The sequence below is a fragment of the Lepidochelys olivacea genome (assembly GCF_965140295.1).
Source record: "Lepidochelys olivacea isolate rLepOli2 genome assembly, chromosome: 13".
NCBI lineage: Eukaryota > Metazoa > Chordata > Testudines > Cheloniidae > Lepidochelys > Lepidochelys olivacea.
The window spans coordinates 24,660,200-24,732,288 of record NC_140423.1 but is presented as its reverse complement, the minus strand read 5'-3'; positions in this window follow the sequence as shown (position 1 = coordinate 24,732,288).

Here is a 72,089-nt window from a genome sequence, read left to right as displayed (position 1 = left end):
GTCCTTAGTCTGTCATTAGAACTGGCCAAATTATTTTTTAATTTGCTGGGGAGGTGGCAATGCTAGTGTGGAGAATGGGGGTGTTATGTGTAGTATTTTTTTCATAAGTACCATTTGCCCTTCAAGTTACCTGCATGATATTTTCCTGTCTGAATGCATAGAGTTAAATCAAAGGAGTTGTTAAAGGAAACAATGATACAAGTCCTTGAGGAAACAATAAGGTAGCTGTTTATGGGAGAATACGCCATATCTGGCTCTATCCAAGCTGAGAACAGTTTACCCTTCCCAAGGCTAAGTGCTTATTAGGATCAAAGAAGGATGCCAACCTATTACAGGACCCCAAGACTAGAAAAAAGGTGAGCTAATAGGGGTTGCCCAGGGAGTGTCAGTGAGAGCTGACAAGCATGCATGGAGGGACACAGAGAGAGCATGCTGCAAGCAGGACAGTTTGCTTCTTCCAGCCAGGGACAGGGGTTAGATGGGCTGAGGGGAACTTCCAAATGCTTGCAAGGGAAGAGTAAGGTATAGATAAGGGGAAATGTGTATATTTGTTGTTTTAACCCTTTGCTGTGCATGCTTTGTACCTTTGGGTGAAAGAATAAACGATGCTTGGTGTTGAAGAAGCTGTCATAGGCTCCCAGGGAAAAAAGCTTACAGGTTCCAAACTGAGTTGAGCTCATTGGGTTAAACCAGTTGGGAAATGGGGGAGCTGCAGCCCAGAGGACCAAAATATGAATGGTAGGACCATGTAGTTCCCCAGAATGAGATGCAGGAAGTCAGGCCTATCGCCTAAAGGGTGCACTCAAGAGGGCCTAAGGTGCAGCTCACCGTGTAACTGGGACAACCAACAGAACTTTTTCCACAATGTAGCACAAAAAGCATCTTCTAAAAAATAAAAAAACCAACAGAAATAGAAGATTTTCCCTGTTCATCAGTGTGATGGGGTATATCAACCCCGTACTGGTGAGGCAAGGGTTAAAGACCTGCTCTGGGCCCAAGAAGCCAGGGGCCCCCTAACCCATGCTGGGTATGCTCCCAGTGGATGGAGCATTTAAAATGGAGCAACTCAGCTCAGTCAGGGTTGACTGAGGAGAGCAGTCACATGCAGCAGCAGCCTCCTGTGGAGAAGCCACTGGGACTGGAAACACCTGGGATCAGACCTCTTAGCCAAGTCCCTGGGAACCCTCCAACCACAGAGACTGAGGGTGAAGTCTTGCTTCTGCCAGCGAAAGGGACTCCGGGGAGATGGACCACAGGAGAGCCCAGGAGGGATCTCTAGGCCAGCCTGCAGCAACAATGGGAGGACCAGAACAAGGATAGGATGTGACCCAGGGAGCATGTGTGAGGGCACCAGACTCTCAGCCACAGAAGAGGGTTATTGTTTTAAAGGGTTCTGGGTCGGAACTCAGTGGAGTAGGGTGGTTCCCCTGCCCCACCCTTGTCCCTGAGCTATAGCTGCTAGGCAAGGCAGCCTTGAGCTCTTGCCACTGGGAAATGCTTTCTGAACTGTTGCTGCTAGGCAGGGTGGCCTTGAACTCTCACCATGGGGAGATGCTTCCTGAACTGTTGCCAGTAGGCAAGGTGACCTGGAGATTTCACCAGTGGGTGACACTTCCTTGAACTATAACAACCAGGTGTGATGACTCGAGATTACTACCATTAAGTGGTACTGCCAGCTGTGGGCAGGCCACCACACACATGCACACTCCTGACACCTGGACTAAAAGAAATGACAGAAGAAAACATCTTTGAAAACTAGTTGAAGTTCGCATTCATAAATTATGTAAGCCTATAGTCAGAAGCTTCAGCGTGGAAGGAGTTCTCTGCTCCCTTTGTTGGTGGAAAGGGAAAAGAATGGCTATAGAAAGCTTCATTTACATATGTTACATACCCACAATTCCACTGGTTCTCCTTCTTCTATATGGAGTCAGCTCTTTGAGTCTTTCTTCTCCATTCCAGTCTGTCTTGAAGCAGTTCCTCCGAAACTCTGAGTTAATCAAATCCTTTTATATAACATCCATCCAATTAGTTTTGGGTCTTCCAACCCTTCTCTTACCCTCCACTTGTAAATTGAACATCCTGTTTTCTGTATATTCTTCCAATATTCTTTTCACGTGCCCAAACCATCTCAGCCTGATTCCCTTAGCTTTTCTATAATTGGTACCACCTTCACACTTCCCCAATTTGTTAGTTCCAAACATGATTCATCCGTGTAACTCCAAGCATTCATCTTAACATTTTAATTTCCCCTGTATTCAAGATCTGCTCCTACCTCTATCAGTACCCAGTATTCAGAACCATACAAAAGTGGAAACCTAATTACTGTCTTGTAGATCTTACTGTTCGATTTGATAGGCATTCTCCTATTGCAGATCACTCTGCTCACTTCTCTCCATTTAGTGCATGCCTTTCCTGTTCTGCTTATATATTCATCGCAGAGTTCTCTGTTATCCTATACTATCAAACCTAAGAACTTGAACTTCTGTACCTTTTGGTAGCGGCTGGCCCCCCCAGAAGTCCTCCTGCAAGGTATCATCAAATCTACAGACCATATATTTCTGCTGATTTTCATGCCATTTCTTTCAAGTACACACCTCCATCTCTCTAAGACTATGTCTACACTACAGACCTTACGGCAGCACAGCTGTACCGCTGCAGTTACACCGCTGTAAGGTCTCCCGTGTAGCCGTTCTATGCCAACAGGAGAGAGCTCTCCCATCGGCATAATTAAACCTCTTGCAATGAGCGGCAGTAGCTATGTCAGTGGGAGTGCTGTCCACACCAGCACATATGTCAGTGAAACTTATGTCGGTTAGGAGGTGTTTTTTTCACACCCCTGACCAACAGAAATTTTACTGACAAAAGTGCTAGTGTAGACATAGCCTAAATCTTATTCCACATCCTCTTTGCTTCTCCCCACCCTCTGTGAGCACTACATCATCTGCGAAAAGTATGCACTAGGGTGCCACTCTCTGGATATTTTCTGTAAGTGCATTTAGGAACAATGTGAACACAAAGGGCTTTAGTGCCAAGCCTTGATATACTCCAACTCTTACGAGAAACTGTTCAGTTTTTCTACATGGCCTTCCAACTGTGGTAACAGCACCCTTGAATATGTCCAGGATGAGTCTGATATAGTCTTAACATATCTGTTTCATTCTCATACACCACCAGATGACTTCTCTTGGAATGTGTTCATTAGCCTTCTCAAGATCAATGAATACTATGTACAAGATTTTCCTCTTTTTTCTGTATTTTTCCACAAGCAGTTTTAATGCAAAGATAGCATCCATTGTTGACTTGCCTGGCATGAATCCAGACTGATTGTCACTGACCTTTACTTCTCTTTGTAATCTCTTATCAATAACTTTCTCCCAAATCTTCATTGTGTGGCTCATGAGTTTAATTCCATGGTAGTTACCACAGTCTTATCACAGCCTTTTCTCTTAAATATTGGTATGAATATGGTCTTTCTCCAAGCATCAGGCATCTTCAGTCCTCACAATGCAATTAAACAGTTGTGTCAATATTCACACCTACTTGCCTCGGGCACTTCCATATTTCCGCTGGTATGCCATTGAGGCCAAGAGCTTTCTTACTTTTCATGTCATTCAGGGATTCTGCAACTGCTTCTTCTAGGACTGGTGCCACCAGACCTTGGTTTGGTTTTATCAAATGGAATAGTTCTCTTGGATTCTTTTCATTCACAAGCTTTTCAAAGTAATTTCTCCACCATTCCTTAATCTGGTTCTCATGGATTAATATATTTCCACTTTCATCTGTAATGACTGGTATCTCACCAATGTCTTTAATATTCTTATTGCAGGTCTTTGCCAGTCTATGTATTTTTTTCTCACCCTCCTTTGTTTGAAGATGAGCATATAAGCCTTCCTTGGCTTTAACCTTAGCAGCTGCTATCTCTTTCACTATCATTTTGGCTTTTTTATACTCCTGAAAATCCTGCTCTTGGTGTGTCACTTGCCAAAGTTTAAAACCCATTTTCTTTTCTTCATGGCCTCTCTTTCTCATTCCGCCACCAGATCTCATTGGAGAAAGGCTCTCACTTTTGTTTCACCAAGCAGGCTCTTTGCACATTCTTGAATGTTGCTTACAATGTACTTCCATCATCGATTCATATTTTCTATTCACCTTTCTAAAGAGATCTTCTCCAACACTTTTTTGTTTCAAACTCTTTGCTAAGTTTAAGCTTCCACTACTTGGTTTTCTGTACTGCTTCAGGCTGTTTTTTCTGATATGTATCCATAGTCAAGAACTAGCATTCTGTGTTGAGCTACAATGCTTTTCCCTGGGATGATCTTAAAGTTTTTGTTCTTTAGCTCAGCTTGGTTTATCAGGAAATTATCTATGCCCTGATACTACCACTCTTATAAGTAATCAAAATGTTCTTCCTTTTTAGTGAAAAATGTATTAACGACTACCAAATCATAGATATAGGCATAATATTAGTTTCCCATTCCTTGTTCCTAAGCCCATAACCACAGCTGCTATTGTAAGTTTTTGAAGCATTTACCATCTCTCTCCATGTGATGACTCTTTCTTTCCTTATCACTTTCCATACAACAGGGTCCATTTTCCCAGAAATCCTCTCTCTTTTTTTTTTGTTCATCGCCTCCCACCTATAACATTTAGGAGGCCATTTTAAAGAGCTAGCTTAACCAAAATTATTCTGTCACATATTCTATCCACAACTACTACACATTCCTATATCACTTTGTCTGAAACTGTACCAATTCCATTTCTCTTATTTGACATGCATACTATAGTAGCTTACAGCCTTCCCTAGTATCTCTTGCCTTTGCTCCCTTACATTTGGTCTCTTGAATGCAGGCAATCTGTACTTTTCTTTTCATCAATGTCTGGACCAGCTCTGCAGTTTTTTTCAGTTAAGGTCCCTATATTCCAAGATACCAATCTTATTTTCTGGACTTTGACAGCATCCATCCAGAATGATGCAGTTAGCACTCAGACAAGGGTGCTACGCTTCACTTCCAGGAAATGCCCTGGTCATGTAGGGCATATAAAGGACAATTCCCTGGATTCCTTAGGCTAAGTTTTATGGTCGGCTCACAGCCTGATGCCAATTCTCCTAATTTTTCAGCCAGGACTGGCTACAGCATAGGTACAGTTTCATCAGTTACACTTGGGAATCAGCCTATCTGTACCAGATTTAGACTTTGATAGGGAGTGAGCTCTGAGAGAGAGACAGAAGGGGAAAAGGCTGTCTCAGTGTAGTGAGAAGCTCATCTCCAAGTAGCAGGCACTCTGCCTCAGGGTCCTACATGCTCTTGGCTTCCCCCTATTGAGAACACCCCTATTGAGGCCTCCTCAGCGGAGAGAAAGCAGAGCACACTGCTTGCTGGGAGATGGTGCAGAGAGGACTCCTCACCAGAGGCCAGTGGGCAGGAGCAGAGCTGAGACTGCTTCAGTCAGGTTCCCCAGTACTCAGATGATCTGAATCACCAAAGATGGGTCACCTCAAGGTGGGACTGAGCAAGTGGCTTTAACAGGGTCAGAGCCAGATCTGCAGAGAACATCACCCTTAAATCCCCCGACTACTATTCACTGGTCCAAACCACGAGTAGGGTTTGTGATGGGTTGATGTGGTGAGGAAACTTTTGCTTGTTGGTGTCCAGAGGCTGTCTAGAGGGGAGGGAGTTGAATGAGCTGCTGCAGATATACTGGGTGCTTTAATCCTTATTGGAATGTTTTATGATTGCTGAGTTTTTCCAGATTTTATATTCCCATTTCCCCCAACTAAGATCCCCACCCTTTTTTCTAATGTAGACTCGGAGGCCTTGTGAGGGGGAAGGCGTTCTGCCTGCTAAGGACCACTGGAGGAGGGTTTTATTCTAGATGGAAGCTCATGCAAGTTTTGTTATCCTTCAAAAGGAATTCTAGACATATTGAAGCCAGCTCTAATTACCGCCATGAACCATCTAGCAGAAGAGTTACATGCATATAGCACCCACCCAAAGTATGCTAGGTGCTCTATAGTCAACAAGGAGACAAGGTTACTGCCTTGGAACATTTACCATCTAAATAGACAGTGAGCAGATGGGAGATAGCACGTAACAAAAGCAGGTAACTGAATGATGCATCTTGTTAATTACACATTTCTTCTGAGCTCAAGGTTGGGAATTGGGTTCACGGGCCTCCTAGAAGGGGAATGTTTCAGAAGGGACTTGAAGGAGGAGACAATAGAGGCAGTGAACTGGAGCAGGTGTGATGATATGGTTACTTGCAGTATATGATCCTGTTACTAAACATATCTGTGTGTGGAACAGAGTTCCAAGGAGGGTGTGTTCCATGTTTAAATGAGAGACAAAGCTGGAACTCAAGTTGTGTTGAAGCCTCTTTGTCCATAGACTGTAGTTGCTTCTTTAATAGATGCCTCCTTTATAAAGAAAGATTGTTATTCCATTTATTATGATACCAGATCCAGAAGGCCTGATGGAGCAGGTTGCAGGAGTAAGAATGGAAGAAGGACATGGTGGGTGGCTAATTAGCTGGCACATTTTTGGCATGAGGACTGGGCAAAGGTTAGGAGCACAAGAAAGAGATAACAGCAGGAAAGTAGGCAGAAGCTAAATAGTGCAGATATCCTTGAAGTCAAGGGCAAGGAGCTCAAATATGATGTGGAAGGAAAATTAATGGATTGGAAGAAACCTGTCTGCTCTTTCTGGTATTCACTGGCAATGCAAAAATTCATCTCCAGGGTCTAGCTGACCCCTGTACTGTTCCATCGGATCTAAAGCTATCACCTCTGGGCAGCCCAGGTCTTCCAGAAGTATTACTGATTTCAGAATGGGACTGACACAGGGAAAATATGGCATCCTCGGCAGGAAACCCAGTGCCCATCTGGCCAGTAGTTCTTTGAACATGCTCCTTAACCCTTCTCGTGTTTTTATGTTCCCCAACCGCTTTCACTAGCCAAAAGTGCTACACTGTAAAGTGTAGTGCTTGTCTCCTGCCTCATTGTATGTTTCACTGATGGCACTCATGACAAGAGTGATGCCTGCAGAATGGGATTTGTGAGATTCTGCAGTGTTAAGGGGACTTGGATGGAACTTCTTTCAGTATCTATAAAATGAAGCTCCTTATCTGGCCACAGGATTTGTCCGAGAGTGACACAAGGCTCTTCCTTCCCCAAGTGGTTGTTCAGGCTTAAGGCCCTGAGAAAAATCATTGATTTTTTTTTTTTTTTAAAAAGGTCACAGCGGCATCCTGGATAGATGCTCAAATTTCACTGGATATGCACAGAGGCTAAGTCCTCTTTCCTTCCCCAACTGATGTGATTTTTCCAACAGCAAGGAGGCAGAAGCAGGCATCCCTACTTCTGCTTCCCTGCTGAGGTGGTGGCTATATGTGGGTGGTTAGTAGGCCAATCCCATCCCGGAAGGGGGGCGGGGATGTGGCGGGCCAGTCCTGTCCTAGGGAGTGAGAGAGGGGGTAGTGTCTCACCACATGGTGCCAGCCAGGCACACCCAGCCTGGCCCTGGGCAAGGATCAGGGCCCAGGTTGCTGAGTGTTCAGCTCTGGCCCAGGCAACCACTGCTGCTTCCTGTCTGGCCAGCGGAAAGAGGGGGGCAGTGCTGACAATGCATTGATTAGGAGCCCCAGACTGGCCCCTTCCAGTTGCCCCTGGCAGGCCTGGGGAGACACCACAGGAGCTGAGACTGGGATCCATTCCCCAATGTAGCCAGCATCACCACAGCTTGGAACATGAGCAGGAGTGCGAGGGGGTCCTGCCCCTGCTGGGGGAATTGGGGGGTGACAGGGCCCTGCCTCCATGAGTGGCTTGGGATGGGGGATGGATCCTGGTCTCAGCCCCTCTCCAGCTAGTGCTGCAGTGTCTCCCCCCATGTTTCCTGGCAGCCACTGTAAAGCAGGCTGGGACTCCTCATTACCATGTTGTCAGCATTGTCCCCCTCTCCAAGCTGGCTGGACAAGAAGCTGCAGCAGTGGTCTGGGTCAGAACTGAGCATGGAGTGAGCTGGACCCTGATCCCTGCCCTGGACTGGGTAGGGTTAGACAACTGGCACCATGTAGTGAGACACTGTCCCCACCTCTTTCCGGCCACCCCTGTCCCTCCCACTCCCAGGATAGGACTGGCCTGCTGTCTCCTTCCTCCCTTCTGGAATGGGACTGACCTCCTAACCCCTCACAAGCAGTTGCCACCTCAGCCTGGAGTTGGATGTGGGGAGGTCTGCTTCTGCCTTTTTACTTCTGGAGAAATCATGATTTTGGGCTAATTTCATGATTTCTATGCAGTCTGTGAAATCATAATTTACACCAGGCCTTAATCATGCAGCCTGTGCAGTGCTGTTGGCACTGGGAGTGAAAAATCAAGTCCAGAAATTGTGCTTTCTTAAGCTATGTCTACACTACCGCGGTAAGTCGACCTACGCTACGCAACTCCAGCTATGTGAATAATGTAGCTGGAGTAGACGCACCTAAGTCGAGTTACCGTGGCGGGGTCGATGGAAGATTTTCTTACCTTACCTTACTCTTCTCGTCAGGGGTAGAGTCCAGGGGTCGACTGGAGAGCGATCAGCAGTCAATTTGGCAGGTCTTTACTAGACCTGCTAAATCGACGGCCGGTGGCTCGATCTCAGAGCGTTGATCCCTGCCGTAGTGTAGACCTGCCCCCAAAAGGGGCTGAATTTGAGAATGCTCACTGGTAGCAGAAGCAAACATTGTTAAAATACAATAGTCATTGGTGGAGATGGCGCGATAGTCAAGCATCATGTTCAAATGATCCACGCACCGTTTAAGTGTGGGATTCCATTCCTCTAGGGTCAGCACAATCTTTCATTCTTCAGTGTGAAGAGCTGACCTAAAGAGCTACATAAAAGAAACCATCGGCTGTGCCCACGCTCAGAAGTTTTAGTTGGCCTACAAAACCCAGAATCAATGCTGTATATTCCTGAGCACCATCTACTGGCACCATGTCTATTAATGAACTAGTATTTACATATGTACAGACATCTGTTCTCTAGGGCCCTCTTGGGGCATTCTGAAGATTGACTGAACTTCGTTTGGTATGTAAGCCTTTCAGATAAAGCATTTAGAGACCAAGGGCTAGGTCCTTAGCCCTTTGTAAGTTCTGCTTGCACTGCTGCAGCAGTGAAAAAATGGGATTTACAGCAGAGTCAAGGCAGAACCTGAGGACTAGGGAAAAGTAACTAGCTGTTACTTTGCCAATATTACTTCGTAGTGTTTGTGTGGCAACCATATGGGTGCTGAGTTGCAGCCCATCCTACTACTCCTGGGAGATGTGGATTTAAATTCCACCCTCATTCCCAGTGTTTTTTTTCCCAAATACTTTTATCTCTGCTTTCCTTCCCCTGTTCCTAAGTGCCAGGGAAGTTATGGTAGACACCTGTTGTCTAAATCCAATGCACTGAGCCCTTAATTGGCATTGGAAATAAATAGACTAGGATGAGGTCTGTCTGGGGCTTTTCTCTTGTTTTTGCTAGCTGTCATGATGAGGCCCCCATGTAATGCATTTTAATGAATCAGCACCTCGCAGATGTGAAATAAATTAGTCTTGTGAAAGAACTTCGTCATAGAAGCAGCATAAACCTTGCTATATTACTCTAAGGTTTCTGATAATTGCTGTTGATTGTGTGTGTGTGTGTGGGGGGGGGGAGTGGAAGCCATCCAGAGGAGAAATGCAATTTGTTGCTGTGGCCACTAGCTCCCAGATTTATTATCTCTGTGCTTTCACCCTGGGTGTTGTAAAACACCCTGCAAATTCAGCAGCTTCAATGGATTCTTTTTATTTTATGGCATTTTTTTTCAGAGTACATTCTCTCTGCAAGTTTACAAGGGCTAGTGTCTGCATCTTTGTGATCTTAGAGGATACCAGCTGAATGCAGCCCCCTCTCAACCCTAATCCTGAGGCTGCCATTTACAATGCCTTTGCCCCTGAGGAATCCCAGAGTGATTTACAAACCGGAGAACACCAGCCATCAATGAAAGGCAGTCATCTACAGGATAGAACCAAGCAGTTCTTCAGCTGGGCACCGCAATGCTACACAGTGCTTTAAGACAGGAAAGGAAAGAGTGTTGATCAACTGTAACTCAATGCGGTTAAATCTGCAGGGGTAAAATATAATGACCCAAACTAAAATTTAGCCTGGACCTGGGACTTAACACATCCTGCCCTTCCCCTAAAAAAATGTCATGGGAGATTCTAAGGGCTGTTAGTGATAAGGGGCCCTTGGTTTTATGACTCATCTTAAAGATAACAGGGCACCCCTTAACATCACGCCTAAGTATTGGCTCAGTCCTGATTTATCTGAAGGTGTATTATTGTAACAGGGTGACCATTCCCTTAAGGATAGTAAGGACTAGTGGTCAGTCAATAGCTCTTCCATGGTGTGCCCCTTCGCTTTTGTCAGTGGATGAAGATGTAGGGATGGCAAAGATAGGTGTTGGAAGAGAAGATGGTTCCAGGGGAATAGTTAAGGCTTTGGGAAACCTAGGATACTCTCTTTTTAAAGGGCTTGTGACTAGGAGTCTTTTCGTGTGGGCGGGTCAGGGTTCCTACCTCTCCTAGCCAATTGGGACAAACTCTGGGAAGAAAATTGCATGCATTCTGCCTTTTTCCCTCAGAACAAGAGAGAATCAACAAAGTGTTATGAGAGACTTCAGACTGGGTAAATTCATGGGATTTCAAGTTCTCTATTGCTAAAATCGAAGGACTGATCTTTACAAAAAGGAAAGCTACAAAGGAATGTAAATTGTATCAACATGGAGAACAAATACATATAGTTTAAAGATTTAAATTCCTAGGGATACTATTTGATACTAAATTACTCTGGAAAGATCATATAGGCTATATTAAAGAAAGGAAGGGAAAGGAAGGATCAATCTGTTTAAAAGTATTGCTGGTATTAATTGGGGAGCAGATATGAAAACACTGCCAATGGTATACAGAGCCTTAATCAGACCAGTTCTCAACTATGGCTGCTTAGCTTTTAGGTCAGCATGAAACTCAGTACTTAAAAATTAGATTTAATACAAAAACAGATACTTTGAGTTTTATGTGGAGCATTTTTTACAACACCCATATGCACACTACAGATAGCTGCTAGTGAAATGCTAGTTACACTACAAATGAAACTACTGCACCTAACGTTCTGGGCGCAAATTAATGGGAATCACATTGATGAAAATTCCAAACAAATATACGAGAATTGTTGGGAATTCTCTAGGCAACCTATAGCACATAATGTTAGAACTCCACATGCCCTTTGAGTTAAAATGTGGATGCAGCAGTTGAAAGACAAGGAAAAGCTAAACTAAGTAAAAACTTTCAGTCCTGGGAACATTAGTAATGGATGGAAAGCCACATGTCCAGATGTAGATTTAGATTTATTGTATAAACTTAAGGGTAAAAAGGAGACAACAGGTATAAAAAATGAAGTGGACCAGTCTACAGATGAAAAGTGGAGTTGTTTTTGTCAAATGTATGCAGAGGGGTCCAAACAAGAAAAAACAATACCAAACCAGGAAGAGCAGCGACAGCGTATTGTACACCCAAATTAGAAATTAGTCCATCTAAAACAGTGGTTCCCAAACTTCTTCCGCTGCTTGTGCAGGGAAAGCCCCTGGTGGGCTGGGCCGGTTTGTTTATCTGCTGTGTCCGCAGATTTGGCCGATCGCAGCTCCCAGTGGCTGCGGTTCGCTGCTCCAGGCCAATGGGAGCTGCTAGAAGTGGTGGCCAATACATCCCTCGGCCCGTGTTACTTCCAGCAGCTACCATTTGCCTGGAGCAGCGAACCGCGGCCACTGGGAGCCGCGAAAGTGACGCGGGCCGTGGGATGTACTGGCTGCCACTTCTAGCAGCTCTCAGTGGCCTGGAGCAGCGAACCGTGGCCACTGGGAGCCGCGATCGGCCGAACCTGCGGACACAGCAGGTAAACAAACCGGCCTGTCCTACCAAGGGCTTTCCTTACACAAGCGGCAGAACAAGTTTGGGAACCACTGATTTAAAAGAATGTCCAATTCTGTAGCTCTCATCACAGCTGAACTAGTGGCAAGAACATGAGTGTGAAACTGGATCTGGGATGTATAACCAGCGATGGCAGTCATTGGTTTGAACTCAATATCAGCCCTTATAGCAATCAAAAAGGATGTCTCCATACACAGAAGTGATATAACCAATGAAATTATCTTTCTAATAACACAGTGAGCACAGATGGGAATACATGTCGCATTAGCCTGGATCCCAGTGTGTATCGGGATAACAGAATGAAATGGCAGACAAAGCAGCTAAATGCACTGTAAAAAGTGGAGGGATTGGCACAGAAATTTCCCCTTGAGTAAAAAGGAATTCAAAAGCTGAATACAGAAAAATTTAAAAGAGGAATGGCAAAAAAAAAAAAAAAAAAAATTGGATCAACGAAAAAAGAGGAAGATTTTTTTTGAATTGTGCCCTAGAGTTGAGGATAATGACATACTTCAGGGCTTGGATAGGAAAAATGAAGTGATTTTGTTTAGGGTACTAACTGGCCATTGTGTTTCAAACAAAAATCTTTTTTTAATAAACGAACACAAAGGTGGACTAATAATGTGCTGTAAGATAGAAGAAACAATTGATCACCTTTTATGGGTATGTAAGAGCTTTGATAAGGAAAGGGAAAAGCATTTTGAGGAATTTAAAAGGCTCAAGGTTACAAGTTACATTGTTATTTAGTAAAAGTAGCAGGGAAAGGGGGTAGTATTAGAAAGGTATTGTTACATTACCTGAAAGACACTGGGCAGAACGAGAGAATATAAACAATTAGGAATGTTGGAATTATAGCTGGTGGAGGCTATAAACAATCCAGTCAAGTCTGCTTTCCTCAGTTATAGAATTACATGGACCTTCCCTGGTGCTCTGAGCCCATTCGCTCCCACCTGCCACCTCCCCACAAAGTGGTCCCTTCTCACTAGGGCTTGGCACCTTGCTTCCATATGCATCATTACAAGGGATACCTGTCCTTTACAGACCCAAATTTGTCTCCCCTTTGACAGACCAGGTGCTAGCTCATTTAATGACTTTAAAGTATGTCAAAAACACTGATTCAGCAAGTAGCTCTAGAGCATGTTATCTGGGTTACATAAATGAACCCCACATCACTGCAAGCTTCCCGCAGTGATATTTTACTTTTGTTCTTTGGTCTGTTGTGTCCTGTATTTGGGCTATGGCAGGCAGAATTTCCACCCCTCAGTGCTTCAGCCTCCCTTATTCCCCCACGGTAGAAGCATGATTCCTTTGTAGGTGACCTGAAAGGAAGGGTGACTTCCTTCTACCCTTCAAGGGTCACAGCACTCCTGGGCTTGCCAGATGAGAGCTTAGTTAACCCAGTTTTATTGACTGTCTCCTTGGCTTGTCTTAATCTCTGGGGTTCCTGGTAAACAACAGGAGAGCAAAGGATTTTTGACCCTCTTTGCTAATAGTTATTGGATCATTTTTCTTGCTCTTCTATTTCATTGGAAGCCTGTCCATGGCAAAGCACATGACTTAGGGCTGCAGACTAGCATTGCTTCAAGGATTCCTGCAAACCACATAGTAAATCATCAGCTGTATAAAAACTGCTACTATTTGGTGAAGCTGCAACAAGATCAGCAAGGAACTGGATTAACTTGTCTGAAGGAGTTTGGGTAGAAACAAGCTGCTCTGTAGCAGACATGGCATTATTTTCTAGGTGGCAGTGATGGGTGTGCGTGTGTGTGTGCACGCAAAACCCACACCAGACAGGAAAGTGTTAGAGTTGCTGTGGGATCATCTCTGGAGAGCAAGAAGGTAAGTTTCTCTCCTTGGCTCATTCAGTCCTCTACCTCTTTGCTGATACTGTGAACTAGAGGACAAAGGGTGATGGTGGTTTATGTGATGGGGACACTGTCCCTTGGAAACAAAACTGAGATCACTAGCTTAATTGCATGTGGGGCTAGATTATCATCCAATGTGCATGAAATGGGCAGAGCTCTTTAGAAAATCTGGACCTAATTGAGGAGGTGAGCATTTGGAAATATGGCCCATAGTCTGCTGGACAGCCAACAGATACTTATGACTCTTGGGCATCACTCAGCTCTGTTAGATTCATACTACAATAATAACTTGGAGGAGAATGGTAATGGGGCACAGAGCCTATCACCTGAGCCATGTTACCTGTCTTACCATGGGGTCAGATTTTCAAAACAGCTCATGGGCAGATTTTCAGGTGCTCAGAACCCATTTAGGCACCAAACTAAGGGGCAGATTTTCACAAATGTTCAGCTCCCAGTGTGACTTTTAGGGCCAAGTTTTCAAGAACTCTGCACGCTATGTACACCCAATGTGCTGAGCTCTTTTGAAGATCTGGCCACTTATGGTGGTGCCTAAATGAGAACTGAGCTGTTTCAAAAATCCTGGGCCCAGTTGTGAGTGCTGAGTGCTTCCAAAAATGCTGGCCTTGCTGTTTGTTTCAGCCAAACAGGACATTCTCCAAAGTTCCAGGGAATGGCTCAGTGACCCAAAGCAGACATGGCAAATAAACTAGTGAATCAAACATTCACGAGATCTAGCAAACTGTTTGACACCGCAGTACACTAATTATCCCAATTATCTTGACATTCTCTTGGTCCAGCGCCAGTTTTTTAGCCTGTTCCCTGATCCCTGTTTAATGATGGATCACTCCTGTAGTTAATTTTTATATTTATGAACCTGCCATCATATTCTGTGGGTCTGTTAAATGCTATGTGCTGTAAAATTGTTTATGATTAATGATGATCCTTGTGCTACCTTGACTGCAGCGTATTATTGTAAATCCTGTGTTCAGTCTCCTATAGTTATGCGTTTTTCCATTCCCCTGCAGAGACAGACCACAAACAGTGATTAGAGACAGCTGGTCCCCTATGGCAGGTCATGGACTAACATCAAATGAAACAAGCAGTGCTTGTGAAGCAGAGTGTGGGTATCATAGAATCACAGGGTTGGAAGGGAACTCAGGAGGTCATCTAGTCCAACCCCCTGCTCAAAGCAGGACCAAGCCCCAACTAAATCATCCCATCCAGGGCTTTGTCAAGCCTGACCTTAAAAACTTCAAAGGAAGGAGATTCCACCACCTCCCTAGGTAACGCATTCCAGTGCTTCACCACCCACCTAGTGAAAAAGTTTTTCCTAATATGCAACCTAAACCTCCCCCACTGCAACTTGAGAACATTACTCCTCATTCTGTCATCTGCTACCAGTGAGAACAGTCTAGATCCATCTTCTTTGGAACCCCCTTTCAGGTAGTTGAAAGCAGCTATCAAAACCCCCCTCATTCTTCTCTTCCGCAGACTAAACAATCCCAGTTCCCTCAGCCTCTCCTCATAAGTCATGTGTTCCAGTCCCCTAATCATGTTTCTTGTGTTCTGCTGGACGTTTTCCAATTTTTTCACATCCTTCTTGTAGTGTGGGGCCCCAAACTGGACACAGTACACCAGATGAGGCCTCACCAATGTCGAATAGAGGGGAACGATCATGTCCCTCGATTTGCTGGCAATGCCCCTACTTATACATCCCAAAATGCCATTGGCCTTCTTGACAACATTGGCACACTGTTGACACATATCCAGCTTCTCGTCCACTGTAACCCCTAAGTCCTTTTCTGCAGAACTGCTGCCTAGCCATTCGGTCCCTAGTCTGTAGTGGTGCATGGGATTCTTCCGTCCTAAGTGCAGGACTCTGCACTTGTCCTTGTTGAACCTCATCAGATTTCTTTTGGCCCAATCCTCCAATTTGTCTAGGTCCCTCTGTATCCTAGCCCTACCCTCCAGTGTATCTACCTCTCCTCCCCATTTAGTGTCATCTGCAAACTTGCTGAGGGTGCAATCTACGCCATCCTCCAAATCATTAATGAAGATATTGAACAAAACCGGCCCCAGCACCGACCCTTGGGGCACTCCACTTGATACCGGCTGCCAACTAGACATGGAGCCATTGATCACTACCCGTTGAGCCTGACAATCTAGCCAGCTTTCTATCCACCTTATAGTCCATTCATCCAGCCCATACTTCTTTAACTTGCTGGCAAGAATACTGTGGGAGATCGTGTCAAAAGCTTTGCTAAAGTCAAGGAATAACATGTCCACTGCTTTCTCCTCATCCACAGAGCCAGTTATCTCATCATAGAAGGCAATTAGATTAGTCAGGCATGACTTGCCCATGGGGAATCCATGCTGACTGTTCCTGATCACTTTCCTCTCCTCTAAATGCTTCAGAATTGATTCCTTGAGGACCTGCTCCATGATTTTTCCGGGGACTGAAGTGAGGCTGACTGGTCTGTAGTTCCCCGGATCTTCCTCCTTCCCTTTTTTAAAGATGAGCACTACATTAGCCTTTTTCCAGTCGTCCGGGACCTCCCCCGATCACCATGAGTTTTCAAAGATAATGGCCAATGGCTCTGCAATCACACCCGCCAACTCCTTTAGCACTCTCGGATGCAGCGCATCCAGCCCTATGGACTTGTGCTCGTCCAGCTTTTCTAAATAGTCCCGAACCACTTCTTTCTCCACAGAGGGCTGGTCACCTCCTCCCCATGCTGTGCAGCCCAGTGCAGTAGTCTGGGAGCTGACCTTGTTCGTGAAGACAGAGGCAAAAAAAGTATTGAGTACATTAGCTTTTTCCACTTCCTCTGTCACTAGATTGCTTTCCTCATTCAGTAAGGGGCCCACGCTTTCCTTGACTTTCTTCTTGTTGCTAACATACCTGAAGAAACCCTTCTTGTTACTCTTAACATCTCTTGCTAGCTGCAACTCCAGGTGTGATTTGGCCTTCCTGATTTCACTCCTGCATCTCCGAACAATTTTTTTATACTCTTCCCTGGTCATTTGTCCAATCTTCCACTTCTTGTAAGCCTCTTTTTTGTGTTTAAGATCAGCAAGGATTTCACTGTTAAGCCAAGCTGGTCGCCTGCCATATTTACTATTCTTTCTACACATCAGGATGGTTTGTCCCTGTAACCTCAATAAGGATTCTTTAAAATACAGCCAGCTCTCTTGGACTCCTTTCCCCCTCATGTTATTCTCCCAGGGGATCCTGTCCATCAGTTCCCTGAGGGAGTCAAAGTCTGCTTTTCTGAAGTCCAGGGTCTGTATTCTGCTGCTCTCCTTTTTTCCCTGTGTCAGGATCCTGAACTCGACCATCTCATGGTCACTGCCTCCCAGTTCCCATCCACTTTTGCTTCCCCTACTAATTCTTCCTGGTTTGTGAGCAGCAGGTCAAGAAGAGCTCTACCACTAGTTGGTTCCTCCAGCACTTGCACCAGGAAATTGTCCCCTACACTTGCCAAAACCTTCCTGGATTGTCTAAGCACCGCTGTATTGCTCTCCCAGCAGATATCAGGGTGATTGAAGTCTCCCATGAGAACCAGGGCCTGCGATCTAGTAACTTCCGTTAGTTGCCAGAAGAAAGAAGTCACCTCATCCCCCTGGTCCGGTGGTCTATAGCAGGGGTAGTGAAGGAGGTGAAGGAGAGAGTGCTGTGCTTGAGAGGTAGGATGAGAACTACATTAGAAATACTGACAGGTTTCAGAGTAACAGCCGTGTTAGTCTGTATTCGCAAAAAGAAAAGGAGGACTTGTGGCACCTTAGAGACTAACCAATTTATTAGAGCATAAGCTTTCGTGAGCTACAGCTCACTTCCTCAGATGCATATCGTGGAAACTGCAGCAGGCTTTATATATACACAGAGAATATGAAACAATACCTACTCCCACCCCACTGTCCTGCTGGTAATAGCTTATCTAAAGTGATCATCAGGTGGGCCATTTCCAGCACAAATCCAGGTTTTCTCACCCTCCACCCCCCCACACAAATTCACTCTCCTGCTGGTGATAGCCCATCCAAAGTGACAACTCTTTACACAATGTGCATGACAATCAAGTTGGGCTATTTCCTGCACAAATCCAGGTTTTCTCACATCCCCCCCACCTCACCCCCATACACACACAAACTCACTCTCCTGCTGGTAATAGCTCATCCAAACTGACCACTCTTCAAGTTTAAATCCAAGTTAAACCAGAACATCTGGGGGGGGGGGTAGGAAAAAACAAGAGGAAACAGGCTACCTTGCATAATGACTTAGCCACTCCCAGTCTCTATTTAAGCCTAAATTAATAGTATCCAATTTGCAAATGAATTCCAATTCAGCAGTTTCTCGCTGGAGTCTGGATTTGAAGTTTTTTTGTTTTAAGATAGCGACCTTCATGTCTGTGATTGCGTGACCAGAGAGATTGAAGTGTTCTCCGACTAGTTTATGAATGTTATAATTCTTGACATCTGATTTGTGTCCATTTATTCTTTTACGTAGAGACTGTCCAGTTTGACCAATGTATATGGCAGAGGGGCATTGCTGGCACATGATGGCATATATCACGTTGGTGGATGTGCAGGTGAACGAGCCTCTGATAGTGTGGCTGATGTTATTAGGCCCTGTGATGGTGTCCCCTGAATAGATATGTGGGCACAATTGGCAATGGGCTTTGTTGCAAGGATAAGTTCCTGGGTTAGTGGTTCTGTTGTGTGGTATGTGGTTGTTGGTGAGTATTTGCTTCAGGTTGCGGGGCTGTCTGTAGGCAAGGACTGGCCTGTCTCCCAAGATTTGTGAGAGTGTTGGGTCATCCTTTAGGATAGGTTGTAGATCCTTAATAATGCGTTGGAGGGGTTTTAGTTGGGGGCTGAAGGTGACGGCTAGCGGCGTTCTGCTATTTTCTTTGTTAGGCCTGTCCTGTAGTAGGTAACTTCTGGGAACTCTTCTGGCTCTATCAATCTGTTTCTTTACTTCTGCAGGTGGGTACTGTAGTTGTAAGAAAGCTTGACAGAGATCTTGTAGGTGTTTGTCTCTGTCTGAGGGGTTGGAGCAAATGCGGTTGAATCGCAGAGCTTGGCTGTAGACGATGGATCGTGTGGTGTGGTCAGGGTGAAAGCTGGAGGCATGCAGGTAGGAATAGCGGTCAGTAGGTTTCCGGTATAGGGTGGTGTTTATGTGACCATTGTTTATTAGCACTGTAGTGTCCAGGAAGTGGATCTCTTGTGTGGACTGGACCAGGCTGAGGTTGGTGGTGGGATGGAAATTGTTGAAATCATAGTGGAATTCCTCAAGGGCTTCTTTTCCATGGGTCCAGATATTGTTAACCTATCCAACTATACTCTCAGCCCAGCAGAAGCAGCTGTTCTATCTCGGGGCCTCTCCTTCTGCCCCTCCACCCCCACGAACATGATACAGTTCTGTGGTGACCTAGAATCCTATTTTCAACGTCTCCGACTCAAGGAATATTTCCAAAATACCTCTGAACAGCATACTAATCCACAGAGTTCTCCCTACCAACACTACAGAAAGAGGGATTCTAGGTGGACTTCTCCTGAAGGTCGAAACAGCAGACTGGACTTCTACATAGAGTGCTTCCGCCGACATGCATGGGCTGAAATTGTGGAAAAGCAGCATCACTTGCCGCATAACCTCAGCCATGCGGAACGCAATGCCATCCACAGCCTCAGAAACAACTCTGACATCATAATCAAAAAGGCTGATAAAGGAGGTGCTGTTGTCATCATGAATAGGTCGGAATATGAACAAGAGGCTGCTCGGCAGCTGTCCAACACGAGTTTCTACAAGCCATTACCCTCTGATCCCACTGAGAGTTACCAAAAGCAACTACAGCATTTGCTCAAGAAACTTCCTGAAAAAGCACAAGATCAAATCCGCACAGACACACCCCTGGAACCCCGACCTGGGATATTCTATCTGCTACCCAAGATCCATAAACCTGGAAATCCTGGGCTCCCCATCATCTCAGGCATTGGCACCCTGACAGCAGGATTGTCTGGCTATGTAGACTCCCTCCTCAGGCCCTACGCTACCAGCACTCCCAGCTACCTTCGAGACACCACTGACTTCCTGAGGAAACTTCAATCCATCGGTGATCTTCCTGATAACACCATCCTGGCCACTATGGATGTAGAAGCCCTCTACACCAACATTCCACACAAAGATGGACTACAAGCCGTCAAGAACACTATCCCCGATACTGTCACGGCTAACCTGGTAGCTGAACTTTGTGACTTTGTCCTTACCCATAACTACTTCACATTTGGGGACAATGTATACCTTCAGATCAGCGGCACTGCTATGGGTACCCGCATGGCCCCACAGTATGCCAACATTTTTATGGCTGATTTAGAACAACGCTTCCTCAGCTCTCGTCCCCTAAAGCCCCTACTCTACTTGCGCTATATTGATGACATCTTCATCATCTGGACCCATGGAAAAGAAGCCCTTGAGGAATTCCACCATGATTTCAACAATTTCCATCCCACCACCAACCTCAGCCTGGTCCAGTCCACACAAGAGATCCACTTCCTGGACACTACAGTGCTAATAAACAATGGTCACATAAACACCACCCTATACCGGAAACCTACTGACCGCTATTCCTACCTGCATGCCTCCAGCTTTCACCCTGACCACACCACACGATCCATCGTCTACAGCCAAGCTCTGCGATACAACCGCATTTGCTCCAACCCCTCAGACAGAGACAAACACCTACAAGATCTCTGTCAAGCTTTCTTACAACTACAGTACCCACCTGCAGAAGTAAAGAAACAGATTGATAGAGCCAGAAGAGTTCCCAGAAGTTACCTACTACAGGACAGGCCTAACAAAGAAAATAACAGAACGCCACTAGCCGTCACCTTCAGCCCCCAACTAAAACCCCTCCAACGCATTATTAAGGATCTACAACCTATCCTAAAGGATGACCCAACACTCTCACAAATCTTGGGAGACAGGCCAGTCCTTGCCTACAGACAGCCCCGCAACCTGAAGCAAATACTCACCAACAACCACATACCACACAACAGAACCACTAACCCAGGAACTTATCCTTGCAACAAAGCCCGTTGCCAATTGTGCCCACATATCTATTCAGGGGACACCATCACAGGGCCTAATAACATCAGCCACACTATCAGAGGCTCGTTCACCTGCACATCCACCAACGTGATATATGCCATCATGTGCCAGCAATGCCCCTCTGCCATATACATTGGTCAAACTGGACAGTCTCTACGTAAAAGAATAAATGGACACAAATCAGATGTCAAGAATTATAACATTCATAAACTAGTCGGAGAACACTTCAATCTCTCTGGTCACGCAATCACAGACATGAAGGTCGCTATCTTAAAACAAAAAAACTTCAAATCCAGACTCCAGCGAGAAACTGCTGAATTGGAATTCATTTGCAAATTGGATACTATTAATTTAGGCTTAAATAGAGACTGGGAGTGGCTAAGTCATTATGCAAGGTAGCCTGTTTCCTCTTGTTTTTTCCTACCCCCCCCCCCCCAGATGTTCTGGTTTAACTTGGATTTAAACTTGAAGAGTGGTCAGTTTGGATGAGCTATTACCAGCAGGAGAGTGAGTTTGTGTGTGTATGGGGGTGAGGTGGGGGGGATGTGAGAAAACCTGGATTTGTGCAGGAAATAGCCCAACTTGATTGTCATGCACATTGTGTAAAGAGTTGTCACTTTGGATGGGCTATCACCAGCAGGAGAGTGAATTTGTGTGGGGGGGTGGAGGGTGAGAAAACCTGGATTTGTGCTGGAAATGGCCCACCTGATGATCACTTTAGATAAGCTATTACCAGCAGGACAGTGGGGTGGGAGTAGGTATTGTTTCATATTCTCTGTGTATATATAAAGCCTGCTGCAGTTTCCACGATATGCATCTGAGGAAGTGAGCTGTAGCTCACGAAAGCTTATGCTCTAATAAATTGGTTAGTCTCTAAGGTGCCACAAGTACTCCTTTTCTTATTAGAAATACTAAGACTTTCAAACATGACCTGTACTTCTGGGGCGGGTGTCAATATCTGGGACCTAACTTTAAAGGGGCCTGACTTTCAGAAACTCACCTTCTGAAAATCAGGGCTCTTTAAGGTGTCTCAAATTGGGCACCCCAAAACTGAGCCATCCAAAATCACTAGGAACTTTTGAAAAATCTCAAGCCTATATTCCAAGGTTTCTTTTCATTTAGTTTTTATTTAACACTCAACATAGCTGGTAGCTGTTCTTCCTTTATGTAGAACAGCTACTAGCTATGTTGGGTGAACTTTAAAATCTTTGCTAGTTTAGATTAGCATCCAAAAGTTCAGGTTAGGGAAGGCAAATCCTGGCAATGATTTGGAATTTGTGAAAACTCTAGAACTTGTCTTAAGTTTTAGATTACAAAATTTTTTTTCAAATTTAGCAAAACAGTGCGTGTGTTTGTTGTTGTTTTTTCTTTATTTCCCTCCCAATAAAAGGCATTGTTTTTCAAAGGAAATGTAATTTTAAAACCTGTGTATTTCTGTAGAAACTTGTGCTTAGCAAACCCTATAGAGTCTTGTTTGGAATTCATTCCTAAATCTTACCGTGTGTTAACCAAGCAAATATATATATTAAAGATGCAGCATCTCACAATTTACACAGGTCCAGAGGCAAACCTCAGTGGTTGTAAATTTTGTTTTAAATATAGAAGCCATGAGTTTTGAATAGGTTCTAAATAGATTAACAGGCTGAACTCCTAGCTCTTTAGAATTCAAGGGAAGTTTTGCCACTACTGTTAATAGGGTCATAATTTCCCTCACGGATTTTAAGATCACTAGAATTTCACCCATAGATGTATCTACGACAATAACACATATTTTCTAGAAAGAAATCCAACCTTTAAAGACTTGAAGTGATGGAGAATCCATCACATCCCTTGGTGATCCAATGGTTAATTATCTATTTGGCAAAATGGTTCTGGTTATGTCTACGCTATTGGGTTAAGTTGATCTAAATTACGCTACTCCAGCTATGTGAATAACGTAGGTGGAGTCAACATACCTTACTGCAGTGTCTACACCATGCTGGGTCGATGGGAGACACTATCCTGTTGACTTACCTTACTCCTCTCGTTCCCAGCGGAGTACCGGAGTCGACCAGAGAGTGCTCTGCCATCGATTTAGCGGGTCTTCACAGGAATGTCCCAAGAGTGGTTTCCTGGTCAGAAGACAAGTGACTGGGCTAGATGGACCATTGGTCTGACCCAGTATGGCTGTTCATATGAGGTCTTCATTTGCTATCCAGGTGATTCTTATACATATTTTTGGGAGTTTGTTGGGATGTTCCTGTGATGGGGTGTACCAACCCTGCACTGGGCCAGTGGGGCAGGACCAATCACTGTGGGCCCAGGAGGCCATGCCCCCTCACCTCTGATGTGCATACTCCAGGTGGAAGGGACAGATAAAAGGAGGTGGCCCAGCTCAGTCTGGGCTGGCTGAGGAGGAGGAAGGACGTGTTCTGCAGTCTTCTGCAGAGGTGCCTGTGACTCTCCAAGCAGTGGGAACTGTGGTCCCGGACTACAGTGTGGATGATCTGCCAACCATGGAGACTGACTGGGACGCCGAGCCGCTGCAGCCAGGAAGGTGCCCGAGATGCACCTTGTGGTAGGAAGTGACTGAGGGAATGTAGTAGAAGCTAATGCTTAAATCCTTAATGGGGAATTTCCCGGCTTCATAGGGCCCTGGTTCAGAACCCGTTGGAGTAGATGGGTCCAGGTTCTCCTACCTCCCACTTGCCACTAAGTCTGGTCACTGTTTGTTTGCCTGCCCCACAGGTGCTATTGCCTGCCCCAGCTAGGAGGTTTAGGGGCCATAACCTGTTTGTTTGCTCTGCTCCACCTGTGGGCTGTGGAAAAATTGTTTGCTCTACCCTGCCAGGGGTCCAGAGCCTTCCTTGTTGCAATTACCAGATCCTACAGGGAGTCCCAGTGACAGTGTGATGGGGTATATCAGTACTGGGCCAACGGGGCAGCCCCACTCAACATGCAGGGCCCCCCATGACAGTTCCATTTTCACACTTCCTCTAAGGCTTGGTTACATTTGAAAAATACCAAAGCCATCATTTGGACTCCTTTACAGAATGGTTAGCTTATTACATACAAGAAGAAAAATGAGATCTAAATGGCAGCCTTAACATAGAAATCAACACTAAACTCCCTAGCTTTGTTTCCAGATATATTGGTCAAGCAAAATGAGGTCTAACACTCATCTCAATGGCATTGCTCTGTCTGTAATGTAATGACATTTGAAGACTGTGTCCCATCACTTCCAAAATGTTAGGGAATGTTCTACTATTGACTGCAGTGACAATTGGAAAACCAAAACACTGAAAAAGCCTGACTACCAACCAGTGCCCATTTAGTGCTTACAGGCATAGTATTGTGACATCAGAGGTAACTCAGCTAGTCATCACTCACTCCCTCTAGTTCATTTATATACTTCAGTCCCATTGGTTGAAGTATCAATAGTCTCCATGAGAGCCTAATCTCATGAGATTACCACTGCTGGTTGGCAGACTCAAGAGATTTGTGTAGTCTGGATGAATTTCAGCAAAGCATCCAAACTTTGGGGTGACTAGTCTCTGAACTGTTTGCTGTTCATCATTACTTGACAGTTTTCCTCACTTCTGCACCCTTTAGATGACACTCTTGGGGCTAAATCCCACAATTCTTAGCCAAATAATACTTTGTATTGCTTTAAATGGGTGTTCTGCATGAATGACTAAAGATCTGGCGCTTATTTTGAACTGTACATATCAGCCCTGAGTCTAAGCTCACTTATATCAGTTTTTACACTTGGCAACTTCAATACAGCTTCTCCTGATTTACACTGCTGTAAATAAGAAACAGAATCAGACCATATCACTCTTAATTGTATACACTGAACACTTCATTTTGCTCATTTCACTTTGCTCTGATTCTTTCCACTTCAGTAGTTTGGGTTGCCTTGGATTTCTCTCCCTGAAGTGTCTGTGCTGTAGTTCTGCCTGGTCTTTTGCTCACGTTAGCTGTCCTTTGGATTATTTTCTCACAATTCAGTGTGTTTCCTTGTCACTCCACATCAGTTAGTCTTTATCTGCCTTATAGCTCCAGGCACTTCTGCCACTGCAGTTTGTGTAAATTTTGCTAGTACTTCTGCCTAGTTAACTAGGTCACTTTGGGGCTCAAGCCCGAATTGACACACTTCCTCTGTCTTTTGTATGCTCGCCTCATCTCATCTTGTCTAAGCAATAAGATAAAAGAATTTACCCTGTGCAGTACATAGGCCAACCTGTGTCAGACAATCCTCTCACCCGACATTGCCAGATTCCATCTTGGATGCTGCCCATAGTACCAAAAACTACCAGGTACCAAACAGGGCATATTGTCTCTGAGGAAGACATTGGAACCTGGGCCTCTAGCTAACAACTAGATTCAAATGGCTTAGTTCTTTATTACTCCAAAGCAAAGCCCTTTTCGTATGATCTGGACAGCATCTTCAAAACAGCAGCAATTCCATGCAAACCATAAACTAACCATTCTAATATAGATTTCTGATGCCAGGGTGACTTAAAGTATTTTTTTGTACTTGTGTAGCTTTTCAGTAAAATACACTGTGGCTCCTATAGACTGCCTTTGCAATCCCAGCCTGTGGATATATGGACCTGATTTTGCTCTCGCTCATTCTGATGGAAGTCAGAACAAAGCCTGAGGTGAGCTCAGTGGAGTTATAACTGGTGGAAGAGGAGAATCAGGCCCGTACATCTTCATTTATTTATTTTTAAAGTGGTCTGTGATCCTCTGGTTAAAACTGAGCCACCACCTTTGTTTTGTTTCAAGGAGAAAGGAAGTTGAAGTCTTCCCAACTGGAATTTATTAGAGTAATGAAGGCTGGTCATCTTTCTAGCTCTGCTGAGATCAGCTTAATTCCTGTAAGATCCCAGGTTGAGAGAGAGAGATGAAAAACCCCTGGCATGGATGTTCACCAAGGTGAATCCTGGATGATGTTAAGCATCATAAGTCATAACAGTGCAACCTGTTACCTCAGGGAAAGGTTCCTTGTCACAAGTGCTTTTGCTCTGTTTGATTTCAAACACTGTAGACATTTTTTCAGTGTGTGACAGCCAGCTTCATTCTAAAGTAGGGACTTGTAAGCAGTGAAACTCCCAGAGCTGTGCCAATGCTATTGCTGGCCCAGAATTAGCCACCAGCATTTCCGTATATGGGCCTAATTTTCAAACTTGGATGCCCAACTGTAGCATGTGGGATCCACAGTCTAGTACTTAGGTGCTTGAATGCCTATTTTATGTACCTCAGTGCTGATGTGAGACCAGAATGCGGGGTTTGAGTATGCTGGTTAGGTGCTCAAGTTTGAGAATAGGGCCCTGCTAGTTGTCCGATGAAGTGCCCTGTGGCTAGGCAGTAAAAGCCATATCTTTCATAGGCAGGGGCCGGGGATGAACTTTCATAGCTATTTGCTGACAGCAGAGGAAGGTTGAGACTCAGGCTTCCTGAATTGTACTCCAGGTTCTGGGAAGAGCATGCTCTCGTAGTTATAGACTATTCTGTCTCTGACCCCACTCTGTCTGAACATGTCCCCTCCAGCCTGTCCCTATCCCAGCCCTAGCTTCCCCTCCCTGCTTCAGCTTCTCAGTGCCATCCCTGATCTCCCCCCACTCCTTGGTTCCTTAACCCAGTCCCCAATCCTCCTCCAGCTCTCTATTCCAGTCATCTGACTCCTTCATCCAGTCCCCCCTGTGTCCCACCTTGGCTCCTCATCCCAGTCCCCCCATCTCTTCATCCCAGTGTCCCCTTTTCTTACACCCTCATTCCCAGCCTGCTCCTCATCCCCCTTCATTTTAATCAGGCTGATTCCTCCACCTGCTGATGCTCATGCAGCATGGAGAAGAAGGAGAAACACTGAGAGTACAAGAGGGGTGATCTTCCTGCTCTTCCTTCCACTGCCCCGCACCACAGTGGAGCATGCTCAGTGCAGACGGAAGTTCTGGAGAATTTAGCTGCGGAACTCTAACAAGTCTCTACTGAGCATGTGCAAACTGAGATTTTCAGAGAGATATAACTTTGGCTGGATTTTCAAGAGGATGGCACATCCCTGCCAGCAGAATGAGCCCTCTGGCAAATTTAAAAGGCCTGTCATAAAGCATGGGGCTGCTGGTGCTTCTCAACAAAACAGTTGCAAGAATGGTTTTAGACTGGGAATAACAATGTATTGTCTCCTAACCTCATTCTGAGAATCAGCTGAAGTATTTTTGCTGAAAATTCCCCTCCCCAGCCCCAAATATTCAGCCTGTGATAAAACCCTGACATGGTTAAAGTATAATGAAATTATAAGTAACTGAAAACTGGGTCTTATAATGGAAATATCAGGCAACCTTAAGTACAGGCATCCCTACCTGCACTGCCTATAGTACACTGACTTAGTACATGTGATGTCTCTGGTACCAGTATCTCTAAAAAGCTTGCTCCATGCTCAATGGGTGGTTACCCCTTTAGCTTAAGCATTAGCAGCCTGTGCTTTTGGTTCTGAGTTGTTTCCCTGAGGGAAGTCATAGCTGTAGGTGGTCCCAGGTCATTAGATATATCCTTCTGTGGTACTTCTGTAGCCCCAGTTACTGTAGTATTTGAACACCTCACAATCTTTAGCATATTTTTGTTCCCATTTTATGTATTGGAAACTGAGGCACAACAAGATTAAATGACTTGCCCAAGGACACATAGTGGTAGAACAGGGAGCTGACCCCTGGGTTCCCCACTCCCTGTCTAGCACCCAAACCACTGGGCCATCCTTCCTTTGTACATGTGGCCACACTTAATTAAAGCCACTAGTAGGGTGGAAGCTGGCAGCTGGGCAGACTAGCTGTGCTAATCCCACGACCAGCAGCTCGGTATTGGGGGCGCCTTGTTGTAGCAGGAGTTGGCAGGGATGGAAGGTGCCATTTCTTTGTTTGATATAAAAGCACTGCACAGCTGAGGACCACTGGTGGAGTACCATGGGTACAACTAGTGTTGCTCTGCTGGACACTAAATCTGTCTTGCACCCTGGTGTGGGCATACCCTTTGTGGTGCTTATGGGCTACCGCTAGAGAGGCCCGTCTTTAAACAGGGCTGGGACAAGTGCATTCAGCTTTCATGGGGGAGAAGGTAGTACCATTCTGAACCAGGGCTCAGATGTTTTGATACAGGAGTGAAAAACAACAACCTGAGACTGAGCATAGAAAAGAAACATAAATGGGAGGAGATCCCCGCATGTCAGAGCAGGTGTCTATTAGTGAGTGAGGCCAAGTTTTCTTTTATCCATCCCTGAGAAATAGAGGGGTTGGCAGGGAGTGGAGGGGGCCGAAGGGCCATCTAAAACAACCCAAACATGCATAATCAGTGATACAAAAGCAAATCAGCAGCCCCTACCTGCCAGCCCTTTACCTTTTCTGCTTGTAGCCTCCAGCTCCGTCAATTATTTCCTATACAGACCGTGTCAGTATCAACCTGAGTTTAAAAAAATAAAGAGAGAGAGAGAGAGAGAGAGAAACAAAACAAACTTTAAAAAATCCCCTTGGACATATGAATTATTGATGCTCTTTCACTGCTTATCTCTTTGGCAGCTGTTGTTTTGGTTTCCTGTTTCACAAATATGGGATAAAAAGAAATGTGCCGAGCTAGGACTCCCTGAAGAAGCGTGCTTTTCCCATTTGCCCCCCAGCACATTCATGTTCCGTCTCTCCGTTTCTTTATTTATGACAGAGGACTCGTTTGCTCTTTGGTTTTGCACTAATCCTCTCCCTTAACTGAGGGGAACGTCACCTGGATGGTGACTCCCCTCCTCCCCATGCCTGAAAAAGCACTTCTGACCCCTTGCTGCCAGCGCCAATAAGCTGTGATCTGCATGACTGAAACATATCCTGGGAACGCTGTGATGTGCTGGGTATGTCTAAATCTGATGGTGCTCAGTGAACACGTCTGAACTTATTATCTGTGGGTGGCCAAGCAGAGGCTCTCTGTGGGCTGGGAATGAAGACTGCTGATGGCATACCTCGTGGGACCCCAGGTTTGTATACACACATTGGAATAACACCCTACCCCCACTGATCCCAGTCCTGAGAGGGGTGTGAGTAACAGTCATGATACAACGTGCTCTTGTGAGCAATTCAAAAGAGTTAAGGTGTCTTGGAAAAACAAAAGCAATGCAAAACACCTCCTAGGGTTTTTTTTTTTTTAAATAAAAAGAACTCCCAATACTTTTATTCAGCTGACTAAAGAGCTCATGTTAACATTCCCCATTTAAAATACAGCATAAGCCTGCTTGTAAAATGAGCTTTGAAGTGCTGAGCTGACAAACCCCAGGGGAAAGTGTGGCTTTTATTAACAACTGCTGGTGCACTTCAGGAACCTAATTCTAATGTTTAGTGAAAACCTTTTCGGCAAAAGTAAAAGGAATTGTCGGATCGGGAAACCCACTGGACATGGCAGGACAAATTGGTGCTATTTTACTGTCTGTTCCCACACTCTGTTATCTGGTTCCTAACTGGAAAGTTTGATTTAAATATTCTTGGGGTGGGGGGGGAATGACCCATTTGCCACCTTGTCTGATTGCCGTTGTGGCAGGGGCACTGTAAAAATGTTGCAATAGACCAAACTTGCAAATATCGTAGATTAGGTGTAAAATTTTCAAAAGCACTAAAGTGACTTAGTCCCACTGATTTTCCCTGAGACTTAGATTCTTAAGACCTAGATCCTCCAATGTGTGTTTGGTGGCTAAATACCTCTGGGGAGCTGTATCTAAGTCCCTAAATCACTTTTGGAAAGGGGACTTAGGAGCCTAAGTAAGTTAGGCACTTTTGAAAATTTTATACCTAGTCCATTATATTTACCAGTATGATCTACTGCAATGTATTTACAGGTTTCAGAGTAGAAAGCCGTGTTAGTCTGTATTCGCAAAAAGAAAAGGAGTACTAGGGGCACCTTAGAGACTAACCAATTTATTTGAGCATAAGCTTTCGTGAGCTACATCTGATGAAGTGAGCTGTAGCTCATGAAAGCTTATGCTCAAATAAATTGGTTAGTCTCTAAGGTGCCGCTAGTACTCCTTTTCTTTTTAGAGTAATGTATTTACAGTGTCCCTGCAATAATGGCAATCACACAAGGTTCACATTTTACCCTAAGTCAATAGTTAGCTGGATCAAAATTAATGCTGCTCTCAGTTACATCTGTGCAACCCTAATATTCAAGTATAAATGAAGGCAGGATAGAGGCAATTTATTTTAAATATATTTATATAATGTGAAAAGTGGGCCAAAATTCCATCATTGCGTAAAGCTATATGATACTGTATAGAATTTTATTTTAAATTAATGGAGGACTAGAGGACCCTGACTCCAGCCTGCTTTCTGTGTTAGAGACAGGGGTAGATTAAGATGGTGAAATCCTGTCCTCATTGAAGTCAATGGAAAATTCTCATTGGCTTCAGAAGAGTCGGTTGTTCCACTCTGTGTCTCTGTAGCTACAACAGAGGGAGCAAGGATGAATGGTTGTGCCTGCGGAGAGCCCCATTGACTTCAATGGGGTTTCACATAGGTGCAGCAGGCCACCTGCGTGCTCTCAGATCCAGGATCAGTGCTTAAATTGGCTGGTACAAGATCTACACATACAAAGGATCCTCAGCTGTAAGTTGAAGGGCTTGTAGCACTCTCGACTCCCTGCCTAAGGTTACTTCCATGGCAGACTCCTAAATAGCTGGGCAGCGGCCCCACCTTATGGGTATCCTTGGATACAAACCTTGTTTATTCTTCTCCCAGCATCCTGGATCTTGCCTAAATTCATCTTAGAGGATGCACCAGTCAACAGCTGTGTTCCCTCTCATTGCCTCAGCTGGGGTAGGATCTCTGGATATGATTTGTGAAATTACACAACCACCCTTTCCGGCAAGATCAATATAAAGATCCCTATTTTGAGAACCTAGAAGGTTACAGAATTTGTCCAAGGCCAAAGAGAGGGACCAGTGTCAAAGTTGGGATTAGAACAGCAATTGCTGGCTCTTGGACTCAGTGAGATGAGAATGGCTGATATAGAATGAAATATGAACATACTGAAATTTCAAGTATATGTGGGCTGGATTCATCAAAGGAATAACCAAGAGAGAGATTTTTCATTTGTAGGCTCACTGAATACAGGGCATTGCTATCCATTATTTATCTACTTCCACATTTTAATTAATAGTTCTAGTGGCCATTTATGGTTTTATATATTTATAGAAAGCCAGTACTTCAAAAATATTGAGTTATGCTGCTGCCCGTACTTGTGGCTTTTTGTTTTTTAACTTCCCTGCTAATGCAGAGAACCAAAAACTGTCACTGGAATTTTGTTATAATCTGTACGTGGATAAATGGGGGAGAACATCATTCATTTTCCATCCCTTTTGGTCATGCCAAAGGTTGGCTTCTTTGTTCCCTTTGCTTTTTACAATGCAGCTGACAGACAAATCAGCCAAGGAGGCTGATGCACACTGGGCCCACTAGAGGCCACCACACACCTCATGAAGTAAACAGGCACAAACATAAATAAATAGACTGGAAAAAATCAGAAGTGGGGATAAAGAACTGGGGTTCCCAACTATCCCGGGGAGCGGTGCTGCTAATCTAGGTGCTTCATAAATGACATCCATCAAACACAACTTTATAGTGTATGTCGTGCACAATTCCTTGCAACAGCCAGACATCCTTACCTGTTCTGACATTATAGCACAGGTGAGACCAGGGAGAGTCTCTATTGCCTTGAAATAATATAGACTTCCAAGTCTTCACCTGGTAAAGCAGCACTAGCTAGTCTAGAAACTTTAGATGGGCTAGGTTTACTTGGTCTTGCGGAAGCTGTTCCAGAAGTATTTGTGGGTTGCAGAGAACGAGCTGCTCTGGAAACTACATAGTAGTAATGCTCAAAGAAGTACTAGTTTCATAGATTCATAGGTTTTAAGGCCAGAAGGGACCATTGTGATTATCTAGTCTGATTTCCTGCATAACACAGGACAAAGAACTTTGTTGGTCTAGATGCTTTAGCTCAGAGATGAGCAAACTATGGACCGCAGGCTGGATGTCCTGCCTGGCCCTTGAGCTCCCGGCTGGGGAAGCTAGCACCCAGCCCCTCCCCTGCTGTCCCCCCTCTGCCACAGCCTCAGCTCGCCATGCCGCCAGCGCTCTGGGCGGTGGGGCTGTGAGCTCCTGCCAGGCAGCATGGCGGCATGTCTGGCTCCAGCCGGGCGGTGCAGCTACCAGTCCTGCTGCTCTGAGCAGCATGGTAAGGGGGCAGGGAGCAGGGGGGTTAGATAAGGGATGGGGGGTCCCAGAAGGGGGCGGTCAGGAGACAAGGAGCAGGGCGGGTTGGATGGGGCGGAGGTTCTGGGCGGGGCAGTCAGGGGACAGGGAACAAGGGGGGTTGGATAGGTGTGGGAGTCCCAGGGGGCCTGTCAGGGGGTAGGGGTGTGGATAAGGGTTGGGGCAGTCAGGGGACTGGGAACGGGGGGGTTGGATGGGGATGGGGATGGGGATGGGGTCACGGGGGGGGCGGGAAGTGGGCAAATAGGGGGCGGGGGTCAGCCTGTTTGGGGAGGCACAGCCTTCCCTACCTGGCTCTCCATACAGTTTCGGAACCTCGATGTGGGCCTCAGGCCAAAAAGTTTGCCCACCCCTGCTTTAGGTAGTCCAGTTCTGGGCATTTCATCTGCTCTGGTTCCAGTTATGCAAGCCTTACTCTTGCTGGTGTTCACCGACTCACATGCATTATCCCACTGAAACCAACAGGACAGTTTGAACAAGTTAGCACTCGCTTGCGTGAGAAGGGCTTGCACCCTCTAGAAACACGAGGTCCGTTCTGTGCCAACTTTGCACCAGCTGTGGCTCCCCCCCATGTGGGAGTAATCATCCGGTTCCCTTGAGGGCAGTTTCCCGGCACAAGGCTGATGACTGAGTCAGCATGTTCTGAAGCTAAATGGGGAAGATGACTGAAATGTGCTCTCTTCCCACTTACAAGGAGTGTGGGGAGAAAGGGTGAAGCAGCTTTTAAATATTTAAGGAAGATCAGCTGTGAAGCTGTTCGGGAGCAAGAAGAGGCAGCTAAAGAAGAATCAAATGAGGAAGCCATGTCCTCAGCCACTTGACTTCAAGTCATTGTGACTTTATTGAGTCAGTTCAGTCCCATGCAAATTTTAAAAGTTTTCCTTTCACTGTGTGGCTTTTAACTCACTGTACAGAATGCAAATGTCAAGGCAGCAATGAGTACGCGGCCGCTTTACAGAAGAGGTTTTAACCCAACAAATAGTATGAAAAAAAGTAAAATCCTGGCTCTGTTCCAGACCATGGCAAAACTCCACTGACTTCAATAGGGCCAGAGTTTCACCCATGATCTTTTATGTCACTGTTTTATTCTCCTTGTTGATACAGAGGGGACATCTGCAACCCAGAATGTAGAAAAGACAAGAACCAGGGCTCTATTGCTGTTACTCTGTTCAAGATTTTCCAAGTGGTGCATAGGACTGTGCCAAACTAGAGAACGTTTTTCAAAGCATTTCCCACAAAATCTCGCCCGTATTTGTGTCCCTAAAATTTCTTGAAATTGGCCATTTGGCAGCAAAAAACGTATGAGCTGGCAACATATCACCTCTTTTTGCATTAGGAATACACTCTCTCCAGAGTGGGCTTGTTTTAATGTTAAAATTTCACAAATATGAGCTGAGTTTGACTTCACAACAACATATGGAGATAGCCACGTTTCACATATTTGAGAATTCCATTGCACAGCTATTTCCCACAGCCAGAGTGGAGAGAGAGAGATACAGGGCACCTTCTTAATAAATTCATGGCTACAGCTCACATAAAGATTTTTGAATAACATTAATGGCAATATTTCTACTCATGGAATTATTGAAAGGAGGGTTGTGACTTTTTCTCTGGATGTTTATAGAGGAGAATGGAACACCAATCCTGTAAATATTCATGCATCTGCTTAAGATTATGCAAGTGAATAGTAGGGCTGGTCAAAATTGTTCCATAGAAAACTTTTTTTCCCCCCTGGGTATGGAACAGTGGGTTTTTGACAAAAATAAATTGCAGAAAGTGTCTATTTTCCCTGAAAACTTTCTATTTTTTTTGTCAAAAACACCAATAGACCCAAATTTTTTGGCCCAAAATATTTTTGTTTTCAGCAGTTTCCAGTTTTTTGTTTTTCAATGAAAAGTCTTTTCAGAATTTTTTTTACTCACTATAGTGAATAGTGCTATTGAAACTAGTAGACCATCTCAAGTGTGGCACGTTATGCACATGCTGTGAGCAGGAGTTATGTGTGTCAAAGTTCAATGAGGATTTTGGGGCCAGATTTTTAAAGCTATTTAGGCACCTAACTCCCATTGATTTTAAATACGTTTCAATATGTGGCCCTTTGTTAATAACCAAAGCTGTGATTGTTCCCTTTCTCTCTCCTTTCTTTTCCCTCACACCTGTCAAACATGGTGAATGGAAAAAAGCAGCATGTCAGCCTGTAGAAGGAAAAATCTGTTTCTCTCAGCGCTGGCATAAGCAGACACATGGGCAATCAAAGTGGATGGGAGTTGTGTCTGTTTATGCCAGGGATGAATTTGGTTGTGTGTGTGAAGCAGAGATTTTTTTGTTCTTCATTCAAGTCTGATAAATATGGAAAAATCAGCACAGAAATTAGTAAAACCAATCACCCTGGAAGGGTTAGAGTAAGATTCAAAGACAAAAGAGAGTTAAGACCATGGGAACCTCATTTTGTCTGCCACAGAAGAATGGCCCGGTTGATGAGCTGAAGGGATTCTACCTATGTTCTAGACAGGAAGCTGTTAAAATCTCCTTAAACAGCCAACAGCCTCTGAGCTCTGCTAACAGGACTGGGTGGATTAGCTGGTGTTCCCCACAAAACAGTTAATGAGTTTAATTGGCAGTGGGGCAACTAGTTCCCTGAGTATCTAGTGATATCATCTTGTAGCAGAAGAGAGGCCAATAGTGAGGATACAGTCTGCGTTCTGGGTTCAGGCAAGTCTCTTATTTATTTAGTTTAGGGGTGGCTGTGATCAGCCTCTTGGGTTTTTGGGAGGGGGATGATAGCAGGAGCAAATTATCTGTGTTTGTGGTAGGGTCAAAAGAGAATAGTGGGGGGAAAAGCCTTTCTTTGTATTTAAAATACACTGCATGCAGCCTGTGCCTGGAGAGTGTCTTGCTTGACCGCAAATAATAAGATGCAGACTGGTGCTTCTCTGTGAAACCTATTAGCTTCCATGGGCTGTCTGTGAATATTGTGCCATGCATGAAGGGCTAGATGGGTGTCATTTATGAGATATAAAATGGTCAATAGCCTGCTTATCCATGTGTTCTTTAGAGAATGTGTGTTACCTGCTTAATATTAGTATTATTAGCTACTTATGGTAGCCCCAATCTGCATTCCATTGTGCTACGGGGTGGCATGAAAACAGAACCAGATGTGGTCCCTTTGAAATCTCTTGCCTGGTTTTCTTGAATATATATTGAGGCCAACAGCAGGGTTTGAACCCAGGACCTTCAGCCCTAAAAACATGAGTTCCTACAGTCTGAATGAAAGGAAAAGGAGGACTTGTGGCACCTTAGAGACTAACCAATTATTTGAGCATAAGCTTTCGTGAGCTACAGCTCACTTCATCGGATGCATGTAGCTCACGAAAGCTTATGCTCAAATAAATTGGTTAGTCTCTAAGGTGCCACAAGTACTCCTTTTCTTTTTGCGAATACAGACTAACACAGCTGTTACTCTGAAACCTGAATGACAGGAGTATCTCCCTTAGCTGGAGTATAATCTTATGTGAGCCAACCACGAGGAAGACATAAAGACACACACACTGTTAATGTAGGTTATATACTTCTCCTTTCTGGAGACCTTCATTCTGAGTGTTTGAGGTTCACCAGAGTGTAACCTCATTTTGGTGTCCTATTTCCTAAATTGACCCTACCTGAGTTCTCACTGGGTTTTGAACCAGATACCTTCTCTGCTTAATGAATGTTGCTACAGCTTGAGCTAAGGGAGTCACTCCAATAGCTAACTGCTGTGGCAGACCCATATACATGGTGTATACTAAACATAGGCCATCCACTTCTCCCAGTCTGGTTCTTGGGGAAAAGATTGTTCTTCTGTCCCTATATACAGCACAATTTTCCCCTTATCTAGATCTAAATTGAATCCCTTGGGGAAAAAGCATCGATTTGATTTACAGTGGGAAAAGGCTCAAAATGATTTGCAAAAAAAGCCACCCCAGAGGACTCTCAAAATTTTAATCTCTGTAAGGTTTCCCCTTCCCTAATTTAAGTAAAAATACTCTTTAACCAAACAATAGTTTTAAAAGGCCCTCAGTTTCCTCCAATGTCATGTCCTGTTCACACTGAAAAATGGACTATAACTGGAGCATAGATATCCAGGTAAGCTGGATCAGTCAATGAGGAAAAGACACCATGAAAATTACAGCTTCTGGCATCAGAAATAGAGTTGGAAAGGAAATTTGATGAACATTTGGATTTTTCAATGGCTAGGTAGGCACAATTGAATTTTGTACGGGAAACAAATAAAAAAATTGATTAGATCTTTCATTGTTAGATCTTGTATTTCATTTCCTGTAGAAAATTAGTTCTGTGGCATGCAAAAGATATTCATTCAGTATAAGCTGGTTAAATGCCCATCAGTTAAAGGATATACCAGTTAACAGTGACTAAAACTATTAAAAGGGGTGTGTGTGTATGGAAGAGAGAGCAGATTAGGGCCAGCACCGGTGCAGATTCACAAAAACGTGGAGAATTTCAAGAAGCCTGAAGCTCAGTTGCTCTCTGTGCTGTCCTTGGGCTGGTTTGACACCTCACTGTCCCCAGATCCTCAGAAGGGCTCATTACGTTACGTGAATATTGTGTGTTGAGCCCCTCTGAAAATCTGACCCCACATGGCACAATGGAGCCCTCAATGAGCTGACCTGTGCTGCACCAACTGACTTTCAATTTCCCAATGTTTTAGATTGCTCAGGTCAAGAAGTTCCCTCTTGGGGCTCATTTCTAGTGAAATGCAATGAAAAGAGAGGGAGTGTCTATGTTGTAGTGGATGGCTAGCAGAGCCTGCCTTAGTGAAGTTTGCAAAACCTTAAGTTTCATTAAAATATGTTTCGCTTGAGTCCATTTTCCTAGCACTGGACAGCTTGCCTCTGAGTTTTTTCTTTGTCCTTAGAGTCAGAACCTAAACCAGATTCAGCTGTCCCTTTATAATTAAAATGTAATGTCTCAAAAGGGGAGCTTTTGTTCATGTTTGAACATTTAGGTGGCCACATTTACAACTACTGTGGGCCTGGAAGTTCAAGTTCCACAGAAATGGAGGGTGAGGGAGGATCATTGTGTTTGACCATTGCAGTCTGTGTCAGCTGACTCAAGAAGACAGTGATACATTGATTTAGGAACCGAAGGCTCTTCCTGTGCACACAGAAGGTAGAGAATAGAAAGCTTCTAGAGTCGTTTCATATGAAACTGAAATTCTGAAACGATGAAAGCTGAGATTCTGAAGAATGTAAACTCCTTCAAGACAGTTGCTATTTCCAGCTCTGGGGTCCCTGAGCATTCTTCACAGTGAAGTGAAATGATCTTCCTTCTTACTTTATTATATAGCCTCTAGGTGGAGCTTGTGTATGGAGATTGCTGTGTAATTAATTTAATGACAGGTTTCAGAGTAACAGCCGTGTTAGTCTGTATTCGCAAAAAGAAAAGGAGTACTTGTGGCATCTTAGAGACTAACCAATTTATTTGAGCATGAGCTTTCGTGAGCTACAGCTCACTTCATCGGATGCATACTGTGGAAACTGCAGAAGACATTATATACACAGAGACCATGAAACAATACCTCCTCCCACCCCACTCTCCTGCTGGTAATAGCTTATCTAAAGTGATCATCAAGTTGGGCCATTTCCAGCACAAATCCAGGTTTTCTCACCCTCCGCCCCCCCACAAACTCACTCTCCTGCTGGTAATAGCCCATCCAAAGTGACCACTCTCTTTAAAATGTGTATGATAATCAAGGTGGGCCATTTCCAGCACAAATCCAGGTTTTCTCACCCCCCCACCCCGCTCCAAAAACCACACACACAAACTCACTCTCCTGCTGGTAATAGCTCATCCAAAGTGACCACTCTCCCTACAATGTGCATGATAATCAAGGTGGGCCAGTTCCAGCACAAATCCAGGTTTTCTCCCCCCCCAAACTCACTCTCCTGCTGGCAATAGCTCATCCAAACTGACCACTCTCCTTACAATGTGCATGATAATCAAGGTGGGCCAGTTCCAGCACAAATCCAGGTTTTCTCCCCCCCCAAACTCACTCTCCTGCTGGTAATAGCTCATCCAAAGTGACCACTCTCCCTACAATGTGCATGATAATCAAGGTGGGCCAGTTCCAGCACAAATCCAGGTTTTCTCCCCCCCCAAACTCACTCTCCTGCTGGCAATAGCTCATCCAAACTGACCACTCTCCTTACAATGTGCATGATAATCAAGGTGGGCCATTTCCAGCATAAATCCAAGTTTAACCAGAACGTCGGGGGGGGGGGGAGGGGTAGAAAAAAACAAGGGGAAATAGTCTACCTTGCAATAATGACTTAGCCACTCCCAGTCTCTATTTAAGCCTAAATTAATAGTATCCAATTAAAAAACTTCAAATCCAGACTCCAGCGAGAAACTGCTGAATTGGAATTAATTTGCAAATTGGATACTATTAATTTAGACTTAAATAGAGACTGGGAGTGGCTAAGTCATTATGCAAGGTAGCCTATTTCCCCTTGTTTTTTTCTACCCCCTCCCTCCCCCCCGACGTTCTGGTTAAACTTGGATTTATGCTGGAAATGGCCCACCTTGATTATCATGCACATTGTAAGGAGAGTGGTCAGTTTGGATGAGCTATTGCCAGCAGGAGAGTGAGTTTGTGTGTGTATGGGGGTGGGGGGGTGAGAAAACCCGCATTTGTGCTGGAAATGGCCCACCTTGATTTTCATACACATTGTGAGGAGAGTGGTCACTTTGGATAAGCTATTACCAGCAGGAGAGTGAGTTTGTGTGTGTATGGGGGTGGGGGGGTGAGAAAACCCGCATTTGTGCTGGAAATGGCCCACCTTGATTATCATGCACATTGTAGGGAGAGTGGTCGCTTTGGATAAGCTATTACCAGCAGGAGAGTGAGTTTTTGTGTGTGTGTTTTTTTGAAAAAAAGGGGGTGGGGGGTGAGAAAACCTGTATTTGTGCTGGAAATGGCCCACCTTGATTATCATACACATTTTAAAGAGAGTGGTCACTTTGGATGGGCTATTACCAGTAGGAGAGTGAGTTTGTGTGGGGGGGGGGGAGGGAGGGAGGGAGGCGGAGGGGGAGAGAACCTGGATTTGTGCTGGAAATGGCCCAACTTGATGATCACTTTAGATAAGCTATTACCAGCAGGAGAGTGGGGTGGGAGGAGGTATTGTTTCATGGTCTCTGTGTATATAATGTCTTCTGCAGTTTCCACAGTATGCATCCGATGAAGTGAGCTGTAGCTCACGAAAGCTCATGCTCAAATAAATGGGTTAGTCTCTAAGGTACCACAAGTCCTCCTTTTCTTTTTATTAATTTAATGTATACTACAAGCTTGCATGTGTTAAAGACAGAGCTTCTGTGAATCAAATGGCTGTGCCTCATGCTATATTTTAATGCTATATAGATCAAATTAGCTGGGCAAAAAAGGTGAGCATCTGTAGTGCTTTACATGCAATGCATTTTGGGAAATTGATTCTCCTTGCACTGCGTGATGGATCTGCCCATGATGCTTCAATTGACATGCATACTGGAAATTTTGATGGCACCTCTGCTACTTTATGGAATCACCCATACTTAAGTGGTTCTGTCCATCTTATTGGAAAATTGGCACTATCCATATTGAGCCCTTTAACCTTTGGTATAAAAGTATCTGTGCAGCATATCTGGAAATTCCTCATTGCTCTGGTGCATGGCCTCAGAGTGTAGATACACTGATCACTATGCTAGAAACATATTCAGAAGATGAACCGTAATCTAGGGAAGGTTCCAAATAATAAAAGGGAGAAGAAGGAGTTGGCTAGAGAACAGTCCTTACCAATGCACAAGACTTCCTCTTCTTTCTGGTAATGAGACTGTCTCAATGTAACTACTAAACAAACTGCAGGCGCAGGGTGCATGTAATTAACATGTAGTTGCAGGAGGAAGTTAACAAGTAAATCCTCTGTAATTGCTGTGTGAGGAAAGGATTCTTCCTTGGTATTTGTGCCATGTAACTCAGTGTTTCCATTTGTTCTGTCAGTAAGATTGCTAACTAATCATGACAGTAACTAGCTTTTGGTACAGAACAGTAGCAGAACTCAGGTGTCATTATGAGATGCAAACTATGCTTACATGAGCAACCTAGGGGACTGCAGTAAATAATGTTTCTTGAGTGTACTACGATGCCACGCAAACTACAGTGCGGCATGTCCCTGTTTGGTGGTGGTATCTGTAGACAGCATGCTACACCAGTTCTTTGTAATCTCATCTACACTGACTTCCTGTTCGTTTCCATAAATCAAAGTGTTGATCTTGGTCAGTAGACCCTGACTGAGAGACCATCTTGCTCCCTACAGACCACCATGGTTACTGAGATCACCTAGGGCACTCAAACTAAGAATCCCGCATTTAGATGTCCAGGGGCTGTAAGTCAGGCATTCAGTGTGAGAGTTCACTGGACTTCCTCTCCTCTAGTGGTCTGGCAGTTAGAGTTTACTGACCCATGGGGCTCATGCCCATCTCTTTTATTGTGTATTTGTTGAGACTGGGTAATGTCTGATTGTGTTTAAGGGAGAGGCTTCTGTTTTTAGAAAGTCCATTTGTTGTAGGAAATTCATGCACCCTGAGAAGTTTTTGGACCAGAATTTCTAATGAAATTATACAGAGCATGATTCTAAGTCTTTTCCTTAAGGCCTGCAGTAATGTTATCCAACCTTGGTCACTCCCTTCTCTGGTTTTTGCTAAGCATGGATCTAAATGAGTAGAAGCATGACACATTAAACCAATGATCCAACAGCTCAGGATGAAACCAGTGCAGGTGGTTACACACAACCTTAAAGAATATCTATAGTCAAACAAAACTGCCACTGTCTTTAGCGGTAGAACAGACTCTCAAGTAAGTTATAATTTTTTGACTCTTTCCCTGTCTGCTTCTTAATCTGTTGCTCCATCCATTCCCATTGTCTCTCCTTCCTTCTGCCCTCCCCTTCCCTGTATGACAGTGAAATTACTGGTGCTGAAAGAACCTGCACTTTAAGCTCTACTCATAGAATGTTTATTAGAATCCCTCTGGGCACTGGTTGCTTGGCTGTCACAAATAAATTAGCCAACAAAGACCATTCCCGAGCAGCTGAGTTTCACCTAGTTGGATAAAGTTGCTGTCTGAAGCAGTTTCAACTTTTCAGTTTATTGTTTATTTCCCATGCGTACACTCCATGGCATTACATGTCCTACTAAGAATTAAACCCATCAGAGCTTTTGGCTATACTTCTGCTGCAAAACATCCTCCTCTGTTCCATGCCAGATGAAAAGCATAACATTTGTCTTTGCTGTGCTAAGCAATCTTTAAAAAAGGGAAGAAGGAGGATCCTGGGAACTACAGGCCAGTCAGCCTCACCTCAGTCCCTGGAAAAATCATGGAGCAGGTCCTCAAAGAATCAATCCTGAAGCACTTGCATGAGAGGAAAGTGATCAGGAATAGCCAGCATGGATTCACCAAGGGAAGGTCATGCCTGACTAATCTAATCGCCTTTTATGATGAGATTACTGGTTCTGTGGATGAAGGGAAAGCAGTGGATGTATTGTTTCTTGACTTTAGCAAAGCTTTTGACACGGTCTCCCACAGTATTCTTGTCAGCAAGTTAAGGAAGTATGGGCTGGATGAATGCACTATAAGGTGGGTAGAAAGTTGGCTAGATTGTCGGGCTCAACGGGTAGTGATCAATGGCTCTATGTCTAGTTGGCAGCCGGTATCAAGTGGAGTGCCCCAAGGGTCGGTCCTGGGGCCGGTTTTGTTCAATATCTTTATAAATGAGCTGGAGGATGGTGTGGATTGCACTCTCAGCAAATTTGCGGATGATACTAAACTGGGAGGAGTGGTAGATACGCTGGAGGGCAGGGATAGGATACAGAAGGACCTAGACAAATTGGAGGATTGGGCCAAAAGAAATCTGATGAGGTTCAATAAGGAAGAATAATGGAAGAATCCAATGCACCGCTACAGACTAGGGACCGAATGGCTAGGCAGCAGTTCTGCGGAAAAGGACCTAGGGAGTGACAGTGGACAAGAAGCTGGATATGAGTCAGCAGTGTGCCCTTGTTGCCAAGAAGGCCAATGGCATTTTGGGATGTATAAGTAGGGGCATAGCGAGCAGATCGAGGGACGTGATCGTTCCCCTCTATTCGACATTGGTGAGGCCTCATCTCGAGTACTGTGTCCAGTTTTGGGCCCCACACTACAAGAAGGATGTGGATAAATTGGAGAGAGTCCAGCGAAGGGCAACAAAAATGATTAGGGGTCTAGAACACATGACTTATGAGGAGAGGCTGAGGGAGCTGGGATTGTTTAGCCTGCAGAAGAGAAGAATGAGGGGGGATTTGATAGCTGCTTTCAACTACCTGAAAGGGGGTTCCAAAGAGGATGGCTCTAGACTGTTCTCAATGGTAGCAGATGACAGAACGAGGAGTAATGGTCTCAAGTTGCAGTGGGGGAGGTTTAGATTGGATATTAGGAAAAACTTTTTCGCTAAGAGGGTGGTGAAACACTGGAATGCGTTACCTAGGGAGGTGGTAGAATCTCCTTCCTTAGAGGTTTTTAAGGTCAGGCTTGACAAAGTCCTGGCTGGGATGATTTAACTGGGAATTGGTCCTGCTTCGAGCAGGGGGTTGGACTAGATGACCTTCAGGGGTCCCTTCCAACCCTGATATTCTATGATTCTATGATTCTATGTGCAGAATGATACTTTGGGGAGGAGTGTATATTTGTGCATGTGAAAATTCAGGTGCCCACCGGAGTGACTGAGGATTTTTTCACGTGCTTATGGGTGGGGATCAGAACTGTCAGTGGAGTTTTTCTAGAGGGATGAACTCGTCGGTGCATCTTTTAAGGACCCAGTGTGGTAGATGGTTGTACCTTCTGTGCCCTCCCTGAACCACTGGTAGAGAGGCGTAGGAAAGCACATAAGGGATTACTAGGGAAATTGTGACTGTTCTCTCCTTTTACAGAAATACCATTTCACTGTAGTGCTGTAGCCTTCTTCCTTTGAGGATCTCAGTGTTTACCCAAAATTAGCTGAAAATTTTCCATGAGAACAGTTTTTGACAGAAAATAGCTTATTTTCAATTTCATTTCCTCACTCAATTTTCTGGATTTTTTGATGAAAATCCAAGTCTCCCTGCCCCTGTCCAAAAAAACCCTGAAAAGATTTGTGGGGGTGGGAGGGCTCTTTCTTTCTTTCTTCCTTCCTTCCTCTCTCCCCTACTCCTCCTCCTGGTTTATTTTTTATTTATTTATTTTCCTTCCGTTTTTCCACTGGAGAAGGGAGGGAACAGGGAAAGATAAGAAAAAACACAAAACCCCTCAGTGTTTCCCATGAAAAACCACTGGCATTTTCCAACCAACTCTACACAGAATTCAGAGATCCTCTACACCACCCATTGTGGGCTTTAAATGCTGCATTTGTATGTGTCCTATGTATTGGGATAAAACCTCAGCTATGGCATCTTCCCACATAAACGGTAGTTACTCTGCACAAATAGGTGTTGTTTTACACTGAGATAGCTATAGCAGTGTGCAGTCCTATTTGGAAACAAGGCACAGGTAGTTTTTACCTTTGATATAGCTTGTCTAGATTGTAAGCTCCTTGGGGAAGGGACTCTTTTTTGTTGTGTGTTTGTACAGCACCTAGCACAATGGGTCCTGGTCTGTGACTAGGGCTCCAAGGCCCTACGCTAATACAAATGATGATAAATACCCTCACCTGGAGTTTACCTCAACTATCTTCATCAAAGGAAAAGCTACAGTGTTTTGTCTTCACTCGGGTTTTATATCCAGACTAGCTATCTCAGCATAAAATACACCTTTTTATTACAGCAAATACAAAGCAATAGAGACAACCTGTAAAATAAAATAAAAATGGGGATGGGGGATAGGTAGGTAAGTAAGTAGTCTTCCTGCATCCCCTCCATTTTCTGAAGCCCCTGGCTGAATCTGGTCTGGTATTTCTTAAGTTTCAATAAAGGCTTTGCTGAAATGTCTTATTTCAGTGACTGCAGCTTAAGTGTAAATAACATTTTCAGACTCTGAACAAATCCCTGTAATTGTTGTGTACTGCAAGCATGCCATTGTTTGGTGCCTTCAAACGCTGCACATTACAGTCTGCAAATACGTTTAACTCCTTGAGTGTGGGACACACTGAGCATTCCACTGCATCCCATCTCTTTCATCAGAGGGGCTCTGAATGGGCTAAAGTCCACCCGAAAGTCACTGGGTCTGCAGCACAAGTTATAGCATAGAGGCGCTTCCCCTTTAGGGCACAGAGGATTTGTGTTCCCATTCTGAGTGGACCAAGGCTCTGCTAGCTATCATGCCTCTTCCTGGAAGTTCAACTCCGGTCCAAAGGCTACCCACTACTGCGTGAAACTTCTGCCTTCTCCACTCCTGCCATGACTTGCAGATGTGGCAGGGCCAGGCTACTCCAGCCCAGAGCAGCTCCTTAACCCTTTCCGCTCTGGTGAAAAGTTCAGTCCTTCCATCACAGGTCTGATATGCATCCCACGGACCATATGGGGCTGCTTTGTTGGATGAACATTGCACACTTGTATGGCACGGAACAAGGTTAACTGTCAGACCATTATGCATGATGGATAATCTGCTAACAATGACATACAGGTTTTATTGACCCATTTCTGTCCCAGGGTGTTAAGAGAGAAAGAGCTGAAAGTAACATGAAGAAGAAGGGCCTGATTGGCTACAGCCATGTGAAGTAGCTGATTTAAATCCAGCATGTGTTGTTTATCTAACTCTCTGGCAAGTGGAGCAATTTTATTGCAGGTGACTGCAAGAGAGAAATGGGAACGAGAACAATGGGAAAAGGTCTCTTACTGTTAAGTGCTATTGACAGGGATCTAACAACACATTGTGCCTTCCACAACAGAATGAGATTATTTTATTGTGATCATTTCTGGATTTTAATCTGTCCTGGGTTTACTGAAAAAAATATCTAGCAGGAACTGAAAAATAGCAACTAGTGTAATCAGCAGTTCCTTCTAAGTGTGCTTTGTCTATTATCGGGATTTATTCACACTGTCTATGGAGACATTAGGCAGCATAGGCTGGGAGCTAGAAAGACAGAAAGAGCCACAAGGTTTGTCTGTGTCCAGCAGTCTCAATTAAAAAAAAAGTTCCCTGTATATTAATTACAGCAGAGTCCTTCCTCGTATCTACTACAAGGAATACTACAGCAGATAACTCATAAAATAAGAACTTTAGAATCCACCAATGGACCTGGATATAAATGTTCAGATCCCAATGGAACGTTTCCAAATATCTGGGGTTTTGGTTTGGCTCATTGCTGCTACTTTTGGATCTTATCTTCCCCAAAGTTTTGGGGCATTTGGATACGGGATTTTGATTTGGGCTTATCGCAGTAAGGAGCTGGGGAAATTGTGACATGTTGTCAATATATGTTTTTAAATGTGTGTTTTGAGCTGAGTTGCTTGGAAATTAAAATTAGCTGCTGACAGAAGGCATTTTTCTTAGTGCTGAGCATGTAGGACTGGATAAAATAAGAATTAACTTGAATATTTCTCCAAACCCAATAACGTTCTTAGACCATTTTTGAGATTTTAAAAGTTTAGTTTCATTTTTTAACAGTCTTTCATTTTCACTAGACACCTGGAACTGTGTTTTTAAACAAACAAACAAACACACACACACATTCTCTCTCTCTCTCAACAATCCCTAGCAATAAAGGGGAAAAAGTCTATTGCTCTCAGACACCCCTAAGCTCTGATCTGAGTCTCAGTTCCCAAGCAGTCTTTGCTTTAACCCTCCTGGCTTCCAGGAAGTGCCTTTTTAATCCAGTCAAAATCCCTTGTTCTCTGCTGTGTTTCCTGAGCTTTGGTAACTGGTGCAGGTGGCTCAGCAGGGTGTCAGAGGTAGACCTCAAAGCGCATGGCTTGCTTTTGTCCCTGAAGTGTTTGCAGGAGAAAGGAGTATCAAGATCCACTCCCCTTCCCTCCCTTTCCTGTGTGCATTTCCTGGTAAACCTGCTAGTGAATTAATGCAAAATATGCACGCAGTAAACAATACAATTACCTGGTCAACACATAATATTAATAAATTATTACAGGCAACTCCAAATCCATCACAACCAGGACCCATAATCCGGCATGTTTACATCCAGTGTTTTGGTGTGGGTACGCTATCTAGTAAAGCAAATGTATGGAAATGTATCATACTTGGGTGTCCACGAGTCTTTCATTGTAATTATACTCAGTACCATATGCGAAAACACAGTGCTTTGTTTTCCAGTGCACCCCTAATAGCAAGTATGTATATAATTCTTTTTGTTACCAAGCAAACTGTAAGTACTTGCACTTACAGCTACCTGGATGTGCTGTTTTGTAGCTGCTGAATAGCTGCTTGGACATGTGGTACATTTGCTCGATAGAGCTATTTGAGTGATTGGGTGAGAATCATTTATCAGATGAATTCAGCCCTTTCATTCTGTCCATGATATAGCTGTGTCCAGATCATAACTTACACCCATCTGTTCTTTTTCTAGCACTCAGAAACACTGAATGATGCCCACAGTGAGAGTTGGCAAATGGGAGCCAGAGGTCACATATATCTTCCCCCTCGCCCCTTTTAGAGGGATGTCTGCACTCCCCATTTGCAAATTGGTGAATGTCAAACTAGCTGAGCTTTCAAAATAGTAGGAAGTTTTTAATTGAGACCTCTGTATATAGTGTGAACACTGCACTAGTTAGAGGATAGAATAATGGAGAGATGATAGGGATAAAAGGAGAGGTGGCTGACTCTAGAGTCTGTGATGCAGAACTAATGTAAAGCTATATCTGGGACTGGATGGCTCAGGGACTAGATCATGGAACCGGAGTCTTTTGTTTCTAAGGGCAGATTGCAGATTCAAATTCAGCCCAGGTTGGTACTAGTAACTGTAATGTGTTATCGTGTGCTGGATGTTCTGTGGGCTATAGGAAATGAGTTGATGCTTTTAGCCCAATAGTCATAGATCCACACATCATAATCCATCAGCACAGCTAGCACTACTTGGCATGCTGGTGGTCAGCTTCAGGAGAGAAACCAAGGACTGAATGAGCCTTGGTGAGGAATCTCCGTCTCACCCCTAGAGGAGCTCCCTCTTGGTCAGGGTGGAGACACCCAGCTAGGACAGTGTGGAGGTAGCTTGCACCGCTGGTGCCTGTATTGAGCATGTTCTGGGGAGAGGGGAGCTCTGTTTTAGGGGCTAGTCAATTCAGCTCCTTTCACCAGCATTAAATTACCTGGGAACTCAATGTCAAAAGTAATCGAGAGAACACTAACTATAGAGCAGTTCCTTCCTGCCAACAACGGCTTTGGACGGGAAAAACTTCCCACAGGACAGTTCCCAGATCCTCAGCTGGAGTAACTGAGGGAAGCTCCACAGCATGACACCAGCTGACAGTCTGGTTCCCTTTCTCTAAAGCGAGCAGGACAGCCATCACACAGAGTTGGATTATCAATCATGCTATTTCCTAACACTGTTACAAGTGTGGTGGCGGGACACTGATTCTGATCTTAGTCCACACCGATGCAATTACATTGAATTCATTGGAGTGCTTTGACATCTGTGATGAAAAGCACTAGATGAGAGAGAGGTGATGGGGTGTTGCTATGTCAGAAAAATGCTCAAGAAAATGGACTAATGAGGTTCTGTGAAACTTTGAAGAGATGGTGATGAGGAGGGGAGGTAACGCTGGACTCTCCGAGTGTATGTACAGAGATGCTTGTTGGCTGGTTTCAAGGCTATTGAGCCACAGCCAAAGAGAAATGCAGCTGCTACCATGAGGAATGGACAATGCTGTCTAACTTTTTTTTTTTAAAGATATTAATGTTTTCTGTTTCTTTGAAGCCAATTAACCAGTAGCAGGTTTATGATGCAGAATGGAACAGCACTGAATTCCTCCTGCTGAGGTTTTTATGACTGCTGTGCATGCTCGATTGAATGGTGCTTTTATGATTATTTTTATTTATTTATTTATTTATGGCTGCTAGAGAATTAATATGAATAATTTTCCCATTTCACCATCTGCACTAGACCCCATCACATGGGCTCTCAATGAGTTCCAGGCGTAAAACACTTTTAAAGCGATTCTCTACATATTTCCTACACACAGCAGTCTGCTAATGCATCGGCTAGATGTAGGTGGTGGGGCTGTATGATTTAGAGAGGATCATTAGGGTTATGATGAGCTGTGCAACTGTCTTGTTTATTCACAGTTAGCAATTTAACTTTGGCATCCCTCATCTCATGGAGATTCTCGGATTAATCTTTTATATGCAGAATAGAGCATTTGAAACATCTAGCTGCATGTGTGTTCAGGCTCTGCAGCCCAAAATTCTACCCCATTCATCCCTGTTGAATTTGGCTCACTGTGCCTGGCATGTTCTGTTTGTGCGGAAGTGATGCATGGATCCATGTCTGTTCCACCAGCGCTGAAGTGGTTAATTAAAAAGAGTTTACAGGTCTAAACTATTAAGCCACTCTCTGCAGACATTTCTCCCTCCCTCCCTCCCTGTCTCTGGGGTACAAGACCTTTAGCATAAAAGCTCTGTACCTTGACTCCTGATTCCACTGAAGTCACTAATAAATATTCTCTCTGTGATGCCTCTTGCGACACAGCATAAAGTGCCCACCTTTACTGTGACTATAATGATGGTGATTAAAAAACTAAAGTTATCTTGCCTGTCTGTCACACAAAATTATTCGCACCAGGCATGTGGTTGAGTAGCATTTTGCCAGGCTCCTATGAATATTTATTGGGGGGGGGGGACAGTTTTAATGCAGGCCTGAATGCCAAAGGAAAAGGTCCCCAGTACTTCATACACCCACGGAAAGTGGGGAATAAATCTTAATTTCCTTCGTGTTGGAACATAGCAGTGAAGTCAGTCAAAAAGATTCTCCTCTAATGACTCACAGGTGGAAGGGGCTGTGTGGGCTCAATTCCCCTCCCTTTGAGATGAACGGGAGTCATTTTATCAGCTTCACTGGGAGCTGCGTCAAGGCCTGGAGCTGCTGCCATTTTGTAGTCAGTTCAGATGTGGGCTGGAGGAGTGCACGAGCGGCTTGGTTTGCAATAGATAGTCTTGGATTGCTGATAGTAGGCAGCTTAATAGCTGTGGTAGCTACATAGATAAATAGAGTAGGTGGGTGGGTGGGTACAGCTGGAACATATGGTCACCAGGGCAGTGAAGTGAGGCCTTTAATTTCACATTAGGATTCTCCTCATATTTGTTAGATAGAACAATATTAACCTTTTGAATTTATTTAGAAACTCATTAGTGCTCTCTACATAGGCCATTCTTTTCCTGATTAGCTCTCCTCATTACAATTCAAATATCTTTCTGCTACATTTACCACATTGTCCTGCTTCCTCTCATCTCTATTGTTGCTCAGCTTAATTTATTAAGGCAGCGAAAAGGAGGGGGAGAAAATCAGCTGATGTAAGCAGACTTCATTCTCCCGGCAGCTTTGGGGAAAGAACGTTGAGGAAGCTCAGAGGGATGAGGAGGGGAGCTCACTGGGGAGGAAGATAGAAAAGTTAACTTTCCTGCAACCTTTGTCTTTGGTGCCCTCATGTGGTGTATGCCTGGGGCAGGGGGCATGTTGGAGCCAGGAGGGTGTATGGCCACCACACACTGTGCTTCAGTGATCCTTGGTCCACCCTAGCAACAGCATAGGTGAGAGAACTCCTGTGGTGTTCTGGAGGCCAGATTGGCCCCTGGTAGCTCCTATGATCAGGAAAGCCTAGAAGTAGTGTAATGACACCTTCATCCCCTCCTTGTGTCCTGCACCGAGTGTGGCCCCTAGAATCTTAAAATTCCACCTGTTCCTCAAGTAGGAAGTTGTTGGGTTTTTCTAGAGGGACTCGGTGTTGCTCAGTGGAAATGAGCCTACCTGGCAAGAGTCCCTCTGTAGAATGTGAGGAATGTTCAGGCTGTGCACTGCTGGAGAAACAGAAATTCCCCAATGCCCAAGGACTCGTCTGGAATTAGAATAAATTGATCAAGTAGGATATACCCACTGACCCTAAAACCCTGATCTGGCTACTAGCTGATGGTGAAAACAAACCAAAAGATCCCAGCCAATGCCATGGACAAAATTCCTTCCTGATTCCAAATGGGCTTTGTTTCTCCTTGTTCCTGCATTCATAACTAAATAGCTGTATGAGTTTGTTTTCTGTGTACTGCACCTTTAAATTTCTAGGAGCTGCCTAAAGGCAGGTGCTGTGGTAGACGCACACTTTGCTCTCTTATACTTCTCTGCTTTCTTTTCTTGTTGTTTTCCTTAAACTTAAAATTTAAAAAAAAAAGTCCTTTACACGAAAACTGTAAGTTTGCTCTTTGTGTATGGAAAATGTGTCTCTGGGTGCAAGAAATCAGCATGGATATGCAGCTGATCCTGTTGGTATCCTATTGCTCAGGGGTTATTTTAAAGCCCAGAATATGTATTTATGAGTACCACCTTTCAGCGTATTTTTTTTCTACTGGCCGAAAGTCAGGAATTGGTTTAACTGGTCTTGATTTTTGTTCCTCTCTAATGAAATGTTAACTGACACCATTGCCCAGATTTTTAAAGGGCCCTAACATGGCCCCTACTGTAGTGTGAGCAGAATTGCAGGAAGTGTGAGCTACAGGTATACATGGTTGCATTTAGACATCTAGCTTCCTGATTTGCAGGGACAACAAAGCCGATGACTGATGCAGTCACTCACTCCAGGCCTCAGTGTGGCCCATGAAATGTCATTTGTTTTTTCTTTGTAGTGTAATGAAACCTAATTGCTCCTGGCCCACTAGCATCTTGAGAGGTGGGACGCTGCACTCCCTGTGTTTGTGACTAAGAATGCCAATGTCTTTCCACAAGAGGTGATTAAATACAGTTGTGGGTGCGACACACTTGGCTGTTGGGGTTTTCCAATTATCACCCTCGTATCTAAGCGCCTCACAAATATGAGTGAATTTATCCTTGACCCACCTCTTGTGTGGTGGCTGAGTGGTTAAGGTGCTTAACTATTATTCTGAAGGCTGCAGCTTTGAGTCTTGCTTGATTTTACGCTGAAAGGCCCCCTCCATTTCTCTCACCTGCAGAAATGGGTACCTGATCCATTGTGTTAGGGCAGTCAAAGGCAATTGGATGTGATGCTGGCCATATTGCTCCCTTGGGTAATGTTGGCTATGAAACTGACCATGTCTTAACCATGTCAGCCCGATGAACCATTTGCTCAGGGGAACTTTGATCTCTTGTGAGACAGACAGACAATCGTTCCTATTTGAGGCACAGAGGGAGGAAGCGATTTGTCTAAGGTCATGCAAAAAAAGATATATTGGAATTGGAAAAGGTTCAGAAAAGGGCAACCAAAATTATTAGGGGTATGGAATAGCTTCCATATGAGGAGAGATTAATAAGGCTGGGACTTCTCGGCTTGGAAAAGAGATGACTAAGGGGGGATATGATAGAGGTGTATAAAATCATGACTGTTGTGAAGAAAGTAAATAAGGAAGTGTTATTTACTCCTTCTCATAACACACAAACTGGGGGCACCAAATGCAGTTAATAGGCAGCAGGTTTAAAACAAACAAAAGGAAGTATTTCTTCATACAGTGCACAGTCAACATGTGGAACTCTTTGCCAGAGGATGTTATGAAGGCAAGGGTTCAAAAAGAACTAGATAAATTCATGGAGGATAGGTCCATCAATGGCTTTTAGCCTGGATGGGCAGGGATGGTGTCCCTAGCCTCTGTTTGCCAGAAGCTGGGAATGGGCAACAGGGGATGGATCACTTGATGATGACCTGTTCTGTTCATTCCCTCTGGGGCACCTGGCATTGGCCACTGTCGGAAAATAGGATACTGGGCTAGATGGATCTTTGGTCTGATCCAGTATGGCCGTTCTTGTTAGTCTATAGCCAAGGCAGGACTCGCACCCTCATCTCTTGAGTCCTAGTCCAGTGCCTTAAGCATAAAATCCTCCTCCCTCCTAGTTGTTTTCTTTCTGTGCTGGTTATAGTGTGGTTCTTTTTATGTCCTTTATAAAACCTGCCTTCCCAGCACCTAGAGAAACCAAAAGGAAAAGGATAAAAACAAGCTTAATTTTCCAGTGTGAAATTTTGGACTCCAACAGAGGTCTAAAGCAAAGTGAGGTAATTATTCCACTCAACTCAGCACCATTTGGAGAAGTGGGCTGTTTTGTACATCGTTTTAAAATAAGACACATGAAATGGAAAGGGTTCAGTGAACAGCACGTATAACAGATGTCAGGGAAAATCAGACCCAAGAGCAAAGGGTAAAGGAGAGGGATGTGCACTGCTTCCAACAGGCGGTAGTCAAAGGCAGCCCATGGGCCAAATCCAGACCACCAGATGCTTTTGAAGGATCCCAAAATCTTTGTATTTACTTTATTATCATTATAATTTTATTATTATTATTTATTATTATTATTTTCTCTGGATTCTAAACCTTGACTCTACCAAGAAATCTGGACCTTGACAAAAAATAATTGGCTACCTCTGGCTTACATGAAGGTGACTGAGTGAAGACCAGATAACTGTCAACAATATCAGAAGGAGTGTTATGAAAAGGTCAGGGATCAGTCACTCTCATCAGCTAATGAGGACAGAACAAGAAGTAATGGCCTTGAGAGGTGGCAGGGAAAAGTCAGGCTAAATATCCGGGCAAGCTTTCGGGCCTCATAGTTATCCCTGATGTAAGTGAAGGTAGAGGAATTACACCAGGGAAAAATATGGCCCTCTGGCAATCAGGACAGTTAGGCAATAGAAGCTGCCAAGTGTAGGTGTGGAACCAGTATCAGCGGAGATGTTGAAATCTCGACTAGATATGCATTTGTCAGAAATGGTTAAATTAATATGTTCCTGGCAAGCAGCCCTCAGGGCAGAAAGGGGCCTTGATTTGTGAGTCATGATTGCCAAGGGAGTTGCCAGTAGTTGTGTGGGCAATTGCAATTCAGCTCCCACTGCTTCTGTCTTGCTGCCCACTGCAGCAGAATTTCTCGCTTGCAGCACGTTCTCCCCATGTGATACAATCTTTTTTTTTACACGATTGGCCTGTGGAACTCATTGCCACAATATGTTGTTGGTGTGACAGTGCTCCCCATAAGGCTTTATGGAAATATGCTTATGAATATATATGACATAACTGGAATATGTTCTATGCTACATATGCCATGTAACATATCTATGTAAAGGTTATGATCTACTGAATCTATTAATCCTATTTGTATGCATGTATCATTTTTCTGTTCGAAGTTATGAATATTGGTTGTGTAGTGGCTTGATTTCTAAATAACCTTAGTAGAGCATTCGGTCAGTTCCTGGAGAAAGGAATTCTCAAAGTTAAGTGCCCAATCAAGAAGCACTTAAGGAATAATGCATCTTGGAATGCTCCAATCGTACAAGAAGTCTTCTTGCAGACATTCAAGATACCACGTGGGCAATGGCTGCTGCCTGTAAAAGCTGAGAGTCATGCATGGACATGTGACTTGCCCAGGTGACTCCAGAACTCCATCTTGGAGCTGGACTTTGCATAGGAGAGAGAAGTGAGTCTCTACCCACAAGAGTAAGTCTATTTAAGCCTGTGGGAGACCCCTCCATTTGGTCTTCAGCTGGCTAAGGAGATAGCCTCTCCACCCCCAAGGATACCTGAAAGAAACTGAACAAAAGACAGTAACTACAGGGGGTGTGAGTGATTGTTGGACCCAGACTAAAAGGAGATTAGTCTGTAAAACGAAGCTTACTGGAGCTGGTGAGGTTTTGTCTGTATTCAGTTTTATTAGACACAGACTTGCAGGTTTTATTTTATTTTGCTTGGTAATTCACTTTGTTCTGTCTGTTACTACTTGGAACCACTTAAATCCTACTTTCTGTATTTAATAAAATCACTTTTTACTTATTAATTAACCCAGAGTATGTATTAATACTTGGGGGGTGGGCAAACAGCTGTACATGTCTCTCTATCAGTGTTCTAGAGGGCGAACAATTTATGAGTTTACCCTGTATAAACTTTATACAGGGTAAAACGGATTTATTTGGGGTTTGGACCCCATTGGGAGTTGGCCATCTGAGTGTTCAAGGTGGGAACACTTCTGTAAGCTGCTTTCAGTTAAGCCTACAGCTGTTAGGGGACATGGTTCAGACCTGGATCTGGGTTTGCAGCAGGCTAGCGGGTCTGGCTCAAGCCAGGTAGGGTGCTGGAGGTCCTAAGCTGGCAGGGCAGGAAAGTAGGAGCAGAAGTAGTCTTGGCACATCAGGTGGCAGCTCCCAGGGGGTTTCTGTGATGCAACCAGTCATAGTTGGGTCCACGAGCTTAGAAAGCTGTGGAAGGATTAGACCCTTACATAGATAATAAGAACATCACAGTTAATATTATTGAACAAAAATTTAGAAGAAAGGTAAGTCTTCGTGCTTCAGGACATAAGTTTCTAACTGGCAGGGGGTAAGATGAAACTTTCCCTAGGGGCAGGTTGTACTATTATTACCCATTTAGGAGGCCCCTTGCACCTTCCTCTGAAGCTTCTGGTACGGGCCATTACTGACGACAGCCGAGATCATCATCTGTGATCGAGGAGAGCACATCTTAGGAGGGGGGTGATAAAAAAATAGCTTTAAGACCTCTTTGGAGTACTTCCCCAGTCCTGGGCAGGCTGTGTGCCTGTCTAGTCTGCCACCATAACTAAGAACAAACTGAGGGCTGCCCTAAATTATACCTGCTGCTCATAGCCCCCAAAAATCTTATGTCTCCTTTCCCTTGGGCAGCTATTCTATTTGATTTGGTTCAGGTCCTTGCACTGCCCTCAGCACTGTAGTATCTGAACACCTTCCAGGAGTGCATTATGTGACATGACTAACATGCTGGCCACAGATGTGGGGCATGACACAGTAGCTGTTATACAAAGTGACACAGAACTAGTGGCAGTGGTAAAGTGCAAAACAGCCCAAACACAGAGAAATACAAGACTACATATGCCACTGGTCTGATCTAGTACAAGAATTCCTATTTGCTAATGGCAACAAAGCTCCATAAAGTCTTGCCCCAATTAAAACAGCACGTCCCTTGGAGTGCTGTAGGATCTGGCTTAACAGATTCTGGGACATATCTGAAGAGGTCTGGTTGTAAGAAGTGAACTGTGGGAGGTTTATAACATGGAAAAGTCTGAATCCCCTCTCCCTGCACTTACACAGCCCATTAGAGTCCTTTCCAACCCCCTCATTTCCAGATGCAACAATTTAACTAGACACATAAGGGGCTTTTTAACCCCCCACCAAGACTGAAAATATTTTCAATTTAGCTAGAATGGTCCATTAAATGTAAAGAAAAAATAAAACAGACTGAGTGCAAATGTGTTTATTTCACTGAACATGTAACACAAAACCAGCTAGAGTTCTCACGGTCAGGAGGAAGGGATGCAGTTTGAAAAGATTTTTTTTTTGAGGGGGGAGATGAGGGGGATGGACTGTGAGTTCGTTGAGAGAGAAATACGGGGAAAGTCAGCGTGCTGCAGATTTCCTTTTGGGCACCTCTGAGGCATTGTTTGCTTTCAAATTAAACAAATCAGGGAGGAGAGAGAATACAAAAGCATTTAGTTTTAATGCTTTGTTTTATATGGCGGTGAAATAAGAGGCTGAAAAAGCATGAAGGACTAACTGTGCTTGACAGCACCAACATGGGAGGAAGTGAGGTCTAGCACTCACAACGGAGCAATGGGCAGCGTCCTGAATTTAATTTCAGGCTCAGGCAATGACTGTGGTGCTTTGCTGCTTACAGTGCATGCAAAGATGGTGCATTTCCCTTCTCTGGTTGTCCCTTAGCCAGAGAGGTGGGGTGTTACTGGATTCATGGTGGTTGCATTGCTCTTGGCTTCAGGATGTCTGTCTTGTCTTGAGCACTCCACACAGAGGATTTGTAACTTTGCTTCCAAACTTGTCACTAAGGTCTTGCTCATGTGATTGCTCCATTGTTCTGAGGAAACTTACAGAATTGCCTTATGGTATGAAAAGGAAAATGCTGAAGATACTTGAGGTATCATATCTCTATTTATAAAAAAATGACATTTCAATTTTGATTGGCGAGAAATGGGTGTGTTAAGGCACCATAACTGAGCCGCTGAGTACTGAGAACATCTATTGTGTGGAGTGGTGGGTACATACAGAAAAATCTCCAAGCTAAGAGAGGTGGGTAGTAAACTTTCCATGTCAGGACAAGTACTCTAGATTAAAGGAACAAATTCCTACTCAAAGAAATCCTTCTGATGCTCAAATTTAGGGTAGACTCTGTCATCTTTCCTCACCTTACTCTATGAATAGTCCCAATGAAGAGAATGGTCAGGGAGGGTGGCAGGATCCAGGCTTTATAATCTGATCCCAAACCCACTGAAGTTAAGGGAGAGATTCCCATGGAGTCCACCGGCTGTTGGATGAGGCATTTAGGGCCATATTTTCAAAAGCACTCCAGGCAAAATTTGCTGGTGCTCAGGGCCCCACTCATGCTGAGTTCCTCTGATAAATCTGACCACTTAGCTAAGAGCCTGCTGGAAGCTAAGCTCTCTTGAAAATCTTGCCCCAGTTGTGGGCACTGAGAATTTGATGCCATTTTTGAAAGTGAAGCATCCTGAACTTAGTCCGTTGCAAAAGGAAAGGGGGTGACATCTAGGGACTCGAATGGCTTCAGAGAAATTTGTGCCTCCAGTCTGCTGGGGACCAGGAAAGTTGGTAACAAGGGTGAAAGGCAGGAGTGCCTGTAGAAGTCTCAGAGAAAGTTGTAATGGGAACAGTGGCAGAGCTGGATAAGGAGGCTGGGAGGAGTGAATGGTTGCTGAGTTGGGTGGTGAAAAAAGCAGGAGAACCACATTAGTATGTAGCGTAATTTTTTATTAAAAATCTCCTCATTTTCATGTGTTTTATTGTGGCTACAACTTATATTTATGTGTGGAAATGTTGCCTTTTGCTTTTCTAATTCCATGATTGATTTTGAATTGTAGCAATCTATTCCTTATTTGCTTTTTTAAAAGCATGTGTGGACTCCTATTGTGTATGTATTTTGATATGCAAAGTACACCTCAGACCCTTTTCATGGTGTGCTTATTATTTTGATTCTTTACTTCCCAGTTGTGAGATCAGGTGAACAGTGAAGCAGCCTAGTATGAGGTTTCTGAGGCACTATCAACAAAAATGCTAAAGAGATTCCTTAACATTTACAGGGAAATAACGTGCCCGATAGATGACTTGGGTGTAGTGGACTTCTACTTGTTGAAACTATGGTGTCCTTGACAGCCCAACTTTCTATGATTCTCTGATGTGATGTCTTACATTTTTATAGTGATTTATCCTAAAGCATTCTACTTTTTTTGTGTGGACTTTACTAACAATATTCAAATATCATATCTCCCGCTAGTGAAATGCGGCCATCTCTAGGGTGAAAGGCAGCAACTGTTAACAGAGCGCAGCAACAGTAAGTGACAGTTTGGAAAGGAAGTTGAGAAGACAGATCCATTGAAACTTCTGAACTTTAGACAGATGGGGAATTTTAGTTGGGCTGGTTATAAATTATCCAGGTGGACAGGACAAGGCATTACCACCTCTACTCTTGGAAAAGATTCCATGGGATTTTGAGTAACTAGGATAGGCCAGGCTTTACCCCATTCTAAGGCAGTATCTCCAGCAACAGAGCAAGTCCTAAGTGCTGTTTGGAAGCGTCATGATAATGAATGAGACTTAACAACAGTGGCTGCAGGTCATGGCCTGGAGCTTTCATATTTAGGGACAGATTTGTAAAGTGGCATTTATCTCCCTTCTCTTTCTGCTGGGTGCAATATGTGCTCACGATTTTTGTGCACACAGTTAATTACAAGTGCATTCCCTTGGATGGCTACATTGGGCTCACAACCAGGTGATCAGCTGTCTAAATGGCGGCACATATGCCTACACTTTCATTTCAAGGGAGAAAGGTGTGGGTGCGTATTTTGCTGGCACCTATGAAAATGAAGGCTGGGTAGAGACTCCTGTGGTAACCTGTGTCCGAATCCATGTTTCATACGGTCTGGCCACTTCTGCCCTAGCTACGCTGTTTAGTTCCCAGTCTTCCTTTCCTTTTCCCAGCTGTAGACCTTTCGTAGGTTTCTACAAATACAACTCTCTCCTACTGCAACTCACGCAGCTTCCTCAGAGAAACTTCAGCTTACGCAAACTATTCAGGCAAATATTTGGACACCTAAAGCAGTCAGAAAGTGGTCTGATGTCTATCAAGTCAGACGTGAGCATAAAGCTGTTGAAATTTTAAGACTTCCTCTGTGGTGCTTTTATCTAAAAATATTTATTGCCACTAAGAATGGATGCAGGAGCCAGCTGTATAGCAAATTTGATTTATAATATATAGTCTTGTTTTACACAACAGAAGCTTTCCACATGCAGAAGCTCCATGTTCCTAACACTGACTTTTATTTTCACAGGCTTACCGTTCTATCAGATATTTCAGTGTGTAGGGACTACATGGCTTGGAGACTGTAATGGACATAGATCTCTCTCCTCTCTCTGTAGGGCTGAATCTCTCTCATATCAGTAGAGACCAACATTTGTTACCATCCGATGACTGCTTAGTGGACTATTTGAAACAATTTGCGGGGGTCTCAGGCAAGTTCTTCATGTGTTCTACCCAAATCTCTGGAGTCTGAAACTTGGCCTAAAAATTTCACAAAATGAGGCTATTTTGCAAGATTTCTGGTAATTCTTGTTTCTGGATGGGATTGAAATGCCAGAAGAATAAATCTTTCTTGTGGCATTTTAGTACTTCTGGGTCCAGGAAAGGCACAGGTTCAGGGAAGTGAAGAATGCTGAAAAATGAAGCACTGAATATCTCTGAACTTGCAAAAAGTTCTTGTTAGGATATAGATATGCAGGCCTGTCTGTAAAGGCCTATACTCTAAGAATTTAGGTGTATTCTTATCACTTGGCTACTTGTAGAGGTATAAAAGAAAGAATCAAAATCACTGTCTGCCGGTGTAAGGGCCTTCTCTTACTGTGACAGTCTGAGGCCCTGTGCTTAGGCTAAGGCCTTTGGCTAAGCAGCGGAGGCAGCCATAAACTGGGAAGCGAATGGTCACATCCTCACATTCCAAACTAGTCGCACTGAAATAAGGTGCTATTGGGCTGTTAGGAATACAATCCTGTCCTGATAGTGCCTATCACCTCCAGAGAAAGGGAAGTGCCTAGAAGATGTAAAAGGAAACTTAGTTTGATAGCATCCTGTCTTGCAAGAACTCACTTATCAATAGCCGGGATGTGAAATCCTCATTTCTTTGTTTGTTCTATCACTGTAGTCCCCATTTCCCTATTGTTTGTCTGTATAATCTCTGTCTGTCTGGTTCTGTGATTGTTTCTGTCTGCTGTATAATTAATTTTGCTGGGTGTAAACTAATTAAGGTGGTGGGATATAATTGGTTACATAATCGTGTTACAATATGTTAGGATTGGTTAGTTAAATTTCAGGAAAATGATTGGTTAAGGTATAGCTAAGCTGAACTCAAGTTTGACTATGTAGTCTGCAGTCAATCAGGAAGTGCGTGGGTGGGTGGGGGAAATGGGAACAGGGAATGGGGGTGGGAAAATTGGAATCATGTTTTGCTAAGGGCAGAAATGGGAACAGGGACAAAGGTAAGACTCTGTGGTGTCAGAGCTGGGAAGGAGGATACTAAGGAAGGAAACTGGAATCATGCTTGCTGGAAGTTCAACCCAATAAACATCGAATGGTTTGCACCTTTGGACTTCGGGTATTGTTGCTCTCTGTTCATGCGAGAAGGACCTGGGAAGTAAGTGGGTGAAGGAATAAGACCCCTAACAGTTCTGGTTTGAATTTCTTTCAAATTTTGGACAGAGTTTCTCAGTCATTATTATTTTCAGTACAAGTGAAATATGCTACAGAAATGTCATGATTACATGCAAGGAGACTGATTGCCCGAACTGTGCATGCACATTTGTACACACAGTTACTACAGTTGCCTCCACACTTATAGCAATTTTTGCACACACATTACCCCCTAGAAGGTTAGGGATTGGGGTGAAGGTTTACCTGGAGGCAATGAGGGGTAATGGTGGAAAGGAGCCTTTGAAATGCTTAGATTTACAGACTGGCTGAATTAATTTGTTACCTTTTAAGGCTCAATGCTAATAAATTGAATTCATGTGTTATTCAGATACCATTTGCTTTAATGCTGCTGGGTGCTGGTGTGATAATTGGGCCTACGAATTTATGCTAATTGTAAGCTCAATTGCAAAAAGTATATGAAAGTTGCAATAACCTGTAACAACAAATGTTAATAGAAAGTAGGTCAAGTTGCTTTCTGTAATGAATGTTATAAAGAGTTGGAAATGTACCAGACAGAGAGTCTAAATTAGTCCAAACAAAAATAGCCATGTTGATATAATTCAAGGACTATGTTGGAATGATGCTTCGTAAAAACAGATGACGTGGAATTGGAAATCAGTGAACCTGAACCAGAATGGGGTGTGTGAGATATTAGGCCTCATTGGTTGACAGAATAACGATAGGAGGGCTATTACACACACCATTCCCTTTGTGGGTCCTTAAAGAAAGAGACTTAGGGGGGAAAATAGGAAAGAACAGACAGACACTACTGGGGCAAACTTCACCATCATGGCTGCCACCTCCACTATTTCCTGGGGCCCTGGGCTTTCGTCATCCTAATCCTGAACTGTCCTGACTAGGCCGGGCCAGAAATGACATCACCACCCTACCAGCTCCAGCTGGATCCCAGACACCACCTGAGATGAAATGGGATCAGACTTTAACAACAGCAGCAAGAACAACAGCCCCAGCTCATCTCAACTCGCTTCTTCTCTTTCCCCCAACAAGACAGTTATTACCCTCTTTGATACCATCTAAGTGACTGTCAGACAAAGGCTTTGTCCTTCTAAAATTCTCTCCAGCTAAAGGGAAAGGGAGAAAAAAATGTTGTTACAATGAAAGTCTGACTGAACACTTTGCAATTCAAATGCTTTTCCTACTTTTCTGTATCTTTAATAAAAGGTTAAAAAGACATTTAATGACATGATTGCCATGGTACTAAGTAGGCTGAAGTCTTTGTATACCAAACACTGGACCTTGTTTAAGAGTGTTTAATGTTGGACAGTGACTGGGTTATGTTAACCCCTTTGGCTCATTTATTCCATCTAAATTAATACAATCATGCTCATTGTTCTCTTCTTGTAAGATTAATTAATTGTCAGGTGCCTAGAACTCCTTGAATAGGGTTTTTCTTTTAATTATTGCTTAAATATATCTAACTATATAAACTAGGCCCACATTTTTGCTAGTGCCATTCTAGGCGTGTAATTTCTGAAAAACAGGGCCTAATGTACAGTGATGTACTCAGTGGAGCTCGTTGAAAAGAATTTCACATTTTTGAACTTTTTAATTTGTAACCCCCCTCCCACCTCCAAACTTTCTGTGAAAACTTTCTTATGCATACCCACTCACCAACCCTCCTTTCCCCTTCCCCCACACCTACCACATTTCCAAACGGCTCTAAATGTGAGAATAGATAGGTAAGATCTCTTACTAATAGACAAATAGGGCTAACTATGATCTGCCACTGCTCAGGTGTAGTGGCATGGGCCCTAGCAGCCAAGCATTCCTGTGTGTGGATTTGCTGGTTGTAGCTCTTTTATTGGAAGAGACAGCAGCTACTCTGGACCCTCTCTTTATGAGTCCCAGTTAACTCCCCTGTTTTTATCTTTTTTCAGAGTAACAGCCGTGTTAGTCTGTCTTTGCAAAAAGAAAAGGAGTACTTGTGGCACCTTAGAGACTAACCAATTTATTTGAGCAATTTATTTCACGAAAGCTCATGCTCAAATAAATTGGTTAGTCTCTAAGGTGCCACAAGTACTCCTTTTCTTTTTATCTTGCTACTTGGAGGTAGAGATTGACTCTCAGGTTGTTAAGACAGCACCTGTACTTTTACATTAATACTCAAATCCAGATTGTAGTTGCAGTTAAACAAGATACTGATGGAAGAGGCAGAGAGAATAAACACTCGCAGTAATGGGCTAATGCTGTAGTATGAGTAGGGAAACTTGGTTACAAAAATTATTGACATGTTGTTAGAAGGCCTCTCTCTTAACCCCCCAGCCTGCTGATCTGTGACACTAGCAATCACAGTGTGTGAAGAATGTCTGAAACGGTACCAGCTGACTCTTGTTATCTCAGCCTGCAGAGCTCACAAAATCTGTCCATTCCCTGCCTTGAAGCTAACAGTTGGTCACCTCATCCTAGCTCATGACAGGTGACTGTGGCCTTCCTGTTCATATATGCCTGGTCTACACACAGATTTTGTACTGGTATAACTATGTTGGTTAAAAAAAATCACATCGCTAACCAATATAATTATACCAGTAAAGCCCCTAGTGTGGACAGAAGCTATGCCAGTATAAAGTACTTTTATACTGGTATAACTATATTTCCCTTTCTGTATGAGCTGTACCAGTATAAAGCACTTTTCTCCTGGTAAATCTGTGCCCACATTAGGGGCATTATACTACTTGAACGGTACCAGTAGAGTTCAAGTAGTACAACTTTTGAGTGTCGACAATCCCCGAGTCACCACCCTTACAGGGCTTACTCTGGGTGCTCTGATGTGTAGCCCTGTAAATCTGCGGATATCCACAGGCCATGTTTGCGGATCGTGGATGGATGCGGATCCAAATTTTGTATCGGTGCAGGGCTCTACTAATGCGCTAATGTTCCTCATTAGCTTGTTGAGATATTACACTTTTGCAGAATTATGCAATTGTTCTGTGATGTACAAAATGATTCTGTTCTCAGTTTCTCCAGTGTAAATCAGGGTAACTCACTGAAGTAAATGGAATTACACCAGGGTAAAACCAGTGAGAGTTTTAGGCCAATAGCATTTTCCATTTCCTTTCCCACTGTATGAGCATTTTGGTGAACACTGGCCTATTTCAAAGAGTTATTTTGACTCCCACATACAGTTAATACCTTCATTAGCTTTTCAGAGGAGATACCCTCTTTCTATTGTATCCTTCATTGTAATAACGTTCCCCTGACTTCACCAAGTCCTTTTGGTATAGGTTTGCAAATGATATGGGTGTACTATATTTTGCATTTTATACACCCCTCTTTCCTGTGTGTTTATCTGAGATATTTACATGGTCCCCATCATTAAGAACCTCATAATATTCAATATATTTATCCTCACAACACCCCTGTGAGGCAGGGTTATTGTCCCTATTTCACAGGTGGAAGAGTGAGGTACAGAGAGACTGTGACTTGTCCAAGATCACACTAGGCGTTTATTACAGAGCAGGGAATTGAATCTGGATGTCTCAAGTCCCAGGCAAGTGCTGGATGGGAATCTATTTTCCAATCCTGCAAAATTTTTCAAGATTTCAAACAACGTCCCCATCCCAAACCAGACAGAAAGTCAAAATCTCAAACGTTGTTGTTAAACTGAAAATCTGGAGGAAAAAAAAATTTGGTTTGGGTCACTTGAAACCATCAAAATTGATGCACAGCCTTTTTGAAATGATCAAAACATTGAAACTGTGTTTAGATAACTTCGAAATATGTTATCTAGATTTTGACCATTTTCAATTTTTGTAAACTACAATGAGCTGAAATTCCAAAATGAAAAGTCACTGTGAACTGGAAACAGGAATGTTTTGTTTAGAAAATGTCTAAATAAAACTTTAGACAACTTTTGAAACTTTCAAAATACTTTTCAAGTCAAAACATTTGTCACAACTGACCTTTTCCCACAAAAAGATTCAGTTTCAGCAAATTGGTATTTTCAGCTGAAAAAATGTTTAGTTGAATAATTGCCCATCAGCTGCAGCCAGAATCACTGTACCATTCCTAGACCTAGTCACTGTACCATTCCTAGACCTGCTCTACACTTAAAAATTAGCTCAGCCAGCTATAGCACTCAGGAGTGTGAAAATTTCATACTCCAGAGTGCCCTAGCTCTGTTGACCTAACACCCTGTGTAGACACAGCTAAGTGAACAGAAGAATCTTCCTTCAACCTAGCTACTGTGTTTGGGGGAGGTGGAGTTCCTAGAGTGATGGAAAGACCCCTTCCTTACTGTAGGAAGCACCTACAGCACTACAAGAGCATAGCTGGGCTGTTGGAGCACCCAGGATGTAGGCAAGGCCTTAATTTCATAACCTTCTTAGGCTATTTTTAGCCAATAGTTGCATCGAAAGCTGCTATGTATGGCAGATTTAGGGTTGTGTTTTACAATTGAGAGCTGTAAGATAACCAGGTGATGCCCATGATTAGCAGTGCCTAACTCTTTATTCAAATGAAGTTGTGATTAAGAGGATAAAATCATATACACACCTGTTTGTTTAAAGCATATACTGTACCCTAAAACACTGGTGTAAACTACATTGTTCATAGTCTGTTGTGACAATTGGGCGTGCAAATTTATCCTAATTGTGAGTTCAGCAGTGAGTGTAAGTTCGTAAGATGTCATGATAACCCATAACAATAAATGTTTGGGAATACCTTAAGCTTGTTCTGGCCCATGGAGCAGGTTTGTCTAAGAGATAGGAACTGATTGGATACTGGTTGTTCCCTACTAGTGCCCACACCTCAAGCATCTCTCTGCCCTGCCCAACATACCTGTAGTGCTCACAATTAGTGGCACAGGCTGACTCATAGAATGGGTGTTAGGATATCACTTCTAGGAGTCAAAGCTTTTGGGGACCGCAGGGCACTGGTCAGCACACAGCAAGCACAATGGCATACTTCATTGTTAGAGAAGCTGAATTGGGCTCAAGTCACAAAGTTTGAATCCAGATTTGGACTTTCCCTAAATTTGGGCAGTGTTTGGACCTAGTTTTCCAGTTCTTGAACCTATTGTCTGGTCCTGTGGATCTTGAACCTGGGTCCAGGGGGACAGAGGGTGCTGGGAGTTCTCACCCTACAATCCTTGACCCAACAGCTCATAGACAGAAGCTGGGACCAGGGTCCACGAAGCCCAACTGGGGCACAAGCCCTGCCCCTATGCTCTGTTTGGGAGAAATCCAAGGCTTCTGATTGTGCTGCAGCCCTTATTTAAGCCAGAGGAGGAAACAGAAAGTTGTCCATACAACTGGGTTCTGCCCTGCCATGGACTGCTGCTCTGGTATTTACCTCTTCCTGCCTTCTGATACTGACCTCCTGGTATAAATGACTCTTAGTCCCTGCCCTCCAGTTTCTCTCTCAATTCTGATCTTCTGGTAATTGATACCTGTCCCCTTGGCCTATGCCTGATGCGAACCCTTAGGCCAGGCTGCCGACACCCTAGCCCTGTCATCTATTGCTTTGGAAGGAAGGAGGGTTGAGTGGAAACAACAGAGCAGCACCCACCTGATGAACTTCCAATAACCTCCATATCCTTCCTAGTATAAAGTAATTTCACACAGGAGAACAGCAGCAGATACTCCTCCAAAGGCAGCCAAGCCTCATCATTCCTTATCACCTCTGATCTTTGTTGCCTGGAGCTGTCTGAATCATTCCACTTAGTAGCTAAAATGTAAGGATGGTTTTCTCTTTGTGGTGAAATGTTTACACTTATAAAACTCATGCATGAAGGACCAAAAGGCACTCTGTTTTGTTGCACAATAAAATGGTAACTTTTGTGAGTGCATTGCTTGGGTGACTACGACTGATTATTACAAACCACCTTTCTCACAGCTACTGCCCCCAAATATTATTTAGAATCAGTGCCAAGGCCTCCAGATGTGTTCACACAAACTCTTCCGGGTGCGCAATTTATGCAGACTATGGCTGTTTTGCTGGGCATTGTTGCTATGAATGTCTTCTCGATTAATTATAATAATCACCTTATGCATTTTATTAGTATTGTTTAGTACTTTAATGGCATCCAAAAGTTTCCAGTGTGCTTTGCAGACATGATACAACCGGAGATAATAGGGATGCAGTGAGGAAGGACAAGGTGCTTAGATACCACAGTGGTAGGCACAGTAGAAGAACAGGATGGAATAGAACAGATGCGTTCTAGTGATGTGTATCCCTCAGAGGTTCTATGAAAGTCTCCTTTTACTCCTTTTAGGACAATGGAAAACTCATTCTGTCTCTTCCAATTCTTGGCCTAGCCAGGATCAGTTTCCCCTATTACAGTACAATCTGGAGTATCCTTCCCTTGCTTGTTCCAATTCTCCCGTTATCCAAAAGAAGGTAGTGGGTGGTGGAGACTTCAGACCAGGGAGTGTCATATAATTGTGATTGGATCTGCCACTCCACAAGTCTTCCTGGAAGGCTGTTTTCTGTAGGAAGAGCACTACTTCTTTCTTCACTGCAGGAGTCCCCCCAACAGAAGGCTGGCTGGCTCAGTATCACATCAGTACATATATTTTTTGTGTGTGATTTAAATCTTAAAACAGCATGTGAAGACTGATAGGTGCCTAAAATGAGAGAGAGATAATTGAGGCTGTACTCTGACTTCCCCTGAGATGTGCCAGGGTTGATTTGGATAAGAACCCCAATTCCAAGATTGATCAAAATCTTTCCCAAACCTCCTGAGTTTGCGAAGTTATCAGGAAGTCTCGTAAAGTTAGCCTTTCTAGGGAGATTTCTCATACTTTCTGCTTCTGATCAGGCTGGAAAGATGGCAAAAACAGCCTTTCTGTTTGCATCCTGGCACGTTTTCAAGCCTCTGGAAAGCATCATTTGGACTTTTAGAGTCAAGGTTCAGGTTGGTTCTTGCTTTATCAGAATGGTTCTGTTATCCCTAATGGCAGGCATTTCATGGCTCGCTCATTTATTTCAGATGCAGAGATTTGATAAGTCAAAGCTGAAATAAGTTTGATTTAACAGGTAGGATTTTCATGGGGATTGGTTCAGGTAGCCAACAGGTGCAACTGGTGTCCCAATAGATGGGAAAGCATAGAAAGATGAACCCAAACCAAATGCCTCCAAACTTTGGTGAAGTTTGCATCTAGATCTGAATTTTGCAGCTCATGCTTTGCTTAATGATCACTGTTTTATCAGGCTGTGGTTGAGCATAGACACCATGCTGTCCTTCAGAAGGTAATTTACTGGACAGCTCCACACAAACACTCTGGGACAGAGACGTACAGTAGTAGTAGCAGATGATATTCCTGCAATGTCTGTACACTTATGATCTGCTGTGTCTGTCTGGGCAACTTTCTTCTCCTTTAGAATGTCCCCTGATTCATGCTATTTAGCTTAGAGCTGATTGGAATATAAGGTTTTTACCTATGGAAAACTTTGATGAAAACAAAAACCAAAAATAAATAAATAGCATTTTCATTGAAATTTTCAGTGAAAAAATTCAAATGTTTGTTGTAAAATCAAAAACTGACTTTTTTCCACATGAGGCTGAAAAAGTTTTGGTTTTCAGTAGTCTTTGGATAAAAACTGAATTTTTCTTTTTTAGTTTTCCAGTGAAAAATTTAAAAAAATTCACGGAAACAAGACACTCTCCATGAACATTTTTTGTATAGTTGAAAAGTCAGTTTTCCCTTGCTGGAAAGAAGTTCAGTGGAAAACTTTTGAACCCCCCCTAATTTAGTCCTCCATCTCTAAACTTTTTCTCAGACCTCAAATTAAAAGTCATTCATGTTTGTTTTCCCTTGACCACCCACAATCTAACAGAAAATAAATCTCCAAGAAAGGCTCTCTTCCATTCTTTGCCTCATGAAAGTCTTGTATTCTCACTGACTGAGTCTCTGAGATAATATATCTCCTCATTTAAAACACTAAAAGTGTCACTTACATTTTTCTCCAGGATCCTGTTTGACTTATCAACAGGATAAGCTTTGAGGGGGAAAAATCAACAAAATAAGCTTTGAGGGGGAAAAATCTTTCTACCTCTCTTTGTATCTAATTTGGGAGGTGGGGATAATATAGAGGAAATGCTTACCGATTTTCTTTGGCTTCGCCTCCAGCTGCTTTCGTGTCTCAGATTACAGCCAATGGAACTTTTGCCATTGATTTCAGTGGAATCAGGGTTGTATGTGCAAATCAGTCAGACAGGGGTCACAATGCCCGGTGTGCACAATGCACAAAACAAGCATTTCCTTATGTTTCTGGAGGCAATCCAAACCTATCCACAAGGAAAATAGATCTATGCACCAAGGTCCATGCTCCAAAATATCCCCCTGATCATGGCTTTTCTGTATTGTGGAGAGATGCTGTTATCCAAATGCCAGAGCATCATTCCGGGACTTTTTGTAAGCTTAAAGTCAGATTCTACTCTGAAGAGTGACTTTGCAAAAAACAGGCCTTTTGAGGTTCCATGGTTATTATCTCTTGATTTCCAAATCAGATGAACTTTTTCTACCAGCCAGTATGACATACTGTACCAGGGATCTGAGAGTCTAACTGGGTGCTCTCATCAGTAAGTATCAGCATCATCACCATTAATAAGGGTTCTCAAATTCAGCACCCAGTGACACTTGTGCAGCCCCAGTGCCTTTGTTGGAGTTGTACAGATGTAACTGGTTGGAACTTAGTAAATAATTCTTTTATGGGTGTACAAGATGGAATACATGCCAGCTCAAGCTCTCAGAGCTGTGTTGGTTGTGCAGGTCAAGTGGCAGTAAACCAAACCAAGACAGTATTTTAGTCCCAGTATTTTAGTGTAGGGAGATGTGGTTATGCCTACCCACAGAAGGAAGGAAAGTGCCATTTTTACATTAGTTACTTTCCAGGATAGAACCATGCTTCAAGCCATCTTTGTTGTCAGGCCCGTTAATCCAAGAACTTCTGGGTATGGTTGCCGCTTCCAGAAGGCAGAACTTTCAAGAATTAAGTCACATCCTCAGCCAGTGATGATGAATATACCGCAGAGCTTTACATGGTTCCTGAAAACATTTGTCCTTATGCCTTTAGTAAATTATGTTAATCAGACCTGACTCTGATCCATGAGGCAGCTGTGATGAGATTAGTAAACTTGCAGTTCAAAGGCTAGTCAGCAATCCTTCCTTTAAGCAAATGCAATGCAACCTTCAATCCTATCTTTTGACTGTATCAACTATCACAGCTTTCAGAAGAGGTCTGGTTCATTTTTATCTGTTCTGAGCAAACCCACCTGCTATCCAACTCAGTGAACTGTTCAGTGAGTGTCAGGAATAAAATGTGAAAGGGAAAAAAAGCTTTAGATTCTTGTCAGGTAGATGAAAACTTCGTTCCTTTCCCTCCCTTCACCCCCGTCTCTCCAGAACTCACCATATGTAGAAGGTGACCTTTCCCCTCCTCCCTCTCCTCCAGAGCTGAAAGAGATTCAGATGACACATCTGATGACAGATAGATACCAGCATGTGCAAATTGTGCTTGAACTTGCTCCGGAGAAAATTGTTACAAGGCCCGCATACAGACTCGGCTGCATCAGAGAGAGCACAGATCATAGCCAAATGTTTGTGTCATTTGGAAACATCACTCAGAGGGGACACGGAGGGCTGAACAGATGAGCATTTTAAACTCTAAAGGTTACTGTAGAGAGCATGAAATAGGACTCAGGGTTTGACTTTTGAAGAATGTTCTCCATCTGGGGAAAAGTTCAGAGGAAATCAGATTAATCTCAACAGCCCAGAGTTTTGTTTCTTTCATTTTTTTAAGTGACATGTTTTTTTTTAAAATGGGAGAGTCTGAAATCTCTATGCTTGCGAAAGCTTTGGCTGATATACTTGTCTATTCATCCTGGGCCGGGGGAGAAGGTGGGGTGGATAGACATGGTAGCATTTTGGAACCATAGAAGCTACCTGGGAGAATCTTGCAGATTAGACTCAACCTCACACCAAGAACTGACAAGATGCGTCATTGTGCCAGATTCTGATTATAGTTACACTAGAGTAAATCTGAATTAATAACTTCAGTGAAGCTTTTTGGAGTTAAAACATTGTAGTAACTGGGATCAGAGCTGCAGCGGAGCCACCCTAGATTTATACTTGTATCACTGAAATTAGGTTCTGGCCCAATGTCATCTGAATCTAGAGGTCCAGTGATCAATGCAATGAAGACAATCCAAAGGTGTGCAAGAAAGAGTAGCAGAGTTAGGGTGAAATCTGGCCCTATTGAAGTCAGTGGCAAAAGTCCCATTGACTGCAATAGGGTTGATTTCATCCCTAAATCCTGGGAAGAAAAGAGCATGGTTTTAATCAGAAAAGAAACAGATCCGAAATTCAAATCTCCAGGCTTGGAGCAAAATACTGCCTTCATATGCATGCATATAACCCTCGGTGACTTTATTTGGGGTTGTGAGCATGTAGCTGAGGGCAGAATTAAAGTCCGAAGATGCTAACCCCTACCATACCAAGTCATCAAGACTTTTAAAAGTGTGTCACTGCACTGAACTGAACCATGAGATATACAGCATACGGTGGGCCAAACTTTCAAATAAGTGACCAAAACTGGAGTATGTGTGCCTCTAGGTACCTGATTGTGGATTACACCTGCCAGTCATTTTCTAGACACAAAACCACAGGTGTAAATTTTGGTGTGGGGGAAGAGTCACAAATTGCACCCACAAGGGTCACAGCCCTTTTGAATACATTTCTCTGTCTGTCCAAATAGCATCTCCAGTTCAATCTACTGTACAGGCCTTAACCCATTAATGCACAGGGGTTAATGAAGACCGTTGGGGGTCCGTTTGCTACAAGACATCAAATGCAGTATGATATCTGATTCAAGCAAACATGCCCATTTTGCAGCAGCCACACCCCACTACTTGCTGCAAAGGAAGGCAGGTGGGGGACAGAGGAGTGAGCCCCTGGTAGTATTTCACTTTAAGATCACAAGACATTTGGGGAACTTTGGGGATCAAAGGTGCTACACATAAATGACAGATTTGCGTGGGCCCTCTGGTGAGGCAATGGAGCTCCACATTGTAAACTCTCGTCTTGCTGAAGCCACAGCACAGTCTAAAGCTTAGCCAGTCTGGGACACAGCTCTGCTCCGAACAACAATCAGCATTTATCAGATCTGCTCAGGCTCTATCCATTTAGAAAATAGACTGTGAAGCCAAGGGGACCGCAAGAAATGTGTGACGTTGGTGTGTGGCCGCTTCAGAGGGCTGTCTTACACTCGGCCAGCAATACGCAGGGATAGACAAATGAAACCTTTGGGTCTGGCACACAGTTAACTTGTTTGCCAGACTCCTTATGGGGAAGTCACATGTTTCCCTTCCTTTCACAGAGGGACTCCTGCTGCTAATAAATAATTCAGGTTGGGTATAAGCAGATGCAACTCCAGGGAAATCAGTTTGGTTGCACCTGCTTACACAGAGGGCCCAGATCCCTTCCTGTGCCAGTGCTTTGTCTGGCTTTAAGCCAGCTTTGTGCTTCTCTGCTCTCCTGGCCACCAGGGATTCATTCAGCCCCTAATGTAATTCGGAGCAGCTTCTGGGCTACCCTAAATTACACCCAAATGCAGTGACGCTCATAGCTTGCTGGAGCACAGTGTATTCTGGTCTCATCCTCTCCTACCTATAACACGTCCCTACGACTCGTAAGGAATCCTCAGCTGGCACTTTAAACCAGCTTTTTGATGCTGGAGTAGTGCAAAAATACCTGAATGGGAGCCAGAATCTAGCCCTAGGGCTAAATTTAATCTTATAAACTTAGGAACAAAAGCAGTAAACCCCCCCTGTAGAAAACTTTACTCCTAAGAAGGAAACCCTGCTGCATTTTGTGCTTCCTTCTCTGCTGATGTTAACTGTTCTTGGGAATCCCCTGTATTATTCAGGACACTGTTCTGTAGTTTGGTCTTGGCACATTGTTCAAAGTCTATTTACAAATTC